Genomic DNA, 72,089 nt, shown 5'->3' with positions numbered 1-72,089 from the left:
CTGAAGCTGTTGCTGACTTTCTAAAATGGGCACATAGGCGGCATACTTTGACAAGCAGATTCGGCAGATCCGGGTATGTTTTGAGAAACCGCTGAACCACGAGGTTAAGCACATGGGCCAGGCATGGTACTTTTGTGAGCTTGCCTCGCTTCAGAGCCGCCACCAGATTCTGGCCATTGTCACACACGACCATGCCTGGCTGTAGGTTCAGTGGTGTCAGCCACAGATCTGCCTGCTTTTTCAGAGCTGTCCACAACTCTTCAGAATTGTGCGGATTGTCACCTAAGCATATTAGCTTCAACACAGCCTGCTGCTGCTTAGCTGAGGAAGTGCTGCAGTGCTTCCAGCTTGTGACTGATGTGGTCATTTCGGAGATGGAGGCTGAAGAGGAAGAGGAGAAAGAAGATGAGGTGAAGGAGCTGTAGAATGTGGTGGCAACCCTGATTGACCTAGGGCCCGCAATCCTTGGCGTCGGGAGGACATGTTCCGTCCCAAGGTCCAACTGGTTCCTGGCTTCCACTATGTTAACCCAGTGTGCCGTCAGCGATATGTACCGTCCCTGCCCACAAGCACTTGTACACGTGTCCATGGTTATGTGGACTTTCCCAGTAACTGCATTCTTGAGGGCACGGGTAATGTTGTGGGACACGTGCTTGTGTAATGCTGGGACAGCACACCGGGAGAAATAGTGGCGGCTGAGGACCGAGTACCGATGGATGGCCGCCGCCATCAGGTTGCGGAAAGCTTTCATCTCCACGAGCCTATAAGGAAACATTTCGAGAGCAAGCATTTGCGAAATGTGTGAATTTAGTAGTGTGGCCTGGGGGCGTTAGCTGCATATTGGCGCTTGCGTTCCAAGGACTTGGGTAGGGACAACTGAACGCTGCGCTGGGACAAGGACGTGGATATTTTTGCTGATGGTGTTAGTTGAGAGTGTTCAAAGACAGGTGAATGGCAGGAGGCATCTTGGCATGCGCCATGGACAGGGGATTGTCATGCATGCACAACAGCGGAACAAGCAGTGATGTCACCCGCAGACACTGTTGCTGGACCCTGGGGTTCGGCCCACTTAGTCGGGTGCTTTGCTGCCATGTGCCTGATCATGCTGGTGGTGGTCAGGCTGGTAGTTTTGCTACCCCTGCTGATGCTGGCCTGGCAGGTTGTGCAAATGGCATTTTTGGAGTTATCGGCAGAGTCTTTAAAAAACAACCAGACTCGGGAAGATCTAACAGTTCTATTGGCAACTTCTGTCGTGTTGATGTTACGGGGAAAGCTTGCCCGCCTTCTGTCTGCAGCGACCACACTGCTTGTTCTTGCCTGTTGTGGTGCTATGCCTCCCTCCCCTTGTGTGCTGCTGTCCTCGCTCTGCATGTCACCTTGGCAGGTTGGGTCAGTGACCTCATCGTCCATCACCTCATCTTCCACGTCCGCACCCTGGTCCTCCTCCTGACTGGCAATTGTATCTCATCATCATCCATCTCTTGTGACAGTTACCCCCCGTCGCCTTCATGTGGCCATGGCTGCTCAAATATTTGGGCATCGCTACATGTGATTTCCTGTTTCCCCACTTCAAGTGGACCGGGTGAGAGGCCCGAATCTATAAATGGAAAAGTGAACAGCTCTTCGGAGTGTCCAAGTGTGGGATCAGTTGTCTCCGGGCACTCAGCATGGTGGGAGGAAGGAGGATCAGGGTGAGGAATGTGCAGTCCAGACTCACGGCTACTGAGACTTCACCATGTGGAAGATACGGTAGTGGTGGTGGTGGCAAAGTGACTAGAAGCATTATCTGCTATTTAACCAATAACCTTTTGACACTGCTCTGGGTTCGATAGTGGTGTTCTGTGGTCACCTAGTAATTGGGACAGTAAGGTCGGGCAATAAGATGTGGGCGTTTGTTGTGGCACAATTTCAGCTTGCTCACGGCCTTGACCTCGTCCTCTGCATGCACCATCACCATAAAGTCCACTTGCCCATCCCTTGCCACACACCTTGCGCTTTTTAAATGGAGGACAATATTTTCCACGTTCACTACAAATGGCTGGATTTGAACTGCAGTGATATGCGATACGCGTGATGGAAAACCAGTTTTAAATAGTTGGCCTATAGATTACTACTTTTCACAGTGACCTCATGTCAATAACTTCATTGACACACTGTAATAAAATTTAAATGGAGGCCAGAAATGGCTGAATTTGGAGCGCAGTTATATGTGATACGTGTGACGGAAAACCACAGTTTTAAATAGCTCCCCTGTAGGTTACTATTTTTCACAGCGACCTCGTGTCAATAACTTCACTAACACACTGCTACAAAATTTAAATGGAGGCCAGAAATGGATGAATTTGGAGCTCACAAATATGTGATACGTGGGACAGAAAACCACAGTTTTAAATACCTGGCCTGTAGGTTACTATTTTTCACAGCGACCTCGTGTCAATAACTTCACTGACACACTGCAACAAAATTTAAATGGAGGCCAATATTTTCCACATTCGCTACAAGCTTCTGGATTTTTATCCCTGTAATATGGAAAGAATCTGGCTGTATTCTGTAGTGCCAACAAGCAAATGGAGCACAAAAATGGTGTACTCTGGATTGCTTTTTAAGCAAATAACCAAGATTAAGATAAAAAAACATTCCCTGGCCCCGGATATCTGGGGCTATGTCTAGAAATATCTATAAGAACAGTAGCAGCAGGAACATTCAATGGACCCTCTTGCACTATATGCACTGCAGTCTGAACATACATTGCCTGCCTCAGAAGGACTGTTAATTCAGATGGACATAGATATATGTTGTGGAATACCTATACTAACAGGACGTTCAATGGACCCTCTTCTGCTGCATCATGCACTGCAGTCTGCAAAATACACTGCCTGCCTGCCTAGCACAGATTATATGCAGCTGGATTAGTCCTCAGAAGGACTGTTAGTTCAGATGGATATTATAGATATATGTTGTAGAATACCTATACTAACTCTAAACAAACAAATCTCTCCCTGATGCAGCAGCACCTCTCCCTACTCTGCCTGATTCCGGGGTAGACTGTGATGAGCATGGCGGCGCCCGGTCTTATATACACCTGATGATGCTGTGCAGCCAGCCAATCACTGTAATGCCCACAACTAACATGGCTACGACATTACAGTGCATGGCAGCCAATCCCTGCATGTTCATTGGCTCTCTAAAGAGCACCAAACATGCAGAGAGGAGACCCGAGCTCCCGCCCAAGCAACCCGGAAATAGTCGTCAAATATCTTGAGCAGGGAGATGCTCGGGCGAGCACGTTCGCTCTTCACTACTGCTGAGGTGTTATGGAAGCCCAGGTTGCTTTGATATTAGCCTCAAGTTCATCTGCATTGATGGGTCTGGTGTCTCTCATCTTCCTCTTGACAATACCCTAGATTCTCTATGGGGTTAAGGTCAGGCGAGTTTTCTGGCCAATCAAGCACAGTGATACTGTTTTTTTTAAACCAGGTATTGGTACTTTTGGCAGGTGTCAAGTCCTGTTGGAGAATGAAATTTCCATCTCCAAAAAGCTTTTCGGCAGATGGAAGCATGAAGTGCTCTAAAATTTCCAGGTAGATGGCTACGCTGACTTTTGTCTTGATAAAATACAGTGGACCTACACCAGCAGATGACATGGCTCCCCAAACCATCACTGATTGTGGACACTTCACACTAGACGTCAAGCAGCTTGGATTGTGTGCCTCTCCACTCTTCCTCCAGACTCTGGGACCTTGTTTTCCAAACAAAAATTGGAAATCTGGGACCTTGTGGAGTGTGTCAATGTCTGCCTTCTGGACATCTGTCAAGTCAGCAGTCTTCCCCATGATTGTGGATCCTACTGAAACAGACTAAGGGACCTTTTTAAATGCTTAGGAAGCCTTTGCAGGTGTTTTTTATTAATTATTTTAATTTACTGAGATAATGGCTTTTGTGTTTTCATTGGCTGTAAGCCATAATCATCAACATTAACAGAAATAAACACTTGAAATAGATCACTCTGTTTGTAATGACTCTATATAATATATAAGTTTCACTTTTTGAATTGAAGAACTTAAATAAATTAACTTTTTGATGATATTCTAATTAAGTGAGATGCACCTGTATATACCAGGATGAGCCCAGGATGGCGGTCATATATACCAGGATTGGGAAAATTTGTAACAGGATGGAGATTGTTCTGTCCCCACTTAAGGCTGTTGCTGGGCAGATTCCAGAGTGAGGTGCTGGATTCTTAGGGGGTCAGTAGCCGGATAATGATCTTAAGGCACTGTTTTTGCGGGGCTTAAAGCAGTCTTTTGACTGTTCTGTCCCCACTTAAGGCGATTGAAGGTGTGCAGTAAAATTATAATATGAGAGGTGTTACCTTCTTATCCTTGAAGCGAGGCAGACAGCACCAAGTGCAGCTCCAGGTGGATGGAGTCAAACGTGGACACAGAGAGATGAATCAGCGGTGGTTTATTTGAACCATACCCGAAGACAGTGAGGTAATACAGTGCAGATGATACAAGTAGCCAGTACTGTAATAGTCTTGTGGGTGTTCACCCTTGGAACCGCTACTGAGCTGCGGAAGCTGCTGCTGGTCAAAAGACTTTGCTTTCTGCAGCCCAAAGGGGATGTGTGCCTCTCACGCTGGTGGCTGGAGTAAAAATGGATGCCAGGAAGTGAGGTAGTACACAGAGCTGCAGGACACTCCCACATTCTAGAAAAAATGTAAAAGGAGGAGTGAGGGGGTGACACAAAACTTCTGGTCAGCAGGGGGCAGCAGACAAGCATGAACAGGTAACAATAGAACAGTAGATTGAACTATAAGAAAGACATATTAAGGGAACAGCACAGAGATCATATATACCAAGATGATGAGGGACATATACAACATATTGGGGGAAATCTATCTATCTATCTATCTATTTATCTATCTATCTATATATACCATTATGGAGCCAGGATGAGGGACATATATTCCTGTATGGGGGACATTTATACTAGTAAGGTGCCCTGGATGGGGGACATTACTACATAATGTGGGAGGTACAACTCATATGTCCTTATAGGATTTAGAAAGCGACAGAGGCCCATAAATCTAACCAAAATTGGGGGAGGCAGGTCCAAACTTTGCACTGGGACCCATCGGACTCTAGTTATGCCACTGACTACAAAGGACCCCTTGGGCTCATACAGTTCTTCTCATTGGTATTGGCACCCATGAAGTTTAAGTACATAATATGGAATATCGCCTGAAAAAAAATGAAACCGTTTTTTTGTATCGAGCACTTGTGTTAAATACAAAAGAACAAATGATAAACAATAATTTAAAACAAAAAACAAAGGGAGGAACAGTCTGGGGTCATGGTTTCAACAAGTACTGATCTTTGCCAAAGAGTACCTTGACAACCCACAATTCTTCTGGGAAAATGTTCTATGGACAGATGAAACAAAAATAGAGCTTTTAAGCAATGCAAAGCAGCAGTTTGTTCACATATGGAACAATGAAGCGGATAAGAAAAATAACACCTTACCAACAGATAAGCATGGTGGAGGATCTATAATGCTGTGATGTTGCTTTGCTGCGTCTGGTACTGGAGGCCTTGACCATATCACAGCAATCATGAAATCAGATAATTATCAAGAGATTTTAGAGTGAAATGTCCTACCCAGTGTAAGAAAATTTGGTTTGAGTCGAAGATCATGGGTCCTCCAGCAACACAATGACCCAAAGCACACATCCAAAAGTACACAGGAATGGTTGAAAAAGAAAAAATGGACTGTTTTAAAATGGTCAGTAATGAGTCCTGAACTCAATCCCATTGAAAATCTTTTGGGTGAGCTGAAATCTGCCATTTGCAAAAAGAACCCTGCAAACATTCAAGAGCTTGAACAAACTGCAAAGGAAGAGTGGGAAAAAATTCCAGCTGAGAAGTGCAAGCAGCTTATAGATGTCTACAAGAAACGTTTGGAGGCTGTCAGCAATGCCAAATGGTGTGCAACCCAGTATTAATTAGGGGTACCTTTATTGCTGCACATGCTGTTTATTCTATTTTTTTCTTTGAAATTGCAACATGGAAGTTGAAAAACAATGCCTTATTGTGGTATTCCTTTGGACCACTATTTAAAAAATCCTGAAGATATAACTTTGGTACATTTCCATTTATTTCTGAAGATATTGTATAGTCTATGAAAAAAATCAAAGGGTGCCAATAATGATGAGCAGCACTGTATGTTCCAACATTATTGCTTTTATATGACCTTTTTTCTAGACATGGACATTTAACCTAACTTAGAAGCTATTGATAATTGCAAATCAATTAATAATGTGATTAAAAAAGAGAACACACAATTGGTGTAAATATTGTGAGACTAACTATAAAGATATTTTTCACTTTTTTATGAGTTAGTGTTTTGTCTGAAGTCTAAATCTACCTTCTAAACACTTGGTACAAATCTGACGTGATATCTTTCCACAGTCAGCTCTGTAACTCTTTGATAACCAAAGCTCCTCTATACTAATTAAATCAGGCAGGATAAACAGGTAGGTGGGCTGCGCTGCTGGAGTAAATCAATTCTTCAGAAATGATGATGAGGAAAAGATTTTTTATTCAAAACAGGCACACATTATATAGGCAATCAGAATACAGTATGTTCCCATGCCACGTTTTTGCAGCAAAAACTGCAGCATTTCACTGTACCAACAAAGTGAATGAGATTTCTGAAATCTTATGCACATGCTACTTATTTTTACCTTGCAAATTTGAAATTGAAGTCAATTCTTCCAGAAAATTTGCATTGTTTTCATCCATTTTAATGAATGGGGAAAACGCATCAAAGACATGCAAAAACATGCATTTTTATGAAGAATACATAAATAAATAAATTAAAAAAATAAACAACGTGGGGTACCCTCTATTTTTAAACAACAGCCAAGGGAAAGCCGATCACTGTGAGCTTGTCTTATTATTCTAGGAAGAGGCCTATATCCATGGTCCTTCCTAACCCATTAATATCAGCCCCCAGCTGTCTGCTTTGCCTTTGCTGGTTATGAAAAATAAGAGGGACCCCACGTCATTTTTTTAGGGTCCCCCCATTTTTAGTAACCGGCAAAGTAGACAACTGGGGGCTGATATTAATAGGTTGGGAAGGTCCAAGGATAATGTCCCCTTCCCAGAATAAGACCAGCTTACAGCTGTCTGTTTTCCCTTATTTATTAGTATTTATTTATTAGTATTTATAAATATTTTTCATTTATTTATTAGTAACAAATAAATAAATTAAAAAAACGGTGTGGGGTCTCCCCTATTTTTAATATCCAGCTAAGGGAAAGAAGACATATATTTTTAGTATCCAGCTGCGGCCTTATAATAATAGGTTGGGAATGCCCATGGTTATTGGACCAATCCCAACCTATAAATATCAGCCTGCAGCCGCCCCAGAAATGGCACATAATTTTTGATGCGCCAATTCTGGCACTTAACCTCAGTTCTTCTTGATTGCTGGTGAGATGGCAATCGAGGTAATTGTTTTTGAGGTTAGTAATGGAGAGGTGTCAATCAGACACTCTGTGTCTGGGTCCCTGGAGCAGTGGGACTGGCGTAATGTGGACCAGTCTTTTAGAAAGGCACTTGGACATTCTGTGATGGGGTCCCCACAGCGGTGAGACCGGGGTCATGTGGACCCGTGTGAAAAAAACGGACAGCCCGATGAGCGTGCCGAGTTGAAGAGGAGGAGTACTGTGCCCATGGATGTTTAGGCAGCTCTTTGTGTGAGCCAAAGGGCTGGTTTAATAGGGAACTTGAACTGTGTGTTCCAGGGTCTCAACTGAGTGTGATCGAGACCAGTCCTGACCAGGAGCAGGGTCAGTGATGGTCGACAAGGAAAGGACACTTGTTATGAGAAGTAGAAATAACTCTTGCTTTAAATGTGGTTTTATGCATGTGTGAATATTTTGGTGTCTTACAGGTATCATATGGTCGGGAACAAACATGCTTTAGGAGAGAGGAATGTAAGAGTGTTACTGGGTCGGTCAGCGCTTCCCCTCTAATAAGAAAACGGTTATAACTTCTGTAAAGGAAAATGTGTTTTATTATTCATAGAACCTTATAAACACTGTACAAAAACAATGTATGCAATATGATTGTGGTGATATAAGCAATGTTATATGCATGGTTATGTGGATCTCTCAAATGTGTTTTGATGAAGATATAATATATTTGATAATGATGATTTAATGTGTATTGTATTGAGTATAGGGACAGTATAAGGAAGAGGACATAGGCTAAGTGTTAGATATAGATATGAATGGGAAGTGCAGTGGAGGGCACAATAAGTTTAGGAAGTAGACAGGTTTAGGATAGAAACAGTTAAAGTATTAGGCAACTGCCCCAATATGGGAGGGCCAGGAAAAGTTAAAAGAGTAGGACACGTCCTGTTTTAGTCAGATGGAGACAGAGATAGAGAGATAGAGTTGGAGATTAGATAAGGTTATAGTGAACAGTAGTTCAAGGCCAGAGGGCTGGAAAGCATGGAAGAATATGGATAGTGTGGGCAGTATGGGAACGGCTGCGACAAAGTTTAGTGGACCTTCCAGGGATGTTTGGGGCTTATGGCTTGAAATAGGCATGGAGGAGCCTGCTTTATTCTCTTCCCACAAGGGAAAGCCAGACGGGAATCCATGGATGGAAGTTGGGACAGGATTCATGGGAGCTGCTAAGCCGGGTGGAGTATTCCAGGGGCCAGAGGTGCCAGCAAGGAGAGGCATAGTTCAGGCTAAAAGTACTGTAACGACGACCATGTATTGTGCTGTAACAACAATTGAACTTGGACTGCTCAATACAGTTAAAATGTTTGAAAAGGACGAAGTGTCTACTGTTGACTGTGCGGCTGTTCCAAGATCCAGGATCACAGAGCAAGAGGAGGCCTCTGGCCAGAATGTGAATGTAATCCAATTCATACAATGCACACAGGAGACGGGACATTATTTACTTGTAGGGTTCCAGGGTGTGGGAACACAGCAGCCCCTCGCCCATGACTACCACCCCACGCACCTTACAACACAGCAATATGACTAAATATAATATCTATGCAATGTTCTATTACATACACTGTTCTTGTTATCTAGCAGTTAAATGACTGTTAATGACTTTATGCCTCAACTTCAAGGGCTTCACTCTCAGTACTAGGCCCATCCCTTTCGTACTTTCTATAAACACCTTTGATCGCTACACTGGCCCTAGCGAGGGTCTCTGGTATTTCCTGTTAGGCCACAAGTCCTAGATATGCGAGTGACTGGGTATACAGTTTGCTAGTCGCACTGGCCGTCTCTATTCCCTGAAACACAGCCCGTGCCCACACCCTGTATCGTACGTCTACCCTGAAAGTAACAGCTCACAAGAACGATCCTCTGCTACAGCTGGATTTTCTACCGAACCTGTTTTGGATTTGGTCATGATCTTCTACTGGCACTGCTTATGGATCTTCTGCTGGTGTGGGATACAAATCTTCCTTTGGCACTGCTTATGGATCTTCTGCTGGTGTGGGATACAAATCTTCCTTTGGCACTGCTTATGGATCTTCTAATGGTGTGGGGTACAAATCTTCCTCTGGCACTGATTATGAATCTTCAACTGGCGCTGCTAAAGGATCTTCTAATAGAAGTGATCGCTCTCGAGCCCCTTTGTGGCAATGGTGGCCCACCTAGCAGCCACACAACCTATCCTGGTTCAGGTTCTGGCGTCAACTGCCTCTTCTCGGCCTGACCAGGTCTTTTATAATTAGTAACTGTGACACAGGTGTCACCTGACCTGATGTAGTCTTTAAACTCTTTCTTTTGGAAAATAGGTTCCCACTATTAAGTTCCTACTACTATAATTCTTCCTTTACTTTCACTTTTGTCTTTGACCAGCAAATGTTGGTGTTCGCTCGCAGTTTCTCAGCTAGGCATAAACTCTACTCATCTTCTCTCTTGTCCACTTTCTTACATATATCTCACCTAGTAAGCATAAATATACATTTGCACTTTGTTTATTCTGTTACCATCCCTTTAGGGAAATCTGTATATTATACTGATTTTCCACATCAATATTGCTTGAAGGTCTTAGTTAATTTAGTTTTACAGTGGTGGCCAAAAGTATTGGCACCCCTGCAATTCTGTCAGATAATACTCAGTTTCTTCCTGAAAATGATTGCAATCACAAATTCTTTGGTATTATTATCTTCATTTAATTTGCTTGCAAGGAAAAAACACAAAAGAGAATGAAGTAAAAATCAAATCATTGATCATTTCACACAAAAACTCCAAAAATGGGCCAGACCAAAGTATTGGCACCCTCAGCCTAATACTTGGTTGCACAACCTTTAGCCAAAATAACTGCGAACAACCGATTCCGGTAACCATCAATGAGTTTCTTACAATGCTCTGCTGGAATTGTAGACCATTCTTCTTTGGCAAACTGCTCCAGGTCCCTGATATTTGAAGGGTGCCTCCTCCAAACTGCCATTTTGAGATCGCTCCACAGGTGCTCTATGGGATTTAGGTCTGGACTCATTGCTGGCCACCTTAGAAGCCTCCAGTGCTTTCTCTCAAACCATTTTATAGTGCTTTTGGAAGTGTGTTTTGGGTCATTGTCCAGCTGGAAGACCCATGACCTCTGAGGGAGACCCAGCTTTCTCACACTGGGCCCTACATTATGCTGCAAAATTTGTTGGTAGTCTTCAGAATTCATAATGCCATGCGCACGGTCAAGCAGTCCAGTGCCAGAGGCAGCAAAGCAACCCCAAAACATCAGTGAACCTTCGCCATGTTTGACTGTAGGGACCGTGTTCTTTTCTTTGAATGCCTCTTTTTTTTCCTGTACACTCTATGCTGATGCTTTTTGCCAAAAAGCTCTACTTTTGTCTCATCTGACCAGAGAACATTCTTCCAAAACGTTTTAGGCTTTCTCAGGTAAGTTTTGGCAAACTCCAGCCTGGCTTTTTTATGTCTCTGGGTAAGAAGTAGGGTCTTCCTGGGTATCCTACCATACAGTCCCTTTTCATTCAGACGCCGACGGATAGTACGGGTTGACACTGTTGTACCCTTGGACTGCAGGGCAGCTTGAACTTTTTTGGATGTTAGTCGAGGTTCTTTATCCACCATCCGCACAATTTTGCGTTGAAATCTCTCGTCAATTTTTCTTTTCCGTCCACATCTAGGGAGGTTAGCCACAGTGCCATGGGCTTTACACTTCTTGATGACACTGCGCACGGAAGACACAGGAACATTCAGGTCTTTGGAGATGGACTTGTAGCCTTGACATTGCTCATGCTTCCTCACAATTTGGTTTCTCAAGTCCTCAGACAGTTCTTTGGTCTTCTTTCTTTTCTCCATGCTCAATGTGGTACACACAAGGACACAGGACAGAGGTTGAGTCAACTTTAATCCATGTTAACTGGCTGCAAGTGTGATTTAGTTATTGCCAACACCTGTTAGGTGCCACAGGTAAGTTACAGGTGCTGTTAATTACACGAATTAGAGAAGCATCACCTGATTTTTCATACAGTACCAATACTTTTGTCCACCCCCTTTTTTTAGGTTTGGTGTGGAATTGTATCCAATTTGGCTTTAGGACAATTCTTTTTGTGTTTTTTCATTGAAGACAAATTAAATGAAGAGAATAATACCAAAGAATTTGTGATTGCAATCATTTTCAGGAAGAAACTGAGTATTATCTGACAGAATTGCAGGGGTGCCAATACTTTTGGCCACCACTGTATATCTACTTACCTGCATTTATATTTATTTTTCACGATTATATTATTTCTTTTTTTGAATGCCTTACCTACCTTCAACCTTTATACATGAGGATACACAGTATACCATGACATATTTTTTTCATTGCTAAGTGCATTATTCATATATCCTAGATTATATAATTTGTACATATTATCATCCTGTATCTTCTTTGGACTTTCTTTCATGATGTATTTACCTTTTTATATAACTGTGATTTTTGTCTTGGCCCTGTGGCGAGCTACCACTTGTCTGTAGGTTCATATACTGTAGAGGTTTCATTGTTTTGTTCGTATAAATTTTGGAATAAAAGTGATGTTAGTTTTGCTTATTTGACTCTGAAGTAGAGATACACTATGGTTCATCGAGTTGCTGAGCTCAGGCTGTAAAAATGTTGAGTGTTTGTTTAACAACATTCCCTCCATTGTTATGCATCTTTGCCAATTAGGCACCACACTGAGGATTCAGCTTTTCTAGCCTCTTGTTTCATTTTCAGATAATTCTGTTGTAGTTCACAAGCCAGTTTTCATAATCATGCAGTCACAAACCCCTTGTTCTCAGTCCTATGAATGCAGTCTATTTACCATGGCATGCAAATAGGATTTAGGAAAGGTAGAATCTGGGGGCACTGAAAAGTGAGCAATCCAGCTTTCATTCACATCATTAGGAAATTCTTCTGGGGATTGGGTTGTTTCAGACATAACTACTAAGAAAAAAAAAAGATCTTACATAATGACTTGCATGATGCTTCATGACAAACAGACCCTTTAAAAGGAAGCCTTTCTAGTGTGCGCCTGTGCGAAGGGAAAGCAGCAGACAGTTCATCAGGGTGTTAGCACAATTTTGCAAACATGGTTACATCCTACCCGCTTCCTGAAGGTTTCACTGAGGTTGAAGTATTTGGCATTGGAACAGTTCTCCTGGTTGAAGGTAAGATTTTCATTTCGTAGTGGACTCAGTTTTTATTTTCCATACTGTCAGAAAAATTAAAATCAGCAAGATAAGGGTCATATTTCTGTGATCATCTCTCAGCTGATTAGACGTTCTGCTGCAGATCAAGGCATCAAAAGTAAAAACATTAATGACTAGGACTCCTTATATCACATTGCTAGTAGGAAAAAGCAGCTGTGCAATATATATCTCAAATAGTGGTAAATATGTCTCCATAGTATAATCATTACCTTCTAATAGGTGACGTGATGCTGCAAGCAGACTTCATGCAGAGCAAAAACCAGTATATATACATTGCAGGTGTTCCTTGTAAGTAACATGAATGTGTCAACAACTAAATGATAGAGAAATTATTGAGTGATTAATAGACAGCAGCATTCTGTTTATTTCTTCTTCCTTGCAAATATATTGACAGCAGCATGGTTGTTAGTGTCAATAGCCTACTTGCTTCTTTTTGATGCTGCAGAGGTATCTATAAGATCTGATAAATGATATATGGGTTGTTCCCAAATACTGGAAATTATCTTACCCTAACTGCAGTATATGACTGTTAGGCTACGACAAATCATCTTATAAATGTGCCCCTGCTGTGTCCTGTGTAATGGCCGTGTCTGACCATACAGGAACATGGTCTGATCATACTACAGCTCCTGGGCTGGGGAGGAAGCAGAAGAGAATACAGACAGGACAGCACAGGATCACAGCTGATTCTTTCTGTGAGGTAAAACAAGTTTTTAAACAAGCAGGGAAATGTTTTACCTCACAGAAAGCAGCATCTGTGACACCCTGCTGTAATGTCCGTCTACTCTCCTTTGCTTCCTCCTCTGCCCTTTTCAGACCATGTTCCTGCACTACCAGACACAGCCATTATACAGCACATCCAATTGTGGAATTCTTTTTAATCCAAGATCTATTGATTAAAGATGTACTTTGTTTGTGGGACAACCCCTTTAAATACATTTTTACACAATTTCTTATGCCTTCAATTGAATGGGTAAAAAAGACGAAGCAAAAATTCTGAAATAATTGACATACATAAAATAAAACACACCACAGCTCAAAAATGAAAGGACAAATAACACAGCATGTGAAAGAGATTTTAGAAATCTCATAAAAAAGCTACATGTGAATCAACCCTTATCTGTAATTTATTGGAAGAGCTGGGAATAAGGGCTCATGCAGACGTCCATGCATATCGGTCTGAGCACTGACTGCAATGCACGGACTGGCCGCAGCTTTCCTGATCTGAGCATGACCACTTCATATAGATCTACAAGGTTGTTAGGCTTGGGCTGGAAGAGCCATGGCCAGTCTTTGCATTGCGGTCCATGCTCGGACCGATTTGTAAGGACGTCTGCATGAACCCTTAGACTTGGGTCACAGCATCGTATTTTCTCTTAGCCGAGTATGATCACAGTGTGATCTGTTTGTCTCGGATGTGGAGAAGATGAAAGAAAATAACTCTCCATTTTCTCCATTCTGTCAGTCTGTGAAAACCGCATCACATTCAGATATCATCCGAGTGCAATCGGATGTTTTCCACAGACTCACTGACTTGCAATATCGGATGCAAATTGTGCATGCTTCAATTTTTTCCTCGGACAGACTCTGGGGAAAAGATCGGACATGTGCACAGACCCATAAAATGATGTTGGTCCGACTGCAATCTGATGTTTTGTCGGATCACACTCAGACTGAAGATATGGTCGTCTGCACAAGCCCTTATGCTGATTAGTTCCTTGACAGACATAGTGGTGGGACGCTACAGGCAGCAATCAAACTCTTTGATAATGAATAACACTATAACTGCTGTATTGTATGTGACCTATTTGTGGTTTGATCATGATTTCAATGCTGAAGGCTGATTGTTTCTTGCAGCTCTGCTTGGCTTCATTCTAAATGGTCTGACAATCCTTTCTTTCTACAAAGTCAGAGAGCTCAGGACACCTAACAACCTGCTTATAATAAGCCTGGCAGTGGCAGACACTGGACTATGTATTAATGCCTTTGTAGCTGCCTTTTCCAGTTTCTTAAGGTAAAATATTCACTATTAATTTCATTCAGGCATAGATTTTAGGTATAGATTTTGGGTAGAAGCTCTTACGAGATAAAAAAAGTTACAAAGAATTATCCCTATCTATGTTGCATTGTGGCAAACCTCCTACTGAATAGAGATTTTTGCTAAAAGGATTAAGACTACATTTCCAATTAATGAAAACATTTTACTTTAACAGCATGGTAAAGAAATCTCATACAGCCACTGCAAAATATATCGGCAGCATAATCTGACCTGTACTGAGGATATGAAATGTCATTTTATCCTTTGCAAAGCAGAGGAGACATGTTCGGACCACCCGCTCCACTTTCGCAATCATATCTGGGGCAATATTTACTTACCTCTTGCAGATTTTGCTGCACCATTTTTCCGGCTGAAATGCAACGTGAAATGCTAAATTCTCAGCAAGTTCTTGTTCTACACAGAAAACATAAAATTGTGTAAAATGACTATAGAACCATTTCATTTTAAAGGTTTATGCTTACTGACCCTTCAATCAGAGCTGACATTGTCTACTCGTTTTTGAACTTGCAGACCCACCAAATAATGTGATTATACAGATACCAGTTCACAATATACGACCACTTTACAAGTTCAGTATTTCGTCAGTATTTTACATCAGCATTTGTGAGCCAAAACCAGGAGTGGGTGATAAATACAGAAGTGGTGACGTGTTTCTATTATTTCCTCTGATTGTTCCTTTCCTGGTTTTGGCTTATAAATACTGATGTAAAATACTGACCAAATACTGAACATTTGCATGTAGCCTAAGGCAGTTTCACATGTCTGTGAAGCACAGACCATGCACAGATTGCCAATTCTGGGCCAACCGCTGGGCCTTGTGACATAAGGTAACTGCCCCATAGGCATATATGAGGCACCTAGCTCAAGTCAGGCGACTCATGGGTTCAGCTGAGGATTGATCAGAGCACAGCCTTAGGCCTCCTTCACACATCCGTATAATACACGTACGTGAAAAATGGTACCAGTGTCATAAGTGCTTTCCATCAGTGTGTCATCAGTGTTTTCCCCGTATGGATAAAGAAAAAAAGAAATTACAAAGCTTCTCCTATACTTTGCAGTGTTAGATACGGACAGCACATGGACTGTACATGGATGCCATCAGTGTGCTGTGCGTGTTTTTCATGGACCCATAGACTTGTATTGGCCCTTGTTATCCGTGCTGCTGGAAAAAAACGGACATGTTTCCATGTGCTTTGCATGGACACACAGCTCATGTTAAAACATGGACAAGTGCATAGCACCATAGGTTATAATGGGTAAGTTTGATAGTCATAAAAAGAGATACTACAAGTACCAGAAACACGGACATGTGAAGGAGGCCTTAGCAATTGTGCACAAACAGCACATGTCCAATGGCACTTACTGTCCCTGTGGTCCTCTACTATGGGGAATACCTACATAAAAAAGCAAGGAATAGAATATTCCATATAAAGTTAGAGCAGACATAGGTACAGGACAGGTCCATAGATTTCAATGCACTTGATATTATGGATCTTGTACTTTTTAGTAACTAAAGTATGGAATGTTGCATTACAGAATGTAGTAATGGCAGAAACTAGGGCAGCATTAGAAAATATTTTATGACAATTTGTATCTACGGTCATAGATAATTTAACATCTGGGAAAAGTTGCCCTTAGTGTACACTTGTACGTTTTCTTTCATTTTTACTTGGTAGGTAATTATGTATACTGTATACTTTGTGAGATCTCTTAAAGTACAAAGATTACTTTTTATGCTGCACGAAACATTTTGTGTAATTGTATTTTAATAAACCAAAGCAAATCAAATGTGATTTCAGCAGCACTGAGAGCGGCCATACCATGCTCAGCCAGCAATGTAATGGAGCTTGAAATGTTCCCATTTGGTTTCTTTTACTTTTGGATTTGTACAGGATTCAGAAGAAATAAAACTTCTTAATGAGGTCAGAGGCATACATCAGTACAGAACCCCTAGCACTGTGAGGGTGCTATAGTACAGTCCCCAAAAATTTGTATCTGTAATGCAATCATGGGAATGCGGCCTAAAATTGACATGGAATGTCATGATTTAACTGCAAGTGTTATTATCATTTAAAGGAGTTATCTAGGGAAAACAATTATCACCTATAGAGAGGATACGTGATAACTTACCGTTTAGTGGAGGTCTGAGTACTGGAATCTGCGCCGATTGGCAGTTTTATCCCCAATGGGGCAATTTTATCCCCATTACAAAATGGATTAGTGCATAAGCCCAACCTCTGCTCCATTCATTCTTTATGGGGCTGTTGAAAAAGCCGAGCGCAGCACCTGGCAGCATGAATAGGGCGGAGGTCGAGCATGTCGCTCTCTTCTAACAAGGATAAAACTGCCCCATTGTACTAATCGGTTTGGGTCCAATGATCAATAAGTTATCACCTATCCTGTTGATAGGTGATAACTTCTTTTCATCCTGCACTCCCTCTAAAGTGTTTGTCTCTGTCGAGTTCTTTGTTAATGGGTAAAAACAATCAACTTTGCATTTCACCACTTATTAACAATCTTCTATGCTCTCAAGAACTGTGAGATTTTTAATTCTTTAGTGTACAGCTTGTTTCCTAGGTACCGGCCACCCTGCGGTCCCAGAGTCACTGGTTATCTAGGTAAAGAGCGTGCACCACTAGAAAACTCTAAGATTTACCACCTGCAAGTGCTGCTCTGAAGCTGACCGAATCCCTGAACCTGGCCAGCTGTTAAATATACTTATTTTCGTATATATATATTTATACAGGACTTGTTACCAGATACGATTCTTCAAAGAACATATCATGATAAATATTATATAAAAAATGTGGAGGTTTATTCTTGGATTGTCCTTTAAAAAGAATAATTGCAGCAGTTACAAAGAGATTGTCCATATTAGTTGAAATTCATTGATGAGTGTCCATCTTTCCCTGGGTCCTGAATGGTAGCTTTCGTCTGTCTGTCAAGCACATGGATGAGTAGAACATGTGGCCAAGCCTACATTGGCAGCTGCCCTCAGCGTAAAGATCCTCTGTCTGGTGTAGTGTAAAGTGGAAAAAGCAAGCCCCTCCTTTCTCATGTGGGTTATATACAATAGGGGAAATAAGTATTTGATCCATTGCTGTTTTTGTAAGTTTGCCCACTGACAAAGACATGAACATTCTATAATTTTAAGGGTAGGTTAATTTTAACATTGAGAGATAGAATATCCAAGAAAAAAATCAAGAAAGTCACATTGTATAAATTAGATAGATTTATTTGCATTTTGCAGTGAGAAATAAGTATTTGATTCCTCGGGCAAATAACACTTAACAATTGGTGGCAAAAACCTTGTTGGCAAGCACAGCAGTCAGACTTTTTTTTAAGTTGATGATGAGGTTTGCGCACATGTCAGGAGGAATTTTGGTCCACTCCTCTTTGCAGATCATCTCTAAATCATTAAGATTTTGAGGCTGTCGCTTGGAGCTTCAACTCCCTCCTTAAGTTTTCTATGGGATTAAGGTCTGGAGATGGGCTAGGCCACTCCATGACCTTACTGTGCTTCTTTTTGAGCCACTCCTTTGTTGCCTTGGCTGTATGTTTTGGGTCATTGTCTTGTTGGAAGACCCAGCCATGACCCATCCTCAATGCTCTTACTGAGGGAAGGAGGTTGTTGGCCAAAATCTTGCAACACATGACCCCATCCATCTTCCGTATAGTACGGTGCAATCGTCATGTCCCCTTTTCAGAAAAGCACCCCCAAAGTATAATGTTTCCCCCAACATGCTTCACGGTTAGGACGATGTTTTTAGGGTTGTACTCATCCTTCTTCTTCCTCCAAACACGGCAAGTTGAGTTAATGCCAAAGAGCTCAATTTTTGTCTCATCTGAGCACAGCACCTTCTCCCAATAACTCACAGAATCATCCAAGTGTTCATTGGCCAACTTCAGACGGGCCTGCACACGTGCCTTCTTGAGCAGGGAGACCTTGCAGGCACTGCAGGATTTTAAACCTTTAAGGCATAATGTGTTACCAATGGTTTTCTTGGTGACTGTGGTCCCAGCTGCCTTGAGATCATTAACAAGTTCCCCCCATGTAGTTTTAGGCTGATCTCTCACCTTCCTCATGATCAAGGATACCCCACGAGGTGAGATTTTGCATGGTGCCCCAGATCGATGTCAATTGACAGTCATTTTGTATTTCTTCCAGTTTCTTACTATCGCACCAACAGTTGTCTCTTTCTCACCCAGCGTCTTACTTATGGTTTTGTAGCCCATTCCAGCTTTGTGCAGGTCTATGATCTTGTCCCTAACATGCTTAGAAAGCTCTTTGGTCTTGCCCATGTTGTAGAGGTTAGAGTTTGACTGATTAATTGAGTCTGTGGACAGGAGTCTTTTATACAGGTGACTATGTAACACAGCTGTCTTTAATGAGGGTAATGAGTTGATTAGGAGCGTCTAACTGGTCTGTAGGAGCCAGAACTCATAATGGTTTGTAGGGGATCAAATACTTATTTCTCACTGCAAAATGGAAATAAATGTATCGAATTTATACAATATGATTTTCTTGATTTTTTTGGGATATTCTATCTCTCAAGGTTAAAATTAACCTACCCTTAAAATTATAGACTGTTCATGTCTTTGTTAGTGGGCAATCTTACAAAAACAGCAAGGGAAAAAACCCAAAAGCAAGCAAAATACCCAGATAACTGGAAGTAAATGGATAAATCGCACAGTGCAAAAATAATGATAAATAATAAAGGGTATTTAGTTAACATAATTTTGCTCAAAATAATGTAAAAGCCATCCCACCACATCATGGTAACCCTTATGGGACAGTCGTAACTCTAATATTAAAACCTTACCATTTGTCAGTGACATACATATAGATAAGGGCAGAGAGACTGAACCCGTAGTAGATGCATAGTCCTAAGAGGCAGAATGAACCTTTCAGGTCAGACAAAGGGTGGCCACACCCTTAAATGCACTAAAGCACACTAATGTCACTTGACAAATGGTAAGGTTTTAATATTAGAGTTTGGACTGTCCCATAAGGGTTACCGTGACGTGGTGGGATGGCTTTTACATTATTTTGATCAAAATTATGTTAACTAAATACCCTTTATTATTTATCATTATTTTTGCACTTTGCGATTTATCCATTTACTTCCAGTTATTTTGGGTATTTTGCTTGTTTTTGTTTTTTTTCTGTCTAGTGGCCTTATGTGAACATGCATTTACATTTTGCATGCACATCAATTTACGTTTCAGTTCAGACTCCCAGGTTTCAAAAACAGCAAGGGATCAAATACTTATTTCCCCCACTGTATGTCCCACATAGCACCTCTTTTTCTATATATGGCACTGACTTTTACCCTGAGCTAAATGTACAAGAATGACACATTGCAATGTCAGCTAAAAAAAACCTAGCATGAGGCTGATGTAATCTATGCCGTGCAGAATTGGGAAATCATAATTATTATTTAACACCAGCTTCAGTGTCCCTGCATTTCTCCCATGCAGGTAGATTGTTCAGTTTGGATCATTAGAGTAACCATATTCCCCCCTCCTCCTGCCAATAGTTGCATTGCATTTTTTTTCTTACTTCCACCATAGTAGAGTAATAACATTTTGCTATCAAAAACACAGGACGGGATGCAATGAGTGAACACAGCCTTATACTGTCTCCTTAATAATGTTAATAATACTTAATTATGCTGCCATTGGCAAAAGAATTACTACTTTTATTTAACTTTACAGGTATTGGCCCTATGGGTCAGAAGGTTGCCAAGTTCATGGATTCCAGGGTTTTGTTGCTGCTCTATCAAGTATTAGTTCCTGTGCTGCCATAGCATGGGACCGTTATCACCAGTACTGCACTCGTAAGTTTGAAAGGATCACATACATTATAGCAAATCTTTTCTCATCCAGTACTATGTGATGATTTTGTATGTCTACAAAATAGCCTTAGTGTATGAAAATTTCAGGTAGCAAGTTGCATTGGAGCACATCAATTTCGGTGGTGTTGTTTGCCTGGGGGTTTGCTGCTTTCTGGTCTGTGATGCCGCTGTTTGGATGGGGTGAATATGACTATGAACCTTTAAGAACATGCTGCACACTGGACTACTCAAAAGCTGACAGGTAAAACATTTTTATTTTTTACACTAAAAAACATTTGCATCACTATTGAACTCATGTAATGGACCCTAGGTGTCACTGACACTAGACAACTCCTCACAAGGAGAAAGCTCCCTGCATAGTGGTCAACTGCAGAGACAGCCCTCAATAATCGGCTTTTAGCAGAAGAAACAACCAGGAAGTCCTCTCTTTTCTGTATAGCATGTAAGCACTCATGCAGAAGATCTTGGACCACAATGCACGGGACTGGTCATGGCTCTCCTGACCCAAGCTTAACAGCTTCATGCAGTCCATGCTTGGACTGATTTGAACGGACGTCTGCATGAGCTCTTAGATATCATATGGTGCCTGCTATGTAATGCATGGAAGAAGCCGTTTCTAAAAAGAAGATATGCTACTGGCATCCCTGCGTGGTTAACAGACGTGTGTTCCAAGTGGAGGACTACCTTCTATAACATTACTCCCCAACTCGATTGACTCACTTCTCTTTGTGTCCAGACAGACCTCAAATGAAATGAGGAAGGGATAGGAAGCCAGACTTAGCTCAGAGTGAGACCTTTCTGGTGAAGATAGGTTGATAAAGGTTCACAGTCCGGAAGGGGGAAACTCTCCCCAATAAAAACTGCAAAAAAAAAAATAATAATGAGCTATGGTGCCATTATTTTGGCTGATAAGACCTATAGTAAGGCCACAATTTACAGCCATATTACATTCATGGGAAATTGGCATAAGTGGTATAGATGTTAGAACAGGCTGAATATAAGAGGTTGTCCACTACTTTTCGATTTGAATGTTCGCCCCCTGTGAAAATAAAAAAGTCTAAACTCACCTCCCGTGACTGCGCCATTCCAGCGGTATCAGCACTCACGTTCCCGGGGCTGTGATGCAGTTGTTATGACATGTGAGCCTTGTGCCCAATCAGCGCTGGCGTCACTGTCCCCGCCTTCGGGTGTATTAGTAATCAAGAAGAAGTGAGTGACCAGCTGCCGCTCTCACATCCTCTTTATTTCTTAGTTACTTATGTGTCTTAATGCAGTGACAGTGACGCCAGCACTGATTGGGCACAAGGCTCACGTGTCATAACAATAGCATCACAGCCCCGGGAACGTGAGTGTCGACACCGCTGGAACGATGCGGTCACAGGAGGTGAGTATAAGTGTTTTTATTTTCACAGGGGCAAACATTCAGATCGAGAAGGGGTTGTCCTTGTTCCTAGTAGTGGTATACAACAAGGAAGAATTTAATGGCAGCACAAGGGCTCAGTGGTTGGCACTGCAGCTTTGCAGCGCTGGGGTCCTGGATTCAAATCCCACCAAGGACAACATCTGCAAAGAGTTTATATGTTCTTCCCATGTTTTGAATGGGTTTCTTTCGGTACTCTGGTTTCCTCCCACACTCCAAAGACATACTGATAGGGAATTTAGGTTTAGATTGTGAGCCCCAATGGGGACAGTGCCCATAATGTCTGTAAAGCGCTGTGAAATTACTCAATTAATATAAGTGAGTAGAATAAATAAATAAAAATTTACACAAATAAGCCTAAAAAATTCAACTGTATTAATAATTTTTGAAATATTCTTTTTTACCCCTAGAAACTTCATGTCCTTCCTTTTCCCCCTGGCAGTTTTTGAGTACCTGATTCCTCTCTTTATAATGACCACTGCCTACCAGTCCATATACCAGAAGCTAAAGAAAAGTGGCCAAGTGAAGGTAATGTGGTCTCTCACGCTCTGAGACCCTACATTCTTGGGACAGCTTGTAATAATCTTGTTGGAAAATCAAAGATAATCCCTGCTCTGTATTAAGTGAATACAAAGAGCTGTTTCAGTATTTAAGTTTTTAGTGGTTGAATTTAGGCTGATGTAACAGCGAGAACATTTATGTAACTTGTTCTTTTGGATTACGCTTTGAATGCAGCTTTTAGCTGCTCACAATGAACTTTCTTTGAGTTCTGCACAAAACTTAGCTAACTGGGAATAGTAGCATGATTAGAAAAGCCACACATTCACTGCAAATGACCATGAATATAAAAACCCTGATACTTGTGCATAAATCTCATCACTGCGAGTGAAAAGGTACAAAGAAAAGGAGCACCAGAATTGTATTTACTGTGAAGAATCAAAGTATTTACTAAAATGCAAGGAAAGGTCCTCTTAAAGATAATTAAGTAATCTTATTTTTTCTACATGGCACAATTATAAAAGAAATAAAAAAATTAACATATTTGTCCAATACACATAGTTTCGGGTCATAATGCCTGTTGGGAATTCAGCTTTGTGAGAAAATATAACAAATTATTGTTCAAAAAGGACACTGATTTAATAATTGTATATTATTTCCTTAGATGAACACGAGCATACCTGTAAAATCACTGATGATCTGCTGGGGGCCCTATTCACTGCTATGTTTTTATGCTATAGTTCAAGATGCAACCATCCTTTCTCCAAAACTACGCATGGTGAGTGAAGAACTGTACATATGAAGCGTCACACAACTGCATTTAATTTCATAGCTTGTGTGCGGATTGTCATTTCCTGACCAACTATCGGCCTCATAGGCATATATGAAACTGTTACGAAATGGACCATGAAATGCAGATGTGTTAACCCAACCATATTCCGTGTCTATAAAAGTGGATCATTTTAGGAAAGTCAATGGGAGTAGTAAATGTATTTTATACCATTTGCTTTTAATATCAATAACCACCAAATAGGGCAATAAAACCATCCAGCAGGTTTATTAAAAGTTCTGGGAACTGACCTTTGTCCTTGGTATACAATTATTAACCATTTGAAGAACACTTAGTTTTTACAGTTGTTTTACCCTGCACCCTTCAAAGAAAAGCTGATACTTTACCTACCTCCGCGTCCCCTATTGCTGCAACACTGAATATTTGTACAGTGGTCTCTTGATGATCAAATACAAGACAATAATACATTACATAATTCTACAGGAGATCTAAAATACCTTTACAGAAACTAGGTAATGACTTTAGCATAATAGAAAGCAATGCACAATTTATCTAAGTTACAGTACTGGTCTTGGATCAAAGGGGTAATGTTTCTCCTTGCAGAGAGTGACATGTCAAGCCGGACATGCTGAGGTGAGGAGGCTTTTAAGCCGCAATGCTCCTCTGTGTAATATATGCAAACTGTCTCTTCAGAGAGGAAGAGGACTAGAACTTTAGTGGCACCTATAGGAAGCAGCAATCCTAAAAGTCAATATTGACTCTCTAATAATCCTTGTCAGGATTAAAGCCAAAACCAAAAATATACAGATCACAGCACTATAGCTATGGTTTAGGTTTGACTCCACGGAACAAAAAATAATGGCATATCCTTGCAGGATAAAGTATAAAGAGAACCACCACACTCAAAAGTGGTGAAGAACAGAGGACTTCTTTATTACATCAAAGATATCAGAGATGTTACACTCACACAAGTCTTTCTCAAGCATCACTAAACTAAACATCACAGTACATAAAAACAGGAAGGAAAAGGGAGAGTCAGCTCACCAGCATACAGTCCACCATATCCTCTCTTCTGAGATCCTCACAGGGAGCCACCCTGGTTCGGGTCGGTGTATGTGGAGCACAAGAAAGAGATTATCTCCAGCGTGGATAAGATTAAAAGTAATAGTCCTTTATTAAATCCAATATTAAAGTGGGGTAGACAGATAAATCCAAGATAGACAAGTTATGCCACCGTTTAGTAACTCCAGTAATGATTTACATCAGTTAACTCGATGCGTTTCAACTCTTGTGAGTCTTAATCATGATCAAATTTGCCACATAAAGTACAGTCATGGCTGAAAGTGTTGGCCTTATTGATGAGAGCAAGTGCTGGAGTTTGCCTAGGGTGCTCGGGTATGCACAGAGTATCGTGGGTGCGCGGATGACATGTTCTAGTCCCCGCGCACACATGTTTCATAGCTGTTGGACAGCCACTAGACATGCGGGATTGCCTGACATATACAGGCAATCCCCGCTTGTTTTGTGACTGTCTCTAGGCTGCAAAGCATGCGGGCGTCGGGACTCGAACATGTCACTTGAGCACCCTATATAAATAATCTTTATTTATATAGCACCAACATATTCCACAGCGCTTTACAATTCAGAGGTTCATATACAACAGTCATAAGTAACATAATTAATGATAATTAAATGATTAAAGCAAAAATAATGCCTGCTTGTAAGAGCTTACAATCTACAATGAGGTGAGGGTGACACAAAGAGCAGGTGCTTATTTACAATGATGGTCCAGCCATGTGGAAGAAATGGGAGATAGATAAAGGCTGCATGAGCTAGTCACCTTAGGAAAACTCAAGTAACAAGCACTTGTGCTTATCACTGCACTGTGTTCCAAATTATTATGCAAATAATATTTTCTCAGATTTTCCCAAATTACCTATATGAATTTCAGTCATTGTAATTTCCCAGTCAAATAACTATTAGAGTACAATTGAAAGGTTTTTGTACAAACTGCCTATGATAACAGTATATTTTTAAAAAAAATAAAAAACTCAAACTGCACTCAAAATGCATGTTCCAAATTATTATGGACGGCAGAGTTTTCAACCTTTTAATTTTAATAAAGAACAAAAAAATGGTCATTTTTGAAATTATAAGCATTAGCAGGTTATTACAAACTGAAATCAAACAGTTTTCAACTCAAAACTTTATTCTAGGTGATGTTACATTTGCACACAGGACCGCTTGTTCGAAAGGAGCTTCTGAACTCTCTCGTCCATTGAATTTGTCAGGTTTTGGATGGTTTCTGCTTCAATTGTTTTGCATGAGGACAGAATACCCTCCCAGAGCTGTTGCTTAGATGTGAACTGCCTCTCGCCATCATAGACACTCCTTTTGATGATGCTCCAGAGGTTCTCAATAGGGTTGAGGTTAGGGGAGCATGGGTGCCACACCATAAGTTTGTCCCCTTTTATGCCCACAGCAGCCAGAGATGCAGATGTGTTATGTGCAGCATGAGACGGGGCATTATCATGCATGAAAATGATCTTGCTGCAGAATGCACGGTTCTTCTTCTTGAACCATGGAAGGAAGTGCTGTTTGAGAAACTCAACATACATTATGGAGTTCATCTTTACCCCTTCAGGGATCCTAAAAGGGCCGACAATCTCTCTCCCCTTGATTCCAGCCCAAAACATTACTCCACCTCCTCCTTGTTAGTGCCGTAGCCGTGTTTGCATGGGGAGTCCATCAACCAGCCATCCTCCGCTCCATCCATCTGGACCATCGAGATCATTTCATGCATGATAATGCCCCGTCTTATGCTGCACATAACACATCTGCATCTCTGGCTGCTATGGGCATAAAATGGGACAAACTTATGGTGTGGCACCCATGCTCCCCTGACCTCAACCCCATTGAGAACCTCTGGAGCATCATCAAAAGGAGTGTCTATGATGGCGGGAGGCAGTTCACATCTAAGCAACAGCTCTGGGAGGGTATTCTGTCCTCATGCAAAACAATTGAAGCAGAAACCATCCAAAACCTGACAAATTCAATGGACGAGAGAGTTCAGAAGCTCCTTTCAAACAAGGGGTCCTATGTGCAAATGTAACATCACCTAGAATAAAGTTTTGAGTTGAAAACTGTTTGATTTCAGTTTGTAATAACCTGCTAATGCTTATAATTTCAAAAATGACCATTTTTTTGTTCTTTATTAAAATGAAAAGGTTGAAAACTCTGCTGTGCATAATAATTTGGAACATGCATTTTGAGTGCAGTTTGAGTTTTTTATTTTTTTAAAAATATACTGTTATCATAGGCAGTTTGTACAAAAAACTTTCAATTGTACGCTAATAGTTATTTGACTGGAAAATTACAATGACTGCAATTCATATAGGTAATTTGGGAAAATCTGAGAAAATATTATTTGCATAATAATTTGGAACACAGTGTAGTTTGCTCCCTTGAATTTGTTCCAGAAAATGAAGTATTTGTCACAGAAAATTTTTGCAATTACACATGTTTTGTTATACACATGTTTATTTCCTTTGTGTGTATTGAAATAACACAAAAAATAGAGAAAAAAAGACAAATTGGACATCATTTCACACAAAACCCCAAAAATGGTCCGCACAAAATTTTTGGCACGGACAACTTATTATTTGGTTGCATACCATTTGGAATAAATAACTGCAATCAATCACTTCCTATAACCATCAACAAGCTTCATACACCTCTCAACTAGTATTTTGAACTACTCTTATTTTGCAAACTGCTCTAGGTTGCTCATATTTGAAGGGTGCTGTCAAGGAGATACCGCAACAGAGAAGAGCTAGACGATCACGGGGCCTGGTTTCACGAACTCCTGCACTGGTTAGAAGTATTTCTCCATCTTATTAAACAGTGCATGTTTTTCCATTGCTAGCAGTGCAAGGATTAGTCTGTTCAGTTGAAGCTCCTGGAGCTTTCCTATCTGAATTGTCTCAGCTGTTCAGTGTTGACCACTCCCCTTGGATATATATGCTTGCCTCTGGCATTTAGGAATGGCCAGTGTTACTGTCACGCAATGCCTTGGGACTATGGGTGCTAGCCAGGTCCCTAGAACTAGGGGTGGGTTAGTCTATCCCTGTCCCCTGGATTACTCCTCAAGGTGTAGACGCTGGATTCACATGCCTTGCTATGCTCCTAAATCAACTTTTATCTGGTACCTCCTCCACCCAGGGAGGTGGGAAGCCAAAGTATATAGGAATAAACTAACCAGACAAACAAAGGAAGATGGACAGGGATAAATGACAGGTATAAAACAGGTGCCTTCTCAAAACAGCAGTTTTAAGATCTCTCCACAGGTCTTCAATGGGATTTAGGTCTGGACTCATTGCTGGCCACTTGAGAACTCTCCAGAGCTTTGATTCCATCCTTTCTTGGTGATTCTTGAAGTATGTTTGAGGTCATTGTCCTGTTAGAAAACCCATGATCTAGGACGCAAACCCAGCTTTCTGACACTGGGCACTATATTGCGACCCAAAATCCTTTGGTAATCTTCAGATTTCATGATGCCTTGCACATAATCAACGTACCCAGTGCCAGAGGCAGTAAAACAACTCAAAACATCTTTGAACCTCCACCATATTTGAATGTAGGTACTGTGTTCTTTTTTTGTAAGCCTCATTCCATTTTCAGTAAACAGTAGACTGAGGTGCTTTATCAAAAAGCTCTATCTTGGTCTCATCGGTTCACAAGACGCTTTGCCAGAAGGATTAAGGCTTACTCACATACATTTAGGCAAACTGCAGTCTAGCATTTTTCTGTATGTGTCAACAGTGGGGTCCTTCTTGGTCTCCTGCTATAGCATTTTGATTTCATTCAAATGTTGATTTATAGTTCGCGCTGACACTAATGTATCCTGAGCTGCAGGACAGCTTGAATTTCTTTGGAAGTTGATGGAGGCTGCTTATCCACTATCAGGACTATCTTGTGTTGCAACCTTTCATAAATTTTTCTTTGTCATCCACGTCCAGTTAGATTAGCTACAGTGCCATGGGTTGTAAACTTCTTGATTATGTTGCGCACTGTGGACAAAGGAACATCAAGATCTCTGGAGATGGTCTTGTAACCTTTAGATTGTTGATATTATTCAATCATTTTGGTTCTCAAGTCCTCAGACAGTTCTCTCTAATCTTTCTGTTGTCCATGCTTAGTGTGGGACACAGACACACAATTCAATGATTGAGTCAACTTCTCCACTTTTTATCTGGTTTCAGGTGTGATTTTCATTGCCTCCACCTGTTACTTGCCACAGGTGAGGTTTTTTGGGGGTTTTTTGTGTTTTTTTGCCACAGGTGACTTTCAATGTGCATCACATGCTTGAAACAAAGTTGTTTACTCACAATTTTGTAAAGGCGCCACCAATTTTGGGGTTTTGTGTGAAATTATGTTTACTTTGCCTTTTTTCTTAATTTTTTGTGTTGTTCCAATACACACAAAGGAAATAAACATGTGTATAACAAAACATTTGTAATTGCAATAATTTTCTGAGAGAAATACTTCATTTTCTGAAACAATTTCAATGATACCAGCTAGTGATGAGCGAACGTCCTCGCCACTGTGCGGTACTCGCCCGAGCATCTCACTACTCGAGATGCTCGGCGCTCTGCATTTCCTGGTTGCTCGGGCAGGAGCTGGGGTCCCCTCCCTGCATGTTTGGCGCTCTTTAGAGAGCCAATGAACATGCAAGGATTACCTGCCACACACTGTAATGCTGTAGTCATGTTGGTTGTGGCATTACAGTGATTGGCTAGCCACACAGCGTCATCAGGTCTATATAAGACCTGGCGCCGCCATGCTCGTCACAGTCTTCCCCGGAAACAGGCAATGTAGGGAGAGATGCTGCTGAGCTAGTGAGAGATTTGTTTGTTTATTAGTAGTGATGAGCCAGTGTGCTCGCCACTGTGCGGTACTCGCCTGAGCATCTTACTACTCGAGATGCTCGGCGCTCTGCGAGTATTTCCTGGTCACTCAGGCAGAAGCTCGGGTCCCCTCCCTGCATGTTTGGAACTCTTTAGAGAGCCAATGAACATGCAGGGATTGCCTGCCACACACTGTAAGGCCGTAGCCATGTTGGTTGTGGCATTACAGTGATTGGCTGGCCGCATAGCGTCATCATGTCTATATAAGACCTGGCGCCGCCATGCTCATCACAGTCTACCCCGGAAACAGGCAGTGTAGAGAGAGATGCTGCTGAGCTAGGGAGAGATTTGGTTATTTATTAGTTAGTGTAGGTACAGTGTACCACAACATCTATATATATCCATCTGGACTAACAGTCCTTCTGAGGACTAATCCAGCTCCATATTTTCAGTGGTGAAGGTGATAGCAGGAGTTAGGCAAGCAGGTTGTGTATGTGGCAGACTGCAGTGCATATAGCAAGAGGGTCCATTGAACATCTTGTTAGTCTAGATATTCCACAATATATATATATATATATATATATATATACACACATATATACAGCATATATCTATATCAGAGTTAGGCAGCAGGCAGTTTATGTGGCAGACTGCAGTGTATAATACAGCACAACAGGCTCCATTCCAGTTCTGTCTGTTGCTGCTATTACAGATATTTCTACAAATAGCCCCAGGTATCAGGGGACAGGAATAATATTTTTATTATCTTACTCCTGATTATTTGCTTAAAAAGCAATCCAGAATACACCATTTTTCTGCTCCATTTGCTTGTTGCCACAGCAGAATACAGCCAGATCCTTTCCATATTACAGCGATAAAAATCCAGAAATTTGTAGTGAACGTGGAAAATATTGGCCTCCATTTAAATTTTTGTTGCAGTGTGTTAGTGAAGTTATTGACACCAGGTCATTGGGAAAAATAGTAACTTACAGCCCAGCTATTTAAAACTATGGTTTTCCGTCACACATATCACATATAAGTTCATTCCAAATTCAGCCATATCTGGCCTCCATTTAAATTTTGTTGCAGTGTGTCAGTGAAGTTATTAACACCAGGTCGCTGTGAAAAATAGTAACCTACAGGCCAGATATTTAAAACTGTGGTTTTCTGTCACATGTATGACATATCACTGCTGTTCAAATCCAGCCATTTGTAGTGAACGTGGAAAATATTGTCCTCCATTTAAAATGGGCAAGGCGTGTGGCAAGAGACGAGGAAGTGGACGTGGTGGTGATGGTGCATGCGGAGGATGAGGCCAAGGCCCTGGGCAAGCTGAAATTGCCACAAAAAACACCAACATCTTGTCACTTGACCTTCCTGTCCCAATTAATAAGGGACCGCCGAACACCACTATTGAACACCGAGCAGTGTGAAAAGGTTATTGGTTAGATAGCAGATAATGCTTCCAGTCATTTAGCCACCACCACCCTGTCTTCCCCATGGTCAAGTCTCAGTAGCCGTGGTCTGGACTGCATGTTCCTCACCCTGATCCTCCTTCCTCCCACCAGGTTGAGTGCCCAAAGACAACTGATCCCACACTTGGACACTCCGAAGAGTTGTTCACTTTTCCATTTATAGATTCGGGCGTCTCGCCATTTCCACTTGAAGCGGGGCAAGAGGAGATCGCATGTAGCAATGGCCAAATATTTGAGCAGCCACGGTTACATGAAGGCAACTGTGGGAAACTGTCACAAGAGGTGGATAATGATGAGACAGAATTGCGAGAAAGTCAGGAGGAGGACCAGGGTGCGGAAGTGGAAGATGAGGTGGTGGACGATGAAGTCACTGACCCAACCTATCAAGGTGATAAGCAGAGCGAGGACAGCAGCACACAGGAAGGGGGGGGAGGCGTAGAACCACAACAGGCAAGAACAAGCAGTGTGGTGGCCACAGACAGAAGGCAGGCAACCATTCCCTGTAACATCAACACGAGGGAAGTTGCCAATAAAACTGTTATGTCTTCCCGAGTCTGATTGTTTTTTAAACATTCTGCCAAAAACCCTAAAAAGGCCATTTGCACTACCTGCCAGGCCAGCATCAGCAGGGGAAGAAAAACTACCAGCCTGAGTACCACCAGCATGATTAGGCACATGGCAGCAAAGCACCCGACTAAGTTGGCCGAAACCCACGGTCCAGCAACAGTGTCTGCGGATGACACCACTGCTTGTTCTGCTGTTGTGCATGTATGCCAATCCATGGCGCATGTTAAGATACCTCCCGCCCTGCACCTGTCGTTGAACACTCTCAACTAGCACCATTAGCAAACACGTCCATGTCCTTGTCCCAGCGCAGGGTTCAGTTGTCCCTACCCCAGTTCTTGGAATGCAAGCGCAAATATGCAGCTAACGCCACACATGCTTGCGCTCGAAATGTTGCCTTTTATGCTCATGGAGACGGAAGCTTTCCGCAACCTGATGGTGGCGGCAATCCCTTGGTACTCGGTACAAAGCCGCCACTATTTCTCCCGGTGTGCCGTCCCCGCATTACACAAGCACGCGTCCCACAACATTAACCATGCCCTCAACAATGCAGCTACTGGGAAAGTCTACCTGTTATAATCTGCAACAAGTACTAAGGAAAGATAGGGGAAAGCTGTCCCTACAGTAAGACTAAGCTGAATCCCTACGATGTAGCGGGCTGCCTGTTCCTAGTGAACAGACCCGCCTTAGTCCTCGGCTAGTCTGAATGAAGACCTATAGCATAAGGGGAGGGGTCCCTAAAAGAACTAAGGACTGGGACAAAAAAGGGACACCTCCTAAACAGAGAAGTTGTTGCAGAACACAAAAAGACAAACTGAAAAAAAGGTACTAAAGGTCCCAAAAGGACCAAGCGAACTGACAGAGAAAAGTACAGAAGCACCTGGCTAGAGAAACAGTCAAACACTGAAATTTCATATTCGCCGTCTTCCACCACAGGAGGAACTGTGACAGTGGCATCCCTATCTGATACATCAGCCTTTTTCAACAAGGAAACATGAAACACAGGATTAATCTTCCAGGAAGTAGGGACATCCAACCTAACAGCAGACAGGTTAACAACCTGAAGTACTTTAAATGGACCCACAAACTTAGGACCCAGTTTTTTAGAGGAAATCCTCAACCGCAGGTTCTTTAAGGACAACCAAACCATGCCACCCACAGTAAACAAAACCTCCTTACGTTTTCTGTCAAAATACTTCTTGGACTTCTTGTTAGCCTCTTGAAGGTTGCAACGTACATTAGTCCAAACTCTCTCCAAATCACCAGAAAAATTCTCCTCCTCCGCCACCGCCGACCCCAATTTGGAGAACGAACCAAAAGACGGATGTCTCCCAGTACAACAAAAAAAAGGAGAACAACCAGCAGAGGAGGATGTATGATTGTTAAGAGCAAATTCCGCGAGAGGCAGAAACTCAGACCACACCTCTTGATTGTCCGCCACAAAACAACGCAAAAACTGTTCTACATCCTGGTTCTTTCTTTCAGTCTGTCCATTAGACTCAGGATGATATCCAGATGAAAATGACAAATGAACTCCCAACCTGTCACAAAAAGCACGCCAAAGCGAGCCACAAACTGAGGTCCTCTATCAGAAACAATATCCTTGGGAATGCCATGAAGCTTGACAATCTCCTTAACAAACGCCTTAGCGAGTGTCTTGGCACAGGGCAACTTAGTGAATGGAACCAAATGACACATCTTACTAAAACGGTCCACGACCACCCAGATGAGAGTAAAACCCTTGGACACAGGAAGATCAGTAATAAAATCCATTGTGAGATGTGTCCAAGGCGCACTAAGAACCTCCAGAGGGCAAAGCAACCCCGCAGCAGAAGTATGTGAAGCCTTTGACCTAGCACACACTGTACATTGACGCACTAACTTGATGACTTCTTTCTGCTATCCAGGCCACCAAAAACTGCGACTGATAAGTCTCTTAGTCTCAGAAATTCCTGGATGACCTGCCAACCGAGACTCATAACACTCCACAAACAAATCTCTCCTAATGGTTCTAGGCACAAACAACCTCCCATGGGGAGTGTTAGATGGGGCATCATCTTGAGCTTTCAGAATCCCATCCTCCAAAACGGAGTCCAATGCCGCCACCACAACTCCTTTCTGTAAAATGCTTTCCTCCTCCTCGGCACCGACCGTAGGAGCAAAACTGCGAGATAAAGCATCAGATTTAACATTCTTAGTACCAGGGAAATAGGTAACAGAAAAATGAAATCGAGAAAAAAAAAGTGCCCACCTAGCATTCCAGCGCTTGGCAGCAACCAGATAGATCAAATTCTTATGATCTGTGAAAACCTGAATAGGAAATCTAGCGCCTTCCAAAAAATGACGCCAATGTTCAAACGCGAGTTTAATAGCCAGCAACTCACGATTTCCAACATCATAATTCAGTTTGGTTTCCAAAAATTTTTTCTAAAAGAAGGCACAAGGATGTACTCCACCCCTGTTCTCCTGAGACAAAACTGCTCCGACCCCCACCGATGAAGCATCGACTTCGACCAAAAAAGGCTTGGTCTCATCAGGCTGCATAAGGATAGGGACAGAACTGAACCTCTCTTTGAGATACTTAAACGCTTCAATGGCCTCAATAGTCCACTGGACCGTATTCGCACCTTTCCTGGTGAGATCAGTTAGGGGCTTAACAATTACAGAAAAATTCTTAATGAATTTCTTGTAATAATTGGCAAAACCCAAAAATCTCTATATAGATCTCAAACCAATAGGCCTAGGCCATTCCGGCACAGCCTGAACCTTCACAGGGTCCATCTCAAAGCCCTCGCTGAAGACAAAGTCGCCCAAAAAACTAATTTTCTGCACAGCAAACTCACATTTCTCCAGCTTAGCAAAGAGTGAGTTATCACTCAATAGCTGCAAAACTTCACGTACACTCTGCCAATGGGACTCTAGATCTGGTGAATAAATCAAAATGTCATCCAAATACACAACCACATTCTTACCAATCATAGGTCTCAGGATGTCATTAATAAGGTTCTGAAAAAATGCAGGTGCATTGGTAAGACCAAAAGGTATCACCAGATTCTCAAAATGACCTACCGAAGTGTTAAAAGCTGTTTTCCATTCAGCACCCTCCTTCATTCGTAACAAATTGTATGCCCCCCGGAGATCAATTTTAGAGAACCACTTGGCCCCCCCTAACTGGTTAAACAAGTCAGGAATTAACGGCAATGGGTAGGAATTGTATACGGTAATCTTATTAATTTCACAAAAATCCAGACATGGACGTAAACCCCTGTCCTTTTTTTAACAAAGAAAAATCCAACTGCTACAGGCGACTTAGAAGGTCTAAAGTGACCAGCAGCCAGGCTAGTCTGTATGTATTCCTCCAAGGCCTTTCTTTCAGGGATAGTCAGATTAAACAAGCGACTCTTGGGAAGAGTAGCTCCCGGAACAAACTCAATGGCACAATCATAATCCCTATGAGGAGGTAAAACTTGCGACTCCTCCTCCGAAAAAACCCTCCAAAAATCTTGAATAGGTACCGGTAATTCCCCTTTTTCCACAGCTGCAATGTGACCATTACAACATTTATCAAAGCACTTTGGACTCCAAGACTTAATTACATTAGTAGACCAGTCCAGTAAAGGATTGTGCAGTTTTAACCAAGGCAAACCTAGAACGACCGGATAAGGTAAATTATCTAATGCAACCAAGTCCAAAATTTCTCGGTGAACTCCATTGATAGTGAGGGCAAATGCAGCAACCTTGTGAGTAATACATTTCAAGGGCGTGTTATCAATTGCAATCACAGAAATAGGTGATGACAAAGGTTTGGATTTCAAGTTAAGTTTTTCCAAAAACCCTTGATCAATCACATTAAGTGTTGAACCACAATCCACAAATACCTGAATTTCAATCAAATCTTCCTGCAAAGTAGTACTCCCAGAAAGAAATACCCCTGCAGAGCGTAAACAAGCTATACGGGTGTACCTGTCTTTTTTTTTCTTTACTTAAACGAAGCTCACAATACTTAATCAAATGGTCAGCTTTACCACAATAAAGATACAATCCCTTAGCAAACCTCCGGTCTCTTTCCTGAGAGCGGGGTGACATCGTCCCAACCTCCATCGGTTCTCCGCCGTCTGAGCAGATTTTCTGGGGACCAGGACCTGACATTACACGAGTCTTTACCTCATTCAGCCTGAACTTCAGCCTCCTGTCCACACGAACAGCTAATTGCATGGCATCCTGCAGAGTCTCAGGTGCAGGGAATGCAATTAGCAGATCCTTAACCCTTTCACTCAGACCAGCAAGAAATAAACATTTCAGAGCAGGATCTTTCCATTTGACTTCTGAAACCCATCTTCTGAAGTGTGTGCAATAATTTTCAACATCACGTGACTCCTGATTCAAACGCATGAGTTCTGCCTCAGTAGATGAGATATCAGGATTGTCATATAATAGCCCCATAGCAGAGAAAAATTCTTCTACCGACCTTAAGCATGGATCATTAGGTTGGAGATAAAAGGCCCACCCCTGTAGTTCATTGCGCAAAAGTGACATAATAAAACCAATGCGCTGTGATTCATTTCCAGAGGACCTCGGTCTCAAATGAAAATATAACAAACAAGAATTTTTAAAGGAAAAAAAATCTTGCTGTTTACCAAAAAAAACATCATGCAGTCCTACCTTGGGTTCCACAAAATGCGCTCCAGAACAGCCACTCACGTGTTGCTGTAGCTCGGCCACCTCCAGAGAAAATCCCTGCAAGCTTTGAGCCAAATTCTGGAAGGAAACCATGCTGATCTCTGAATTTCTTTCCTTTTAGTTTTTTTGGGCTGGACTTACTGTTATGATCTGCAACAAGTACTAAGGAAAGATAGGGGAAAGCTGTCCCTACAGTAAGACTAAGCTGAATCCCTATGATGTAGCGGGCTGCCTGTTCCTAGTCCTCGGCTAGTCTGAACGAAGACCTATAGCATAACGGGAGAGGTCCCTAAAGGAACTAAGGACTGGGACAAAAAAGGGACACCTCCTAAACAGAGAAGTTGTTGCAGAACACAAAAAGACAAACTGACAAAAAGGTACTAAGGGTCCCAGAAGGACCAAGTGAACTGACAGAGAAAGGCACAGAAGCACCTGGCTAGAGAAACAGTCAAACACTGAATCCTGCACAGCCAAAAGGGCGGAGCTGGAATATAAAGGCAGATGGTCACGTGACCGCAAGACACAAGATGGAAAAAACAAACAAGAGGGTTCTAACACCACCTAACCACGGACACGTGAACAAGTGCTTGTGGGCAAGGATGGTACATAAGCACACTGGGTTAACCTAGTGGAAGCCGGAACCCCTAAGGACCTTGGTACGGAACACGTCCTCCCGATGCCGAGGATTGCGTGCCCTCCTCCTTCTCTTCAGCAGCCATCTCCGAAATGACCACATCAGTCGCAAGCTGCAAGCACGGCAGCACTGCCTCGGCTAAGCAGTAACAGGCTGTGCTGAAACTAATATGCCTCGGTAAGAAACCACACAACGCTGAAGAGTTGTGGACAGCTCTGAAAGAGCAGGCAGATCTGTGGCTGACACCGCTGAACCTACAGCCAGGCATGGTCATGTGAGACAATGGCCGGAACCTGGTGGCGGCTCTGAGGTGAGGCGAGCTCACACACGTACCATGCCTGGACCATGTGCTTAACCTCGTGGTTCAGCGGTTTCTCAAAGCCTACCCAGATCTGTCGGACCTGCTTGTCAAAATACGCCGCCTATGTGCTTATTTTGAAAAGTAAGTTACAGGTCCCGCCGCTCTTGCCGTGCTTCAGCAGCGTTTGCTGCTTCCGGCTCACCGACTGATCTGTGATGTCCCCACACGTTGGAACTCTACATTGCAGATGTTGGGAAGGATTTGTGATTAGAAGAGGGCTGTTGTTGACTTCCAGCATCAAGAAGGCAATCGGAATTCAGGTCAGACTCCACACATAAAACCTCAGGAGTGGACATAGATGTTAGACATCTGTACTATCCTCCAAAACTTTGAGGACTCCACCAAGATGGTGAGCTGCGATGACTCCATAATTAGAATCACCATCCCGCTTCTCTGTCTTCTGAACCGCTCTCTGCTCTCAATTAAAAAGGATGCATTGCAGGCAAAGCATGATGAGATAGAGCAAGGAACCATACAGGGTAATTACACACAGTCCAGCCTCATCTCATCCCAACGTGGATTGGGTGACAATGAGGAAGGGGAGGAGGAGGAAGAAGAACAGGAACTAGTTTCCTGCGCTATAGACGATACTACCTGCACAACTGCCATACCGTCTGTTCAGTATGGATGGCCTGAGGACAGGGAGAAGGAGAAAGAGGAGGAGGATGAGGAGGAGAGCATGGTCAGTCCTCCTCTTGGTGCGGACACAGAAGTCTTGCCTCTTTGCAGTCTAGCACACTTGGCTGAGTTTATGTTACGCTGTCTTTCCCGTGACCCTCGGGTTGACCAAATTTTGGGTGACAGTCATTACTGGTTGGTGATGCTTATTGACCCATGCTACAGGGAGAACTTTATTCCTTTGCAGGACAGGCCTAATAAAATGGGGCAGTACGAGAAGGCCCTTGTTGCGGAATTAGTGAAAAAATTCCCATAGGAAAACTCTGGCGGCAGAGGTTACAGTTCGTTGGACAACCAAGGAGTACAGCCAAGAGAGCCACAAATGCAATCCAGCAGAGGCAGGGGCACACTGTCAAACTTCTGGGACAGTTTTATCAGACCCTCCCATCGCACAGGTCTTGAGACGTGGGGTATTCTCACAAGGAGTGCAAAGTTTCTGAAGATGGTGAGGGAGTACCTTGAGAACCATACCAACGTCTTCCGTGATTCCTCTGTGCCTTATAATTATTGGTTATCTAAGCTGGACACATGGCATGAACTGGCTCTCTACGACTTGAAGGTCCTGGCCTGCCCTGCCACTAGCTTTTGCTAGAGCGGGTTTTTAGTGCCGCCGGTGGAATTGTAACCGATAGGTGCATCCGTCTGTCAACTGAAAATGAAGACAGGCTGACTCTTATAAAAATGAACAAGATCTGGATTGGGCCAGACTTCTCAACACCACCAAATGATAACAGCGTAACATAAACTCAAATCCGGTGTCTTTTTTTGGAGAGGTCTAACTCTATTCCATGCACCTTTGTCTTCACACCCAGACATGGGTATACACTTCTTGATTTTGTCTATTTGCTGTTGTCCTCCTCCTTGTCCGCATCCTCATCCTCCACCACTATATCACCACCATATGTACCATATCAACATATATACGTCTCTTGCAAGGGGCTTTGGAGTTCCTCCAAATTTTTGGCAGCCGTAGTTCACTGCATAGGCAAACACTATGGGACACCCACTTCCTAATAATAGGAAAATTGTTTTTAGGAGGCTCTCTGGCCTCTACTTCTCTTGCAAGGGGGATTGGAGTTCCTCCAAACTTTTGGCAGCCGTTGCTTCACTGCATAGGCAAACACTATGGGAGACCCACTTCCTAATAATGGGAACATTGTTTTTAGGAGGCTCTCTGACCTCTACATCTCTTGCAAGGGTCATTGGAGTTCCTCCAAATTTTTGGCATCCGTTGCTTCACTGCATAGGCAAACACTATGGGAGACCCACTTCCTAATAATGGGAATATTGTTTTTAGGAGGCTCTCTGACCTCTACATCTCTTGCAAGGGGCATTAGAGTGCCTCCATATTTCTGGCAGACCTTGCAGTCACTGCATACGCAATAACAGTATAGGAGACCCTCTCGTTAACAATGGGAACAACAAAGCATAGCCGGCTTATGGCTCTTAAACAATAGCGAGGGCCGACTGTTGGCCCTCTAAGAATAGTAAGGGCCGCCTGATGGCCCTATAAAAATAGGCTTTGTGACTTTCAGAGTCCCTCCATCATAAATGAAACAGGATGTGTCTGTTGATGTGTCACACACCACATGGCCAGATAAGGATATAAAATGTTAAAATGAAATTTCCCGGTGAATGCATTTGTGTTACAAAATAACATAAAAAAAAAAACACAGTAGGACCTTTCTTTAGTATAAAACACAGAGTCGCCAATGTAACCTCAATGTAATCACATTGTTCAGCTCCTGCACCTCCTTCTCCAGTTCGGCCTCCATCTCCGAAATGACCACATCAGTCACAAGCTGAAAGCACTGCAGTACTGCCTTGGTCAAGCGGCAACAGGCTGTGCTGAAGATAACATGCTTAATGCTTAGGTGACAAACCGCACACCGCTGCAGAGTTGTTGAAAACTGTAACATAGCAGCCTGATCTGTGGCTCGCACCGCTGAACATACACCTAGTGACGGAGAAATGACAGCTGGAGTAGATACGGTTTCCCAAGTCCTTTCACCAAGCTAAAGAATATGGCTGTGGTGAAATACAACTCTCAGCAAACAAAGCTGTGGACTGGCTCCGTACCATCCCTGGCCACATTCACTTGTCCACGTGTTTGTGATTAGGTGGTCCTTTCCAGTAAGTGCACTGGGGAGGGCACGGGTAATGTTGTGGGACCCGTGCTTGTGGAAGACGGAGATGATACCGGGAGAAATAGTGGTGGCTGAGGACCGAGTATGGACACCCGGCCCCCGCCACCATGAGGCTGTGGACAGTTTCCGCCTCCACGAGCCTAAAAAGCCACATTTCAAGTGCAAGCAGCTGTCAAAAATTTGGAAGCATAGTATTGCAGCCTGCGGGTGGGTGTATTTGGCTGGCTGCATACTTGCGCTTGCATTCCAAGGAATGGGGTAGGGACAGCTGAAAGCAGCGCTGGGACAAAGACGTGGACGGTGATTGTTGCAAGTCTGCAACGACAGAGGCATCTTCGCATGCGGCAAGGATCACTTGTGATGGGCACATTTTTAGGCAGTGACCTGGGAGTCAGAGATGCTTCCAGTGGTCTTCCCCATGCTGTTCCCTTGTCTATTCAGCACTGTATGCATGTGTCTGATGATGTGTCACACACCACATGGCCAGATAAGTTTGAAAATGTTTAAATGACATTTCCCAGTGAATGCATTTGTCTTGGTTGAAAGCAATGCAAAAGTGCAAAAAGGCATTAAAAACGCTATGTGTGAACGTAGCCCAAGGTGTGGAGGAGCATTTTTGTTTTTGTATATTTATTTTTCCTTATATACAAGTCATTACCCTGGACAGGATATTCCTTAACATATTTCCCAGAAAAATCCATTTTGGTTTCGTTTTGGTATGTTTTATTGTGAATCCGTAAATGTGGCGTAATACCTCTGACAACGTTGTTTACAGCAGTGACTTGGGAGTCAGAGATGCTTCCAGGGGTCTTCCCCTTGCTGTTCCTATGTCATTTGAGCACTGTTCCCATCGATTTGGGCAATTTTTAGGCCCTCTGCAGACCGCCTGGGAAAGCCACCGGAAAAATGCTCAAATTTCCCATAGACTTACATTGGGCTTGTTACTCGGTACGAGCACTCGAGCATTCCAATTTGCTTGACTCGAACAACGAGTATGAGAGCATTTTGGTGCTCGCTCATCACTAATACCAACACTTTCGGCCATGATTGTAGGTAAATCAGAAATTGTGTAATGTTTTACGCCATGTTTCAGCTACAGTCATATGAAAAAGTTTGGGCACCCCTATTAATCTTAAGCTTAATGTTTTATAAAAATTGGTGTTTTTGCAACAGCTATTTCAGTTTGATATATGTAATAACTGTTGGATACAGTAATGTTTCTGCCTTGAAATGAGGTTTATTGTACTAACAGAAAATGTGCAATCTGCATTCAAACAAAATTTGACAGGTGCATAAGTATGGGCACCTCACCAGAAAAGTGACATTAATATTTAGTAGATCCTCCTTTTGCAAAAATAACAGCCTCTAGTCGCTTCCTGTAGCTTTTAATGAGTTCCTGGATCCTGGATGAAGGTATTTTTGACCATTCCTCTTTACAAAACAATTCCAGTTCAGTTAAGTTTGATGGTCACCGAGCATGGACAGCCTCTTCAAATGATCCCACAGATGTTCAATGATATTCAGGTCTGGGGACTGGGATGGCCATTCCAGAACATTGTAATTGTTCCTCTGCATGAATGCCTGAGTAGATTTGGAGCGGTGTTTTGGATCATTGTCTTGCTGAAAGATCCATCCACTGCGTAACTTCAACTTTATCACTGATTCTTGAACACTATTGCCAAGAATCTGCTGATACTGAGTGGAATCCATGCGTCCCTCAACTTTAACAAGATTCCCAGTGCCGGCATTGACCACACAGCCCCAAAGCATGATGGAACCTCCACCAAATTTTACTGTGGGTAGCAAGTGTTTTTCTTGGAATGCTGTGTTTTTTTGCCACCATGCATAACGCCTTTTTGTATGACCAAACAACTCAATCTTGGTTTCATCAGTCCACAGGACCTTCTTCCAAAAAGAAATAGGCTTCTTCAAATGTGCTTTTGCATACCTCAGCCGACTCTGTTTGTGCGTACTTGCAGAAACGGCTTCTTTCGCATCACTCTCCCATACAGCTTCTCCTTGTGCAAAGTGCGTTGTATAGTTGACCGATGCACAGTGACACCATCTGCAGCAAGTTGATGCTGCAGCTCTCTGGAGGTGGTCTGAGGATTGTCCTTGACTGATCTCACCATTCTTCTTCTCTGCCTTTCTGATGTTTTTCTTGGCCTGCCACTTCTGGCCTTAACAAGAACTGTCCCTGTGTTCTTCCATTTCCTTACTATGTTCCTCACAGTGGAAACTGACAGGTTAAATCTCTGAGACAGCTTTTTGTATCCTTCCCCTGAACAACTATGTTGAATAATCTTTGTTTTCAGATCATTTGACAGTTGTTTTGAGGAGCCCATGATGCCACTCTTCAGAGGAGATTCAAACAGGAGAACAACTTGCAAGTGGCCACTTTAAGTAGCTTTTCTCATGATTGCATACACCTGGCTATAAAGTTCAAAGCTCAATGAGGTTACAAAACCAAAAAAAGTGCTTTAGTAAGTCAGTAAAAAGTAGGCAGGAGTATTTAAAACAAGAAAATGATAAGGGTGCCCATACTTATGCACCGGTCAAATTTTGTTTGAATGCAGATTGCACATTTTCTGTTAGCACAATAAACCTCATTTCAAGGCAGAAACATTACTGTGTCCAACAGTTATTACATATATCAAACTGAAATAGCTGTTGCAAAAACACCAATTTTTATAAAACATTAAGCTTAAGATTAATAGGGGTGCCCAAACTTTTTCATATGACTGTATGTAGGCCTACCATACTCAAGATTTTCACACAAAAGAAAAAATCAGGATACAAAATAAAAGATTAATTTACAGACAAACCACTGGACCAATCTACCCCAAATTTGGCTTAAAGGTTCAAGAGAGCTAACACTAAAGACCTTCTGAAGTACCTAATTTACCATGTAGTTCTCTATATAATTACAAAACGATGTAATACAAAATTAAATGTTAATTTATAGCTCTTCGAGACGACACTAAAGTGACATAAAATTTCTACACATAACTCAGGTATGTAGGCTTCATGTCAGTAGGAAACAAATATTTGAATCCCACACACAAACAACAAACAGTTACACCAAATGTGAAGGCGGGTAATTCTACTAGTAAAATATGAATGTCCACGGTGCTATCAATATGTTCACATTAAGGGAAGACACCATCATTAACTAGTGTCGTCCTGTGATTAATGTTCCATGATGCATCGACATGATATAAAACAGCTATAACAGATTGTCTATATCAGTCCTCGTTATTTTGATAGGGCATAGTGTCTACTTTTGGTCCTATGTCTGCTTTAGCATGATTGTGCATGATAGATATGACAGTTTGACTTATTGCAACAGTAGTGTCCACTTTGAGGACTTGATCAGATATCAAAGTCAAACATCAGAATGATGTCAGTTTGAGGCTTGATTTTAAAAATCTATGGCAATGAAAAACCTGTATCAAATGATTTATAGGTGTTTCAAAACACTATTGTCCATATAATGTTTATTCTTAAGTAGAAATATAAAAATAATGAGGAAAAAAAACCTTACACAATTAGCATCCTTAAAGGGAATCCGTCATGTCCTATCTACTATCTACACTGCCCCCATTGCTTTGTTAGTAATGCAATGTGCATCACTAACAAGCTTTTTTAATTAAAATTTGTGTTATTATAATGAATCTATAACATTTTATGTACTTATATCCTTCCTGTTCGTTTTCAGTCATAAGGGTGTGATCCTCATATTCAGTCAGGGGCAGGCACCACATTAAGACACTGCTGGCGCCGCCCACGTGTTTAAAATTTGCTCCCGCCCAGCACTGATATTTGTGGGGCGCATGCGCATTTTTACATGTCTGGCTACGGGTCCCTGCAGTGTAGCTGTGTAGTTTATATGCGTGGGGAGCCACAGGTCATAGCGCATGCGTAGTGAAGCTATGAACTACACAGCCTCGCTGTGCATGTGCACATGCGGGGAGCTACAGGTCATAGCACATGCGTAGTGAAGCTGCGAACTACACAGCCTCACTGTGCACGCAGTCAGACATGTTTCAGATGTGCAGCATCTGAAACAAGGGATACTGGAAGCCTGTGCTAAAATTTCTTCTGCGGTGTTACTATCAGTGTATCAAGAGCGGGAGAAGAGGGTTGCATTGACAATCCAACACAATGGGCAGCACTTTGAACGCATTTTATAAGTGGTCATAAACTTGTAAAAAACTCATGAAAGAATAAAGTTACGTTAAAACCAAGCACACCATTGTTTTTCTTATGAAATTCTCAATAAGTTTGATGTGTCATATGACCCTCTTCCCATTGAAAAAGATAAAGTTGTATCCAAAATGGCCGACTTCAAAATGGCCACCATGGTCACCACCCATCTGGAAAAGTTTTCCCCCTCCCATATACTAATGTGCCACAAACAGGAAGTTGATATCACTAACCATTCCCATTTAATTTAGGTGTATCCATCTAAATGGTCCACCCTGTATATTGCACTATGTGTATAACCTTTCTACCCCATCATCCCACACTCCACCTGACATTTATTTGTATGTACATCAAAATTATGCAAATCTTTACCCGTTCGAGGAAACCTATTGCCAATTTTTTAATATTGCCCATAGCCTTTAGCTACACTATTTTTGGACAGGTTCACATGTGATTCGTTGATACAGACTCTCCCTGCTATCTTATGTTTAATAATTGTTTTTAATATATTGTTTGAATAAAATTAATAATTTTAAGACATATTCAGCATATATCTCTTCGTTTACCCTTACCAACCATATCTTGGGTTGTGTTGTTATTTAGTCTGAAGTGGTATGCAACGATTTTGATATTTGGACATGTGCTAATTGCGACATATTTGATATCGCTGCATTTGTAAAAGTCCTATCAATCAAACTATAGAATAAATGAATTCAATCAGTAAATGGTGTATTGAAAAGAAAAATCAAACCACCAGAAATAAAAATTTTTGGCCACCACAACATTGCAATAAAATACAATAATAGACCATCAAAACATTGCATCTACCCCAAAATGGTATCAGCAAAAAGATCAGCTCAGTTCTTAAAAAACAAGCCCTCACACAGCCCCAAATTGAAAAGGATATGGGTCTCGGAAAATTGCGACACAAGTAAAATATTTTTTTTTACAAATTTCAGAATTTTTTTTCACCATTGAAATAAAAAATATATATATAAATGTTTGGTATCTGTGTAATTGTACTGACCTGGAGAATCATACTGCCTAGTCAGTTTTACCGTATATTAAACATGATAAATAACCCCCAAAAAAATTGAGACATTCCACTTTTTTTTGCAATTTGAATGTACTTGAAATTTATTTCCTGATTTCCAGTGTATTACGTAATAAAATGAATGGTGTCTTACAAATGTACAACTTGTCCTACAAAAAACAAGCCCTTATACGGTTATGTGAATAGAAATAGAAAAAAGATATGGCTCTTGGAAGAAGGAGAGGAAAAAAACGAAAACGAAAAAAAGGAAATTGGCCTTGGCATGAAGGGGTTAAAATCTGAAAGTTCAAAGTGGAGCTCAGAACAGACACCATTGGTGAGAGTTGAATGATGTGTCCATTGAAGGTTTTTATTAGAGCCACAAGAAGAACACTACAGTATCTAAACTGTAACTTTCATCTCCTGGGACAATTGATAGTCAGAAGGGCTATAAATTACAACCCTTCTCAATATTAATTATATGGAGCCAACATGGGTTTTTGCTTTCTATTATAAGTTTACCAAGTCAATAAACTGCAGATTACAGCACTTAACTAGTGGTGGAATTATGTGATTAATGTTAACACATATAAGGCTATGTGCCCACGATGCAGAAATGCTCCGGATTTTTCCTGAGCGTTTCTGCATCTCCCTGGCAGAAAAAACTAATGTGGATTGTACATGCGGATTGAACATGCGGATTGTACATGTGGATTGTACATGCGGATTGTACATGCGTTTTTCCTGCCAGGGACATGCGGATGTGAAGCGTTCTTCACTTGCATTTCCGCATGCGGATTGACAAGCGCTTTCCAGGCGATTTTAGCATCACTTGGAAAGTGCTTGACAACTTCACACTATATAAATCCATGCAACCGGCATGGATTTATATAGTGTGACCCGAGAGAATGTAAAAAAATAAATCTATACTTACCTTTCTATGGCCCCCGGAGTCTTTATCCGATGCGTCTCAGCTTGCCGGCAGCTCGCGGTGGACTAAAGGACCTGCCGACGTCAGCGGTCGCGTGACCCATCACATGACTAAATGATGTCACGGCAGGTGATGACCATCGCGAGCTGCCGGGAAGCAAGGACGCATTGCTATGGAGACCGGGGGCCATCAGAAGGTAAGTATAATATTTATTTTTTATTTTATTCTTTTTTTTACAGGTTCTATGGTACCTGGGTCTGGAGGAGAGTCTCCTGTCCTCCACACCCAGGTACCATCCGCACATTGAAACGCTGGGATTCTGCATCTGCAGATGCAGTGATGTGGATTACATGCGTTCCAATGCAAGTCAATGGCGGCGAAAACGCCGCCTTTACGCAAAATAATTGGTAGTGCTGTGTATTTTTCCACAATGATAATCCGCAGCGGTAATTTCCGCAGCATGTGCACAGCACATGCGGATTATCATTGGGGAACCTGGCAGGCCTTCTACCATGTGTTTTTTAAGCGTTTCTGCAGCGGAATTGCCGCTGCGGAAACGCTTAAAAAACGCATAGTGGGCACACAGCCTAAAGATTAACATCACTTGCTAGTTCTGATGAAGTGTATACACCTGTCTCTTCACAGATGCCTGCTCTGTTGGCAAAGATTTCTCCAGCAGTGAATGCCTATGTTTATGGACTTGGAAATGAGAACTACAGAGGAGGAATCTGGCAGTTTCTTACAGGACAAAAAATTGAAAAAGCTGAAACTGATAACAAATCAAATTAATTTACTGTGGAGAATCCGCCCTGCTTTAATGGACAGTAAGAAATGATTATGAAAATGCGGCCAACATTGAGTCAACCTGTAGTGTGCAGTGTCTCCAGCTATCCTGTGGAAGTGACAGACACTTTTGTTTAATACAATTCAAACTTCCTGTTTCAGTAAAATCTACAGGTACAATAAAAAGGGGCAACTGTGTACAGTCTTGATCTTGTTTTGTACTATGCCACAGCTATATAAATTTAACAACCAATTTACCAGACAGTTTGTATAACAAATGAGTTTTTTTTATATATTTAGACCATAAATTAAAGGGGTACTCTGGGAATAAAACATTTTTGTACTGTCCCTGGCCACAACCTATAAAGATGAGATGCGCAGTGCACTTCTATTATCTTTAGAACGCTTGTAATTTCATGTGACACGAGCTGCTCCGCCTCCCATCTGGGACATTACATCACACACCAGTGTGCAGCTCCCCCTGTAAGTAACAGCCAGTCTGAGAAGAGGGGGCATGGCCACGACTTATGTTCTCTACAGAGAAACACCTATTATCATGAGACTGGCTGATAACAGTGGGGAGCTGCACACTGCTGTAATATCCCAGACGGAGGGGTGAGCAGTGCAGTGAAAAGCAGCTCCTGTCAAACCAGCCCCCTTATAATTTTTCCCTGTCTGCAGTCCAAGGTAAGGGGGCATGGCCTGCTCCTCCAGACTCTAGTAGCAGCCAGTCCCCTAATAATGTCTCCCTGTCTGCAGTCCGAGGTGAGGGGGCATGGCCTGCTCCTCCGGACTCTAGTAGCAGCCAGTCCCCTAATAATGTCTCCCTGTCTGCAGTCCGAGGTGAGGGGGCATGACCAGCTCCTCCAGATTCTAGTAGCAGCCAGTCCCCTAATAATGTCTCCCTGTCTGCAGTCCGAGGTGAGGGGGCATGACCTGCTCCTCCAGATTATAGTAGCAGCCAGTCCCCTAATAATGTCTCCCTGTCTGCTGTCCGAGGTGAGGGGGCATGACCTGCTCCTCCAGATTATAGTAGCAGCCAGTCCCCTAATAATGTCTCCCTGTCTGCTGTCCGAGGTGAGGGGGCATGGCCTGCTCCTCCGGACTCTAGTAGCAGCCAGTCCCCTAATAATGTCTCCCTGTCTGCAGTCCGAGGTGAGGGGGCATGGCCTGCTCCTCCGGACTCTAGTAGCAGCCAGTCCCCTAATAATGTCTCCATGTCTGCAGTCCGAGGTGAAGGGTCATGACCTGCTCCTCCAGATTCTAGTAGCCGCCAGTCCCCTAATAATGTCTCCCTGTATGCAGTCCAAGGTGAGGGGGCATGGCCTGCTCCTCCAGATTCTAGTAGCAGCCAGTCCCCTAATAATGTCTCCCTGTCTGCAGTCTGAGGTGAGGAGGTATGGCCTGCTCCCCAGATTCTAGTAGCTGCCAGTCCCCTAATAATGTCACCCTGTCTGCAGTCCAAGGTGAGGGGGCATGACCAGCTCTTCCAGATTCTAGTAGCAGCCAGTCCCCTAATAATGTCTCCCTGTCTGCAGTCCGAGGTGAGGGGGTGACGTGCCCCCGGGGCCGTGGGGTACTCGGCAGCCGGACCTATGGATGCTGAGGGGGATATCACAGTGGCTGGCCCGGTCCGTAGCCCAGGGCAGTCAATAAAAAGGGGGTTTTCTATTTATAGGGGATTTATAAAGTTCGTTACGCCACCTGTGGAATGCGGCCAATGGGAGCTGCCGCTGCGGAGCAGTCCTCTGAAGCTGATGTTACTGCAGCAGGGATGGTGTGGCTCTCCACAGGAAGAGCTAGTGTGGCGCCCCTGAGAGTTCGACCGCCACAGGAATGCTGCACTTCTCTAATGGAGTGTAGTGTTCCTCCTCTGAGGTAAGAACAGTGTGATAGTCGTGACTCAACCTTTGCATCCAACACCACATTTCTCCACCAGAGGGGGCTAGTATGCACTAGGTGCTGCTCCCCTGGTTACAGGGAGACTGGGGAACCAAGAGTTAGGGGAACCAGTTAGTGGATGAGGGTGGAGGACTTACAAGTTAGTTACACTTTAGATTTCATATTTAATAAAAAGCCATCTTTGGTCTTGGTCTTTCGCTGGTCCTTCATAGTCAAGGTCTTTCGGCTGTTCTCTGTGCTGTCATAGACTGTGTGTAAATGTGACCTCCCTCCCAGAGCGCAGATCCTGTGTGGGCCTGCACTGGCAAGGGACACAGCCCTCGTACCTTAGCCTTGGGATGAGGGGCAGGTTGTAAACGAGGAATGTCTCAACCCGGCCAATGACCAGGACCAAGAAGGCCCGGAGCTCAAGAGTGTGGCTCCACAGCAAATGGATCCCAGACAGGATGCAGACGGAGCAGAGTACGTCACCTATCCTCGCCATGCTGATATATTCAGAGGGACTCCGGCTGCAAGAGGGGTACCGCCCCCGACACCCGACCTTGCTACTCTATGTCCTGATTGGGAAAGCCTGGTAGGCCCTGAGGATCCCACCAGGTATTGGACGGAGTGGAGCTGCCACCCATGCCCTTGTTCTGAGAGGAGCTCAGAGGGAGTCCCGGCCTATTTGCACACACAAGGACAGGAAAGGATTCGGTCTGTAGTTCAGGAACACTCTGGTGTAGGGTCCCAACTGAATGCTGGACTTACACGGAGGTTGTCGGACCGCCGTCGCTGGTGACCGCAGGACTCCGCGGGGAGCAGGGAGTCGCCTTCCTACTGCCATCTCTAAAGCGAGTAAAGCCTTGGAAGCTCACCCCTATGGCCTCCGGACTGTTTATTCTGCGCTACACCGCACGACGCGGCGCCCGTCTCCCTCTACTACTACCCTCCTCCATCCTGTCCCTCTGCCCTGAGGCCCTGCTCCACATGTGGGGAGTAGTAAGAACTTTGGCCGCCATAACACCATGCCTGAGCGGACTGCGGCGGCGCTGGTGGCCTTCACCAGGTGCCACAGGTGGCGTAGTCATTAAATCAGCCACTCAACCCGGATGAGCCCACACCATCTCTTTTAATGTGACGGCCCCGAGCACGGGTCGGGTCCGGGCCATGGCTGCACCCCATCTCTCCATCACAGGACCCGACTCCGAGTCCCCCATCACCCAGGGTAAACTAAAGGGCTTTTTAGAGGATGAGGCGTCACATTAGGTCCAGGGCAGTGTAGATATTGTTGGTTGTGCTGGGCGTTGTAGTGCAGGGGGAAAGATGGCGCACCTGAAATAATGGACGGAGGCAGTGCGCTGCAGTCATCCGAGTCTTTACTCACAGTTCTCATGTACGTTCCACTGATACACTGCGCGGGTGTCAGCCTCCCACGTAGGGCTGCGTTCACCAGACTGGGGGTTCAGCTCTTCCTCAGGTTGGTTACGAGCACCTGAAGGAACCTCGCTTTCTTATGTTCCTCTCTAGACCGACTTCACGCTGGGTCTTCTCCCTCCTGCCCTGCGCTTCCTCACTCACAGTCCCGTTCGGGTGCTCTGAAGTCCCTCCTGTCAAACTGGAGTTCCCGAACCCGCTTGACCCTCACGGAGACTAAGATGAGGCTGTGGCAACTGAACTATAAAAGACAGAAGCCTCCGGTTTTTCCAGCCGAGACCTGAAGTAACACGGCTGGTCCAGGGGCCGGTCCCCTTCTTGCGGCCTGATCCCTCTGTCTTCTGAGAGATTCGGGGCGTACGGGTGCCGTCCTGCACTCGCCGTACCCCCTGGGATCCCTTCGATAGAACGGAACCTTCCTCCTCTGCTCCCCTCCTGGACCTCTAGCACTAGGCCCCACTTGTGGGTCAGATCTCCTAAGGAGACTCTGCTCCCCGACTGTCTTCACTGACTGCTCTACTCAGCTCACCTGCCACCCTAAGATGGCTTCCCTATATATACCTCCTTCTATGGTGCTCCCCTACTCTACTTCCTCCACCCACACCCACTACTGGTTCCCCCTACTTTTTGGTTCCCCCCACTCCAGCCAGGGACAGGGCTTGGCACTGTGCACATGCATCTTGCCCTTCCAGCCGGCCTGGAACATTGTAGTGTTGGATGCAGGTGTTGGGGTTCTGGGCAGCACTCCCTCCTTACCTGAGAGGAGATACCACACCTCTGGGTGAGGTGCAGTACCTCTGTTGCGACTGAACCCTCAGGGGCGCCACAGGGGCATGGACTGCTCCTCCAGATTCTAGTAGCAGCCAGTCCCCTAATAATGTCTCCCTGTCTGCAGTCCGAGGTGAGAGGGCATGGCCTGCTCCTCCAGATTCTAGGAGCAGCCAGTCCCCTAATAATGTCTCCCTGTCTGCAGTCCGAGGTGAGGAGGCATGGCCTGCTCCTCTGGACTCTAGTAGCAGCCAGTCCCCTAATAATGTCTCCCTGTCTGCAGTCCGAGGTGAGGGGGCATGGCCTGCTCCTCCAGATTCTATTAGCAGCCAGTCCCCTAATAATGTCTCCCTGTCTGCAGTCCGAGGTGAGGAGGCATGGCCTGCTCCTCCAGATTCTAGTAGCAGCCAGTCCCCTAATAATGTCTCCCTGTCTGCAGTCCGAGGTGAGGGGGCATGGCCTGCTCCTCCAGATTCTAGTAGCAGCCAGTCCCCTAATAATGTCTCCCTGTCTGCAGTCCGAGGTGAGGGGGCATGGCCTGCTCCTCCAGACTTTAGTAGCAGCCAGTCCCCTAATAATGTCTCCCTGTCTGCAGTCCGAGGTGAGGGGGCATGGCCTGCTCCTCCGGACTCTAGTAGCAGCCAGTCCCCTAATAATGTCTCCCTGTCTGCAGTCCGAGGTGAGGGGGCATGACCAGCTCCTCCAGATTATAGTAGCCGCCAGTCCCCTAATAATGTCTCCCTGTCTGCAGTCCGAGGTGAGGGGGCATGACCTGCTCCTCCAGATTCTATTAGCAGCAAGTCCCCTAATAATGTCTCCCTGTCTCTAGTTCAACCTGAGGGGGCGTAGACTGCCCCTCGGCTTCAAGTAGCAGCCAGCCACCTGATAAGGAATGTCTCCCTGTCTGAATTCCAAGGTGAGGGGGCATGGTGTGGGCATGTGCCTGCCCCCCAACCCCCGGCATCTAGTAGCAGCCAGCACCCTGATACCTGACTGGGAGCAGGCCATGCCCCCTCATGTCAGACTGCAGACAGGGAGACATTATTAGGGGACTGATGTGACAGGAGCTGCACATAACTGCTCATCCCTCCGTCTGGGACATTACAGCAGTGTGCAGCTCCATGCTGTTACTATAAGCCAGTCTTCTGATAATAACGGTTTCTCTGCATAGAACAGGCGGTGTGGCCACACACCCTTTTCTCAGGGTAGCCATTACTCACAGGGGGATGCTTCACATTGGTGTGTGATATAATGTCCCAGACTTGTATTACAAGTGTTCTAAAGATAATAAAAGTGCACTGGGCATCTCATCTTTATAGTTCATGAGGGCAGGGATAGTGCAAAAATGTTATTTTCCCAGAGTACCCCTGTAAACCTTAGCTGTACTCTACTTATGATCTATCCTTGGCCTGGCACATTGGGGACCACAGTAATCCTCCATGTCTGAGATATTTACTGAGATAGGTATAGTAGTTTAACAGTGGAGGACCAAACCAAATAGCTTGCCATATCAGTGCTTCTTATTCCCTGCCATAATCACAACTGAAAAATTCTCATTCTAGCCATTATACGTATTACAAATTAATTTATGAGGATATTAAAGGCAACCTGTCATCTGTATATAAGTCCTACAGTACAGACCAAAAGTTTGGACACACCTTCTCATTTAAAGGTTTTTTCTGTATTTTCATGACTATGAAAATTGTACATTCACACTGAAGGCATCAAAACTATGAATTAACACATGTGGAATTATATACTTAACAAAAAAGTGTGAAACAACTGAAAATATGTCTTATATTCTAGGTTCTTCAAAGTAGCCACCTTTTGCTTTGATGACTGCTTTGCACACTCTTGCCATTCTCTTGATGAGCTTCAAGATGTAGTCACCGGAAATGGTCTTCCATAAATCTTGAAGGAGTTCCCAGAGATGCTTAGCACTTGTTGGCCCTTTTGCCTTCACTCTGCGGTCCAGCTCACCCCAAACCAGCTCGATTGGGTTCAGGTCTGGTGACCGTGGAGGCCAGGTCATCTGGTGCAGCACCCCATCACTCTCCTTCTTGGTCAAATAGCCCTTACACAGCCTGGAGGTGTGTTTGGGGTCATTGTCCTGTTGAAAAATAAATGATGGTCCAACTAAATGCAAACCGGATGGAATAGCATGCCGCTGCAAGATGCTATGGTAGCCATGCTGGTTCAGAATGCCTTAAATTTTGAATAAATCCCCAACAGTGTCACCAGCAAAGCACCCCCACACCATCACACCTCCTCCTCCATGCTTCTCGGTGGGAACCAAGCATGTAGAGTCCATCCGTTCACCTTTTCTTTATCGCACAAAGACACGTTGGTTGGAACCAAAGATCTCAAATTTGGACTCATCAGACCAAAGCACAGATTTCCACTGGTCTAATGTTCATTCCTTGTGTTCTTTAGCCCAAACAAGTCTCTTCTGCTTGTTGCCTGTCCTTAGCAGTGGTTTCCTAGCAGCTATTTTACCATGGAGGCCTGCTGCACAAAGTCTCCTCTTAACAGTTGTTGAAGAGATGAGTCTGCTGCTAGAACTCTGTGTGGCATTGACCTGGTCTCTAATCTGAGCTGCTGTTAACCTGCGATTTTTGAGGCTGGTGACTCGGATAAATTTATCCTCAGAAGCAGAGGTGACTCTTGGTCTTCCTTTCCTGGGGCGGTCTTCATGTGAGCCAGTTTCTTTGTAGCGCTTGATGGTTTTTGCAACTGCACTTGGGAACACTTTCAATGTTTGCCCAATTTTTCAGACTGACTGACCTTCATTTCTTAAAGTAATGATGGCCACTCATTTTTCTTTATTTAGCTCCTTTTTTCTTGCCATAATACAAATTCTAACAGTCTGTTCAGTAGGACTATCAGTTGTGTATCCAACAGACTTCTGCGCAACACAACTCATGGTCCCAACCCCATTTATAAGGCAAGAAATCCCACTTATTAAACCTGACAGGGCACACCTGTGAAGTGAAAACCATTTCCGGTGAATACCTCTTGAAGCTCATCAAGAGAATGCCAAGAGTGTGCAAAACAGTCATCAAAGCAAAAGGTGGCTACTTTGAAGAACCTAGAATATAAGACATATTTTCAGTTGTTTCACACTTTTTTGTTAAGTATATCATTCCACATGTGTTAATTCATAGTTTTGATGCTTTCAGTGTGAATGTACAATTTTCATAGTCATGAAAATACAGAAAAATCTTTAAATGAGAAGATGTGCCCAAACTTTTGGTCTGTACTGTATGTCTGGCCAGAAAGGTACCGAAGAGGGAGAACTTTGAAAGATTGATATATACAGTAATTTTGGCATACCTGAGTTAAGCTATGACTTTTCAATTCATTTTCAATGTTTAATGTGACAGATTCCCATTGTTTATTTATTATAACTAGCAGTGGCATACATCCAATGACGGCAGGCCACGCAGCTGCTATGGGGCCTGTGAGCCTAGGGATCTCGGTGCCAGTGCAGGTTAAAGCACAGTTGAAAGTAATGATGAAAGAGGGAGTGTCAACTGACACTTCCTCCTCCATCATTCTTACTGGGCATCTGTCCTCTCAGCGGGTGTAATGACGTCACTACAGGGTGCCCACTGCAATGAGATGTGCGGCGCTTCAGAGTGCTCGCTGCAGAAGCCGGATCAGTGGGGGAACGAGGAGGAGAGGTGAGTATTGTATTTTTTTTTATTTTTTTTTATTAATTCTGGTGTCTATAATACTGTATGGAGGACTATGAGGGGTGTATTATACTGTATGGAGGACTATGGGGACTATATTACTCTGTATGGAGGACTATGGGGAGTGCATTATACTGTATGGAGGACTATGGGGACTGCATTATGTTACGGGTCCGGGTGGTGGAACCTCTGTGCCGCGGCGCAAGGAGGGACCCAGAGGGGCGTAACTAAGTATCAACCCGAACCGAACCTGGTCGGATGGCGGCTAACGACTCCGTGACCAGGAAGGATCCGGGCAGAGGGACCAGGTGCTACTCTGGGGACGACCTTGTAAGAGAGCAGGTGGCTCCCACGGGTCAGATGGCTGGGACGGACCGGTATGACGGATGGACACAGCAAGCAGGCAGAAGTCTGTGGTTAGCTGACAGGTGGTCACGGTACGTGACAGCAGAGCAAGTGATAGTCTCTAAGTTTACCAGGCAGGTGGTCACAGCAAGTGACAGCAGGAGCCTCCAGGTAGGCTATCAGGTGGTCACGGCAAGTGACGGCCAAGCAGGCTGAAGTCTCTAGGCTAGCAGGCAGGTGGTCACGGCAAGTGACGGCAGAGCCTCCAGGTAGGCTAGCAGGTAACAGACGGGTAGCAGGCGAGCGCTCCCAGGTTAGCGGGTTAGCAGGCACGGCAGGTAGCAGGCAGGTAACTGTCAGGTGCTTCCTGGTAAGCAGGTGGACTTGCCCATAGACAGACTGGCGGATGACCGGAGACAGACTGTCGGGCTGGAGAGTAGACAAGCTGGCAGACAGGACTGGTAGTCAGGCTGGCAACGGGACCTGAGGGCTGAAGCAGAGGTAAGTATACTTGTGCAACAACTTTTGCTCGGGCACCTCCATTTTGGAGGAGGTGCCTTAAATATGGGAGATCCTCCGGATATTGGCCGGGGACTCCTTATGACGGCGCGCGGCCCCTTTAAGAGAGAGGGAGCGTACGTGCGCCTTAAGCACAGTGCCCGGGAAAGAGCGCGTGCCGGCCGCTGCAGGAAGAGGAGCGCTGGAGGACGCCGTGCGGGGTTCTGTTAACCCTTTCGGCGAGTATGCTCGGGCCGAGCACCGAGTAGTTGCAGCTGCTCGGTGTTATGTTTGAATCACTCCCGTGTGCATGATTTGCGACTGTTTGACAGCTTTAGTACATGTAAGGAATGTCTATTTCTTACACATGCCTCACATGTATTAAAGTTGTCAAACAGTCGCAAATCATGCACACGGGAGTGATTCAAACATAACACCGAGCAGCTGTAACTACTCGGTGCTCAGCCCGAACATACTCGCCGAAAGGGTTAGCAGAATATACTCGCTCATCACTATTAATTATTATAGCGCCATTTATTCCATGGCACTTTACATGTAAAAGGGGTATGCATAGCAAAAACAATAATCTTAAACAATACAAGTCAGTGACTGGCATACAAGGAGAGGGGCTATGGTAGGTGAGGGTAGAGCTCGTCGTACAGCAGTACAGCAGTATAGTGGAGCGAGTATTATTGTAGGTTGTAGACTTGCCAGAAGAGGTGGGTCCTCAGGTTCCTTTTAAAGGTTTCCACTGTAGGCGAGAGTCTGATATATTGGGGTAAAGAGTTCCAGAGTAGGGGGATACACGGTAGAAATCTTGTATGCAATTGTGGGAAGAGGAGAAAAGAGGGGAGCAGAGAAGGAGATCTTTTGATTATCTGAGGTTGTGTGCAGGTAAAAACCGGGAGACTAGGTCACAGATGTATGAAGGAGACAGGTTGTGGATGGCTTTGTATGCCAAGGTTAGGGTTTTGAACAGGAGTCTCTGGGTAATGGGGAGCCAGTGAAGGGATTGACAGAGAGGAGAGGCTGGGGAATAGCGGGGGGGCAGGTGGATTGGTCAGGTAGCAAAGTTTAGGATAGATTGGAGGGGTGCGAGAGTATTAGAGGGGAGGCAACAAAGCAGTTGCAGTAGTCAAGGCGTGAGATTATGAGGGCATGCACTAGTGATTTTGCAGATGCATGGTTGAGGAATGTGCGGATCCGGGTGATATTTTTGAGTTGGAGTCGGCAGGAAGTGGAAAGGGCTTGGATATGTGGTTTGAAAGAAAGAGGATGGAGATTTTCCCGGTGAAATTCTCTATCCATATTTTCCCGTCGCCTATGAATACAGTAGATAACATAGTAGAGGGGGAAATAAAACCAGTAAATGTAATTTTAACATTTTACTACCTTATCTGGGCATGTGATGTGTGTGACATGGACAGACACATCCTGTTTAATTTATGAAGGAGGGACCCTGAACCTAACAAAGTCTATGCAGACAATACAAGAACAGCCAAAAATTGGAAGTAAGAGGTACTCCGATACACCCTTTATTAGACATAAAAGAGGTCCTCACACACATTCTGTTAAAATTGTTAGGTTGTGGAACTCCTAGACTCATATGCCGTATGATGACCCTCTATAAAATTTGAAGAAGGTGACGCATAATGACCTTCTAAAAATTAGGAGAGAGTGACATATAATGACCTTCTAAAAATTAATTTGAAGAGAGTGACTATAATGGCACTCTAAAAATTTGGATATAGTGATGCATGATGATCATCTAAAAATTTGGAGAATTACAATATTAACCTTCTAAAAATTTGAATAGAGAGACGCATAATAACCTTCTAAAAATATGGAGAGAATAACTATATTGACCCTTTAAAAATTTAGAGACAGTGATTATAATGACCCTCTAAACATTTGGATAGAGTGACGCATAACGACTAGTGTTGAGCGAGCATGCTCGACACTGCTCGGTACTCGCCCGAGCATCTCACTACTGTTCGGCGAGCACCGAGCATTTCCGGGTTTCTCGGGTGGGAGCTCGGGTCTCTGCCCTGCACGTTTGGTGCTCTTTACAGAGCCAATGAACATGCAGGGATTGCCAGCCAGTAACTGGAATGCCGCAGCCATGTTGTTTGTGGGCATTACTGTGATTGGCTGGCCGCACAGCGTCACTTCGAGTATTTAAAACCGGGCGCCGCCATCTTGGACACAGTCGCTACGGATCAGATAGATAGTGTAGGGAGAGTGCTGCTGAGTTAGGGAGAGATTTATACTGCGAAATAGTTAATGTAGTGTCTCTAAAGCCTGCCAAATTAAACAATCAGGCCTTCTCAGGACTAATATCCATCCCAGATATCAGGCAGGCAGGCAGGCTGTATAGGAGATGCAGTGGTTATACCAGCAAACGCTGCATTACAGTCATGTGTGCTCCTGTTGGTCAAATTGCTAGACTTATCCCCAAGTCTCAGGGGCCAGGAAAATCCCTTTTTTTCTCATCTAAATCCTGCATTTTTTTTTCCCTCAGTCAGACTGTACAAATACGCGTCTTATTAACCTTTTGGTCCCCCCCCCCCCCAAAATAAAAAATTGAGTGTGTTTGAGACTGTTCAGACACCAATATATCTGTTTAAAAGAGTCTGGTGTAGGCCAGAGAGATAGAAATGTGGTTTTGCGGTTCCACGGGTCAAGTCTCTGTATTATCCTGCTTTTGGCATTTTTTGCTATGAAAAAAAACTGTAATGGTGTCTCTCTGACTGGTCAGACACCAATATATCTGTTTAAAAGAGTCTGGTGTAGGCCAGAGAAATAGAACTGTGGTTTTGAAGTTCCATGGGTCAAATCTCTGTATTATCCTGCTTTGGGCTTTTTTTGCCATAAAAAAAACTGTAATAGTGTTTCCTTGACAGGTCAGACATCAATATATTTATTTAAAAGAGTCTGGTGTAGGCCAGAGAAATAGAACTGTGGTTTTGCAGTTCAACGGGTCAAATCTCTGTATTATCCTGCTTTTGGCATTTTTTGCTGTAAAAAAAACAGTAATATTGTCTCCCTGACTGTTCAGACACCAATATATCTGTTTAAAAGAGTCTGGTGTGGGCCAGAGAAATAGAACTGTGGTTTTCCTCTTCCACGGTTCTAATCTCCTTTTTATTACCCTTTTTCCATTGATAGTGCGAGTGTAAGCTATTTTACTTCAGTTACAATGGGCAAGGCGCGTGGCAAGGGACGTGGAACTGGACGTTCTGGTGATGGTGTAGAGGACGGGGCCGTGGCCAAGGTGAAAATGTGCCACAACCAACAGCCACATCTTCTCGCTCCCACTTCTTGACCAAATTACTAGGTAAGCACACTACAACACCAGTATTGCGAACTGATCAATGTGAACAGGTTATTAATTGGATAGCAGATAATACTTCCAGTTACCTGGGCACCACCACCTCCGGTCTGTCTTCCACACGGTCAAGTTTTAGTAGCCATGAGTCTCGACCACATACTCCTCCTCACCCTGATGCTCCTTCCTCCCACCATGCCCAGTGTCATTAGACAGCAACTGATCCCACACTTAGACACTCTGAAGAGCTGTTCACTGGTGCATTTCCATATTTGTGCCCCTCGTCTGCTCCGTTTGAAGTGGTGGAAGAGGAGATCCCATGTAGCGATGCCCAAATATTTGAACAGCCATGGCCACAGGAAGTCGACGCTGGCAATTTGTCACAAAAGGTGGACGATGACGCGACACAATTGCCACGAAGTGAGGAGGAGGATCGTTGTGTGCAAGTGGAAGAGGAGGAGGTGGTGGATTATCTAGTAACTGACCCAACGTGGCAGGAGGACATGCAGAGCGAGGCCAGCAGCACACAGGGGGAGGGAGGCTGAGTACCCCAACAGGCAGGAAGAGGCAGTGTGGTGGCCGCACACAGAAGGCGGGAAACAGTTTCCCGTAACACCAGCACGAGGGACATTGCCAGTACAACCAGTAGGTCTTCCATAGTCTGGAATTTTTTTAAAGACTGCTGATAACCCCAAAAAGGCCATTAGTACCACCTGCCAGGCCAGCATCAGCAGGGGTGACAAAACTACCTGCCTGACCACCACCAGCATGATCAGGCACATGGCAGCAAAGCACCTGACTTTTTGGGGCAAACCCCAGGGTCCACGACCAGTGCTTCTTCCGCTGTTGTGCGTGTAAGAGAACCCCCTGTTGTGCGTGCAAGGCAATCCCCTGTCCATACTGCATGCAAAGATGCCCCCTCCTCTCAGTCTTCACTTGTTATGGCAATTTCTCAAGAAACAGCATCAACGTCCACGTCCCACCGCAACATTCAATTGTCCATATCCCAAACCTTTGAACGAAAGCGCAAATTCACAGCCAACGCCCCTCAGGCCACAGTCCTAAATTCGCACATTTCACGACTGCTTGCATTGGAAATGCTGCCTTTTAGGCTGGTGGAGACGGAATCCTTCCGCAACCTTATGGCGGTGGCCGTCCCTCGGTACTCGGTCCCCAGCTGACACTATTTTGCCCGGTGTGCCATCCCCGCACTACACAAGCACGTGTCCCAAAACATCTGCCGTGCCCTCGACAATGCAGTTACTGGGAGAGTCCACCTGACAACGGACACGTGGACAAGTGCTTGTGGCCAGGGACAGTACATTTCCCTGACGGCACACTGGGTAAACATAGTGGAAGCCAGGACCCAGTCAGACCTTGGGACAGAACACATCCTCCCCACACCGAGGATTACGGGCCCTATGTCAGTTAGAGTTGCCCCCACAGTGTACAGCTCCTGCGCATCATCCTCCTCATGTTCAGCCTCCATCTCAGATATCACCACATCAGTTACAAGCTGGAAGCACTGCAGTACTGCCTCAGCCAAGCGACAACAGGCTGTGCTGAAACTCATAAGCTTAGGTGATAAACCTCACACTGCTTGTGAGTTGTGGACAGCTGTGAAAGAGCAGGCAGATCTGTGGTTGAGACCGCTGAACCTACATCCAGGCATGGTCGTGTGTGACAATGGCCGCAACCTGGTGGTGGCTCTGAGGCGAGGCGAGATCACACACGTACCATGCCTTGCTCATGTGCTTAACCTCGTGGTTCAGCGGTTTCTTAAATCGTACCCCGAGTTGCTAGATCTGCTCGTCAAAGTACGCCGCCTGTCAGCTCATTTTTGGAAGTCGGCTACAGCTTCTGCCGCCCTTGCTGTGTTGCAGCGTTTGCAGTGTCCGGCACACTGACTGATGTGTGATGTCCCCACACATTGGAACTCTACCCTCCACATGTTGCAAAGGATTTGTGAGCAGAAGAGAGCAGTTGTGGAGTACCAGCTGCAACAAGGCCGTCGATATTCAGGTCAGACTCCACACATAAGACCTCAGGAGTTGACCTGGATGTCTGACATATGTACCATCCTGACAAACTTTGAAGAGTCCACCAAGATGGTGAGTGGCAATGACGCCATCATTAGCGTCAGCATCCAACTTGTCTGTCTTTTGCAACGCTGTCTGCAGAGAATTAAAGAGGAGGCATTGCAGCCACTGTATGATGAGATGGATCAAGAAGCCGTAATGGGCGATTACACACAGCCCAGCCTCATCTCATCCCAATGTGAATTGGGGGACAATGAGGGAGAGGAGGAGGAGGAGGAGGAAGAACAGGGGCTGGTATCATGCGCTGTAGACGGTAGTACCTGTACAACTGTCATACAGTTGGTTCAGCGTGGGTGGCCTGAAGACAGGGGGGGAGGAGGAGGAGAGCATGGTCAGTCATCATCTTGGAGAGGACACAGACGTCTTGCCCGTTACCAGTCTGGCACGCATGGCTGACTTTATGTTACGCTGCCTTAACCGTGACCCTCGCATTGTCAAAATGTTGGGTGACAGTCAATACTGGTTGGTGACACTTTTACACCCCCGCTACAAGGAGAACTTTCACTCTCTTATTCCTGAGGTGGAGAGGTCTACAAAAATGTGGCAGTACCAGAAGGCCCTTGCTGCAGAACTGTTAAAAAAATTACCATCTGAACACGCTAGCAGCAGAGGTCACAGGCGAGAGAGATGCAACTCCAATCCAGCAGAGGCAGGGGAGCACTGTCAACATTCTGGGACAGTTTTCTGAGACCCGCCAAGCTTACAGGCCCTGAGGCGCGGGGTACTCTCACAAGGAGTGGAAAGTTTCAAAAGATGGTGAGGGAGTACCTTGCCGACCGTACCAGCGTCCTCCGTGATTCCTCTGTGCCTTTTAATTATTGGGTATCCAAGCTGGACACTTGGAATGAACTCGCTCTGTACGCCTTGGAGGTCCTGGCCTGCCCTGCCGCTAGCGTGTTATCGGAGCGTGTTTTTATTGCCGCTGGGGGAATTATAACTGATAAGCGCACTCGCCTGTCAACTGACAATGCTGACAAGCTGACCCTTATCAAAATGAATAAGGGCTGGATTGGGCCAGACTTCTCATCACCACCAAATGACAGCAGAGTAACATAGAGTCAAATCCACTGTGTTATTTCGGGAGGTGTATTCCCATGCACCGCTTCACACCCACACATGGGTATACGCTTCCTCATTTCGGCTGTATTTTGCTCTTCTCCTTATCCTCAGCCTCCACCACCACTATACCACCAGGGTGACCGTGGTCCGTGTTGCCAGCATTGCAAGTTCCTCGGTCCTAATTTTTGCCAGCTTTTGCTTGGAAGGCATAGGCAAAGACTATGGGAGACCCACTCCCCAATAATGGGAATAATGTTTTTAATATGCTGTACTGTATGGCTCTTGTAAGGGGCATGAAAGACATCTTTTTAAGCTTCTGCGACCTCCACCACTTTTTCAAGGGGCATTAAAACCGTCTTGTTAAGCTACTGCGACCTCCACCACTTTTCAAAGGGGCATTAAAACCGTCTTGTTAAGCTACTGCAACCTCCACGTCTCTTCCAATGGGCATTAAAAATGTCTTGTTAAGCTACTGCGACCTCCACCACTTTTCCAAGGGGCATTAAAACCATCTTGCTTAGCTACTGCAACCTCCACGTCTCTTCCAAGGGGCATTAAAACCATCTTGTTAAGCTACTGCGACCTCCACCAGTTTTCCAAGGGGCATTGATATTGTCTTTTTATTCCACTGTGACCTCCACCATTCTTCCAAGGGGCATTAAAACTGTCTTGTTAAGCTACTGCGACCTTCACGTCTCTTCCAAGGGGCATTAAAACCGTCTTGTTAAGCTACTGCGACCTCCACCAATTTTCCAAGGGGCATTGATATTGTATTTTTATTCCTCTGCGACTTCCACCATTCTTCCAAGGGGCATTAAAACCGTCTTGATAAGCTACTACGACCTCCACGTCTCTTCCAAGGGGCATTAAAACCATCTTGTTAAGCTACTGCGACCTCCACCACTTTTCCAAGGGGCATTAAAACCGTGTTGTTAAGCTACTGCGACCTGCACCACTTTTCCAAGGGTCATTAAAACCATCTTGTTAAGCTACTGCCACCTCCACGTCTCTTCCAATGGGCATTAAAACCGTCATGTTAAGCTACTGCGACCTCCACCACTTTTCCAAGGGGCATTAAAACCATCTTGTTAAGCTACTGCGACCTCCACGTATCTTCCAAGGGGCATTGATATTGTCTTTTTATTCCACTGCGACCTCCACCATTCTTCCAAGGGGCATTGAAACCATCTTGTTAAGCTTATACCACCTCCACGTCTCTTCCAAGGGGCATTAAAACCGTCTTGTTAAGCTACTGCGACCTCCACCACTTTTCCAAGGGTCATTGATATTGTATTTTTATTCCCCTGTGACCTCCACCATTCTTCCAAGGGGCATTAAAACCGTCTTGTTAAGCTACTGCGACCTCCACCACTTTTCCAAGGGGCATTAAAACCGTCTTGTTAAGCTACTGAGACCTCCATGTCTTTTCCAAGGGGCATTAAAACCGTCTTCTTAAGCTACTGCGGCCTCCACCACTTTTCCAAGGGGCATTAAAACCATCTTGTTAAGCTACTGCGACCTCCACCACTTTTCCAAGGGGCATTAAAACCGTCTTGTTAAGCTACTGCGACCTCCACGTCTCTTCCAAGGGGCATTAAAACCATCTTGTTAAGCTACTGCGACCTCCACCACTTTTCCAAGGGGCATTAAAACCGTCTTGTTAATCTACTGCGACCTCCACGTCTCTTCCAAGGGGCATTAAATCCATCTTGTTAAGCTACTGCGACCTCCACCACTTTTCCAAGGGGCATTAAAACCATCTTGCTTAGCTACTGCAACCTCCACGTCTCTTCCAAGGGGCATTAAAACCATCTTGTTAAGCTACTGCGACCTCCACCAGTTTTCCAAGGGGCATTGATATTGTCTTTTTATACCACTGTGACCTCCACCATTCTTCCAAGGGGCATTAAAACTGTCTTGTTAAGCTACTGCGACCTTCACGTCTCTTTCAAGGGGCATTAAAACCGTCTTGTTAAGCTACTGCGACCTCCACCAATTTTCCAAAGGGCATTGATATTGTATTTTTATTCCTCTGCGACCTCCACCATTCTTCCAAGGGGCATTAAAACCGTCTTGATAAGCTACTACGACCTCCACGTCTCTTCCAAGGGGCATTAAAACCATCTTGTTAAGCTACTGCGACCTCCACCACTTTTCCAAGGGGCATTAAAACCATCTTTTTAAGCTACTGCGACCTGCACCACTTTTCCAAGGGTCATTAAAACCATCTTGTTAAGCTACTGCCACCTCCACGTCTCTTCCAATGGGCATTAAAACCGTCATGTTAAGCTACTGCGACCTCCACCACTTTTCCAAGGGGCATTAAAACCATCTTGTTAAGCTACTGCGACCTCCACGTATCTTCCAAGGGGCATTGATATTGTCTTTTTATTCCACTGCGACCTCCACCATTCTTCCAAGGGGCATTGAAACCATCTTGTTAAGCTTATACCACCTCCACGTCTCTTCCAAGGGGCATTAAAACCGTCTTGTTAAGCTACTGCGACCTCCACCACTTTTCCAAGGGGCATTGATATTGTATTTTTATTCCCCTGCGACCTCCACCATTCTTCCAAGGGGCATTAAAACCGTCTTGTTAAGCTACTGCGACCTCCACCACTTTTCCAAGGGGCATTAAAACCGTCTTGTTAAGCTACTGAGACCTCCATGTCTTTTCCAAGGGGCATTAAAACCGTCTTGTTAAGCTACTGCGACCTCCACCACTCTTCCAAGGGGCATTGATATTGTCTTTTTATTCCACTGCGACCTCCACCATTTTTCCAAGGGGCATTAAAACCATCTAGTTAAGCTACTGCGACCTTCACCACTTTTCCAAGGGGCATTAAAACCGTCTTGTTAAGCTACTGCGACCTCCACCACTTTTTCAAGGGGCATTAAAACCGTCTTGTTAAGCTACTGCAACCTTCACATCTCTTCCAAGGAGCATTAAAACCATCTTGTTAAGCTACTGCGACCTCCACGTCTCATCCAAGGGGCATTAAAACCATCTTGTTAAGCTACTGCGACCTCCACAACTTTTCCTAGGGGCATTAAAACCATCTTGTTAAGCTACTGCGACCTCCACGTCTCTTCCAAGGGGCAATTAAACCGTCTTGTTAAGCTACTGCGACATCCACGTCTCTTCCAAGGGGCAATAAAACCATTTTGTTAAGGTACTGCAACCTCCGCCACTTTTCCAAGGGGCATTAACACCGTCTTGTTAAGCTTCTGTGACCCCCGCGTCTCTTCCAAGGGGCATTAAAACCATCTTGTTAAGCTACTGCGCCCTCCACCACTTTTCCAAGGGGCATTAAAACCATCTTGTTAAGCTACTGCGACCTCCACCACTTTTCCAAGGGGCATTAAAACTGTCTTGTTAAGCTACTGCGACCTCCACCACTTTTCCAAGGGTCATTAAAACCGTCTTGTTAAGCTACTGCAACCTCCACATCTCTTCCAAGGGGAATTAAAACCATCTTGTTAAGCTACTGCGACCTCCACCACTCTTCCAAGGGGCATTGATATTGTCTTTTTATTCCACTGCGCCCTCCACCACTTTTCCAAGGGGCATTAAAACCATCTTGTTAAGCTACTGCGACCTCCACCACTTTTCCAAGGGGCATTAAAACTGTCTTGTTAAGCTACTGCGACCTCCACCACTTTTCCAAGGGTCATTAAAACCGTCTTGTTAAGCTACTGCAACCTCCACATCTCTTCCAAGGGGAATTAAAACCATCTTGTTAAGCTACTGCGACCTCCACCACTCTTCCAAGGGGCATTGATATTGTCTTTTTATTCCACTGCGACCTCCACCATTCTTCCAAGAGGCATTAAAACCATCTAGTTAAGCTACTGCGACCTTCACCACTTTTCCAAGGGTCATTAAAACCGTCTTGTTAAGCTACTGCGACCTCCACCACTTTTCCAAGGGTCATTAAAACCGTCTTGTTAAGCTACTGCAACCTCCACATCTCTTCCAAGGAGCATTAAAACCATCTTGTTAAGCTACTGCGACCTCCACGTCTCTTTCAAGGGGCATTAAAACCATCTTGTTAAGCTAATGCGACCTCCACCACTTTTCCAAGGGGCATTGATATTGTCTTTTTATTCCACTGCGACCTCCACCATTCTTCCAAGGGGCAATAAAACCATCTAGTTAAGCTACTGCGACCTTCACCACTTTTCCAAGGGTCATTAAAACCGTCTTGTTAAGCTACTGCGACCTCCACCACTTTTCCAAGGGTCATTAAAACCGTCTTGTTAAGCTACTGCAACCTCCACATCTCTTCCAAGGAGCATTAAAACCATCTTGTTAAGCTACTGCGACCTCCACGTCTCTTTCAAGGGGCATTAAAACCATCTTGTTAAGCTACTGCGACCTCCACCACTTTTCCAAGGGGCATTGATATTGTCTTTTTATTCCACTGCGACCTCCACCATTCTTCCAACTTGCATTGCATTTCCTCCTAATTTTAGTCAGCTTTTGCTTTTCAATGCATAGGCGAACACTAAGGGAGACCCACTCCCCAATTATGGGTAGAAGGTTTTTAGTATGCTGTAATCCTCATCTGTTTCAAGGGGCATTGCAATTCCTCATAATTTTTGGAAAGCCTTCCATTCACTGCTTAGGCCAACAGTGCACAGGAGACCCAGTTGCTATAAATGGAAAAAGCGATTTAGTTAAGGCCCTCTGACCTCCATGTCACTTCCAAGGGGCATTGGAGTGCCTCAAAATTTTTGGTAGGTATTGCACTCACTGCATGCCCTATAACTGTGTAGCCGAACCGCTCCTTTTGGTACAGAAACATATCCTACAAGACATGTGTGGTTGACTGGCCTGATATTGATGTGAATGGTCCCTGTTCCTCCCGCTCTTTCTCCTTTGCCGCCACCTCATCCATCATTCATCCCTTGAAGCTTTGTTTTAACGGGAGTCATAGAACTGGGATAGTAGCAGGAAAACATCCAGCAATCCTCGGAGGAGGTAGGATATGCGCCAAAACGCTGACCACCTCAGGCCTAGCCGCTACTACATACATGCGCTTGCATTCCAAGAAAACAAAGCAGACGCTAACTTCTATCATCATCATCATGCTCCTCACCTTGGCACTCTCAACTCCCCTGAGGGAGAAGCCAGGGCCCACCGGAGGAGTCTAGTTCCCTGGTGGGCTGGTCCAATGCTGCCCTAAAGCAGGCCAGGCTAAGAAAAGTGTGGGGGAAGTTCCCAGGAGAAATAGGGGCAGCTGGGGACCGTTTATGGACACCCGGCCGCCCCCAGGCAGCTGGGGACTGAGTATGGATACCTCGCTGCCGAAGCAGCCATGTGTCAGTGGCCAGCTTCGGCCTCCTCCAAACTAAAAGGCCCCATTTCATGTGCAAGCTAGCAGTATGGTATTGCAGTCTGGGGGTGGGAGAGTGGCAGGCTGCATACTTGCGCTTGCATTGCAAGGAATGGGGGAGGTACAATTGAACACTGCCCTGGGACAAGGACTTGCACGGGGATAGTTGCAAGTCTGCATCTTCTGATGCGGCAAGGATCACTTCTGATGGGCACACTTTTAGGCAGTGACCTAGGTGTCAGAGATGCTTCCAGGGGTCTTCCCCATGCTGTTCCCATGTCTTTTCAGCACTGTATGCATGTGTCACACAGCACATGGCCAGATAAGATTGTGAAATGTTAAAATGACATTTCCCGGTGAATGCATTTGTCACGGTTGAAAGCAATACAAAAGTGCAAAAATGCATAAAAAATGCTACTTGTGAACATAGCCCAAGGTGTGGAGTATTTTTGTTTTTGGTTATTTATTTTACCTTATACACAAGTCTTTACCCCGAAAAGGAAGTTCCTTAACATATTTCACAGGAAAACCGTTTCAGTTTCAGTTTCGTTTTTGAACGTTTTATTGTGAGCCCGTAAAAGTGGCTTAATACCTCTGACCACGTTGTTGACAGCAGTAACCTGGGGGTCAGAAATGCTTCCTGGGGTGATGCCCATGCTGTCCCCATGTCTTTTGAGCACTGTCACTATCATTTTGGGCACTTTTTAGACTTTCTACAGACAGCCGGGGGTGCCGCCGCAAAAATGCTCGGGTCTCCTATAGACTAACATTGGCTCATTGCTCGGGTCCAGCACCCAAGTATCACGGTGATCTCGGCCCGAGCTTCAAGCATCCGAGCATTTTAGTGCTCGCTCAACACTAATAACGACCTTTTAAACATTTGGAAAGAGTGACTACCCTGGAGGTGATGACCCTACATTTGAATTGGCTTTATGTTCCACTGCTACCAATTGTAAATTTTAAATGAGGGCCACCTAGTGACGCTATAAAGATTTTGAGTGAGGGCCACCTTTTGACCTATATAGATTTTGAGTGAGGGCTGCCTGATGACCCTATAAATATTTTGAGTGATGGACGCCTGATGATCCTCTAAAGATATTGAGTGAGGGCCACCTGTTGACCCTACAAAGATTTTGAGTGAGGGCACTCTGATGATCCTACATTTGAATTGGCTTTAAATTCCGCTGCTGTGATCCGGTGGGGTTGAAAAGTCTGGTCCAATCCAGTTCTTGCAAATTTTGAGAGACAGCCGCAAAATGAGCCTGTAAGAATGTAGAGTGAGGGCCACTTGATGATCCTATAAAGATTTTGAGTGAGGGCCGCATGATGACCCTGTTGATATGGAGGAGGAGGATAAGAAAAGAAGAAACCATGAACCGTACACCCTATTTTGGGTGGGAAGGGGTGCATGGGAATGCACCAGAAAAAAAAAGGAACATTTGAATTGGTTTTATGTTCTGCTGCTGCTGGGTTAGGGTTATGTTTTTTTCTGAAGTTACAAAAAAAATAATGAAATAAAATACTAGGGTTAGATTAGGTCTAGTATTTTTATATATTGTTGTATTATGTTTAGTTTTTTTAGTTAGGCACTTAGGCAGGTATAAAATAAAATAATGGCTTTCAGAATATTTATCGTGGAGCAAGTGACGCGCCCCTGGGCCTGTGTCGCGCTGCGTTGCGCACGCGGGAGCTTACCCGGAGCCGGATCTCTTGAGGGTTGTAGTCTCGTGGCGGTGACCCGGTCCGTGCCCAGGGAGTCAAACTGAGCGGCGATGTAACAGCGGTAGATGTAGGACGACTACGCCACCCGTTGAATGCAGCTATGGAGCTGCCGCTGCAAGACAGTCCGCTGAGGCCGGTGGATGGATGGTGCAGCGTAGATGGTATAACCCCCAACGGGAGGGGTATGGCCTCAGGGCAGCAGATGTGGATGATGGGGGTAGCAGGAACCACTCAGAGACGGTGCGGTGTAATTCAGGGTCTTTACTGGTAACAACGATAGACCCTCCCGGAGTACTTGCTAGTGAACGGGGCCTGGTCAGTCCTTGAGCAGATGGGATCTCCCCTGGCCAGGCGGAGCTGTAGGCCTCCCAAACTGACTGTACTCTTCTGGCTACCTTGCTAGAAGCGGATATAAGTAGCCCACGTCCCTGAGTGTACCGTGTGGTGCTCACCCGTATGGCCGGTGACTCGGGGCCTTCTAATGGCTTCCGCTCCACGATGGCGGTGCTGGTCCCACGCGTGTGACCGTGCCTTCGGGTTTCTGGGCCAGAGGACCTGAAATCCCCTGCTGGTCGGCTTCTGCTGCTGGGTAAGAGTTAGTCCCCACAGCCTCGGACGCCGGGTCCGGTAAGAAAGCTTCTCAGTCAGGGCGAGCTCTGCAGCTGCCTGCCCCTGACTTGTAGTAGTATTGCTCCCACTGAGCTTCTGCTGTTTCTTCCTGTGACTGTCTCTTGTCTCTACTCTCCTTGACTGACTAACCCTGCCTCAGCCCAGGGTTTATACAGGGGAAGTTCTTCCCCTCCCAAGACTGGGCAGGAGGTGTGGCTTGCACAGGATCCCTGACCAAAGGACCTCCCACCTGCTCTCAGACATAACATTACATTACTGTGGAAAACCAGACCCCTGGGGTGCCACACAAGCGTACACCCTGTTTTGCTCTGGCAGTTCCGGGAGTGAAACGGAATCTGCCTCTGAAGTAGAACAGTTTGCAGCCAGTGACGATTCCTCTTCCTCCATGGTATCCAATAGACCGATGGAAGCAGAATTAGTCGTCACTGCTAAAATGTTAGAGGCAGGGCCAAGTTTCGCAGTCCCCATTCACTGTAGTATCCCGACAGTTCATTTTCCCCACAAATTCCACCTTTTTTAGTTGCCCCTGGAATAAAAGTTGAAGTAATTTTTACATTAATGGTACGACATGTACACCAATAATTATTACACCAGTGTCTCCCTATATGAATCCCTCTACACTGCAAATACATGGGCCTGTGGGACAGTCAGAAAAAACACAGTAAGTTTTCCGTCTCAGTTGGTGTCCAGATGTTTGGAGAAGGGGGCGTCATTCTCTCTTGCAAGCGACGAACTTCTTGAAGAGAAGTGGAATGACAGGAAAGACGTCTACATGCTGATCATGCTGCATGCGGACAACTTGCATGGTCAAAGACAGGGGCACCACTAGGGACAAGCAAAAACCAGTCTGCATCACAGATTATTATAACTTTATGGGTCGTGTTGACCTGTCAGACCATGTGCTTCAACCATTCCTGCTGAAGCGGAAGTTCAGGGCCTGGTATTAAAAGGTAACAATCTACTTTATCCAGATTGCAGTTTTGTTCTGTACAGATGTAGCACCCTGCTATTACAGGTACCACAGGACCCAAAAGGGTGCATGGATGGACTTCTCCACAAGAGGCCCTCATTACATAACAGACACCCCCACCCTTCCACCTCATACCACCAGAGGGAGTCTGTTAGGGATATATATACTGGAGGGTGGAGTTAGGCAGTCAGTTTGTGCTGGCACAGAGATCAGTGAAGAAGCAGCATGTGAACTGCTGTGCTGAGGGCCAGCCAGGGCCTAAAGCATGTGCTGAAGCCTCGGGGCCTAGAGCGGGGCCGGAGGCAAGGAGAAGAGTGAGAGGAGTTATGGGGGCAGAGGAGCATCTTAGGCTCACCCCAGAACACAAGCCAGACACCGGGTCCGCGCCTACAGGGTCCTCTACGCCCAGTAGGAATAACCGGTATACCAGGAGGATTCTAAACCCCTGGTCAACCTGAAGCTACAATCATTTAAAGAACTAGGAACCATGAAGGCCCCAGCGTCCAGGGATAGTGGTAGCCAGAAGAAAGTTCTTACCACCAAGCATGCAGGTGAGGAGAGGGAAAGAGTACAGAAGCTAGGCCTAGTTTCAGGCTGGTCAGAAGCTTCAGAGAGAGAGGAAGAAACAGATCAGGAGGCCTTATACCCGCTCACTGGGGAGAGTCCAGAAGTGCACCCTTCCTATCAAGTACCCTGGACTGTACCTGCGGTCTACACCAGTAAAGGTACTGAAGCGAACCCCCTGTGTGCGTGTCTGTTATTCTCCCCTGGCCCGGCTGGGCCACCTCTCACCTGCATCCCTTTCATCAACCCTGCCCCGGGGGCCCGCTCTGCGTGTGGGGAGCAGAAACATCCCAGCTGCCATCCCATCACCCCCGGAGGTCTGCAACAGCGCTGGTACCCATTACCAGGAACCAGAGGTGGCATCACGAGACAAAACTGTTAACAAAACCCCTTTTAAAGAGTGACCCCAGGGTACGGGCCCGGGAGCCGACTGCCATGACATCCCACAGAAGGTCAAGGCCCAGGTACCGAGTCCCCTACATATCCCCCTGGGCGAGTCACAGACACAAGGAGCACTCTCTTTTCTCCAATTCTATTTGACTCAACGCCACAGGAGGAAGTCTTCGAGTCAAAAAATGTGGTCACTTGTCAGTGTTTTCTGCTGTTTTTGTGCCTTAGAGGCTGTGAAATTGCGACATGGTACCCGCAATCTCTTTCAGCCAAATTTGTGTTCCAAAATTAAAATATTGCTCCTTGTGCTCCAAGCCCTGTCGTTTGTGCAAACAGAACTTTTTGACTACATGAGGGGTATCGCCGCCCTCGTAAGAAAGTGGATAACAAACTATATGGTCCTCTTTTGGTGTTACTGCTTGTGAGAAAGAGAAATTTGGGACTAAAGCTAGATTATTGTGAAAAAAAACAAAAAACTTTTTCAATATGACGATTTAATGTTATCAAATTCTGTGTAGTACCTGTGGGTTCAAAATGCTTACTATACCCCTAGACAAAATCCAAGTTTCCAAAATGGGGTTACTTGTGGGGGTTTCTGCTGT

At 44.5% G+C, this 72,089-nt stretch overlaps 1 protein-coding gene across 1 annotated transcript; it reads left to right on the top strand.

Annotated features, from left to right (window-relative positions):
- The first annotated feature begins 12,299 nt into the window (after window positions 1-12,299).
- Window positions 12,300-46,985, top strand: RGR (retinal G protein coupled receptor). The gene is made up of 7 exons (XM_073681457.1): window positions 12,300-12,697; window positions 14,597-14,753; window positions 20,517-20,638; window positions 20,744-20,897; window positions 22,487-22,604; window positions 23,239-23,352; window positions 46,625-46,985. The coding sequence occupies exons 1-7, from the start codon at window positions 12,619-12,621 to the stop codon at window positions 46,766-46,768; spliced, it is 888 nt and encodes a 295-aa protein (XP_073537558.1). The 5' UTR covers window positions 12,300-12,618; the 3' UTR covers window positions 46,769-46,985.
- Window positions 46,986-72,089: the final 25,104 nt, after the last annotated feature.

This window comes from Phyllobates terribilis, unplaced genomic scaffold, assembly GCF_046119375.1.
Source record: "Phyllobates terribilis strain yellow unplaced genomic scaffold, ASM4611937v1 Scaffold_5__5_contigs__length_657084704, whole genome shotgun sequence".
Classification (NCBI taxonomy): Eukaryota; Metazoa; Chordata; class Amphibia; order Anura; family Dendrobatidae; genus Phyllobates; species Phyllobates terribilis.
The sequence above is the reverse complement of the archived record's forward strand: the minus strand, read 5'-3'. Positions and strand labels throughout refer to the sequence as shown.

Excerpts from the sequence above, each read along its gene's own strand:
- RGR (XM_073681457.1), top strand. The coding sequence starts at position 12,619 with ATGGTTACATCCTACCCGCTTCCTGAAGGTTTCACTGAGGTTGAAGTA. Across the intron at positions 20,898-22,486 it reads GACTACTCAAAAGCTGACAG|AAACTTCATGTCCTTCCTTT; the intron begins GTAAAACATTTT and ends TTTTACCCCTAG. Across the intron at positions 22,605-23,238 it reads AGAAAAGTGGCCAAGTGAAG|ATGAACACGAGCATACCTGT; the intron begins GTAATGTGGTCT and ends TTATTTCCTTAG.